This window comes from Malurus melanocephalus, unplaced genomic scaffold (assembly GCF_030028575.1).
Source record: "Malurus melanocephalus ecotype Western Australia unplaced genomic scaffold, MMel_1.1 scaffold_30, whole genome shotgun sequence".
Classification (NCBI taxonomy): domain Eukaryota; kingdom Metazoa; phylum Chordata; class Aves; order Passeriformes; family Maluridae; genus Malurus; species Malurus melanocephalus.
Window position 1 is genome coordinate 3,482,197 of NW_026623262.1, and position 72,089 is coordinate 3,554,285.

The following is a 72,089-nucleotide window of genomic DNA, read 5'->3' on the forward strand; positions in this document are numbered from 1 at the left end:
TGTCAATGCCAGGAAGGTTGTATTTTAAAAGCAGCTGTTTTTGGAGCATATGCRCATTGCAGAGGATGCCTTTCCAATTTCAAATTGTTTGTTTCTTCCCCCTAGTACCCAGTGATGAGGGGTCAGGATCTTTCATCTGCCGCTGGTTACACTACTCAGAGATCATCCATTCTACCTCTCTATGAAGTAAGTGACCCTGTTTATGTAGTGGTACTGACTCCACATAAAGTACAAAGAAACATCTTAAATGTGTCACAGACAGTGTTAACTTTGAGCAGTTCCTTGTCTTTGCCATCAAAAGAGAGCTTCCTGCAAATAATCTTTAAAAGGAATTAATCTAAATACATAGAAACCCTTTCACRTGTTTGCTTTTGTACTGCTGAAAGCATTGTTTTCTTGAGTCATTGTGAATACACAAAATGCAGCTTCCATCATATGCTTAAGTTGCTGAGGTGCTGTTAATTCAAAGGGCACATCTGGGCAAATATGGTTACAGGATCCAAACYTACTTTAATTCATTTTCCGATGTGATTCATTATTATACTTTTATTTCCCCAGAATACTTTCCAGGAGCTACAAGTGGTGAGAAGAAATCTAAATTTATTCAGAACCCAAATGATGGATTTGGAATTGACTATGTTGCGTCAACAGACCACAGTTTATCAGCACATGACAGAGGAAGAAAGGTAAAATGATCTTAAAAAAAAAAGAAAAAAGAAAAAAAGAGAAAATACTCTGGCATATCAGAAAATGTGTTCCTGCCCTTGAAATCAGCAAGAAATGTATTAGTTTCAATTTGAACAGAGTTGGAACTAAGTTTTTGCCTAAAYCAATTTACTCCTTGTAGTGCTTTATTCTAGAGTTTTTTACTCTTTGTTTCTTCCAATYCCTATTTCTCACTAATTAATCTTTCTTTTTCTGCATACTTTCTCCAAAGTGATTCTACAGCTGCAGATTTTAAGGGCTTGTATCATAGGACACCTGAACATACAATATTGTGGGGGAAAAGCACATAAAGATTTTGATTTTAGATCATTCCCATCTTTGTAGATGTAACTAAAGAATGAGCACTGTAGCATTCAGATGCTTTTCCAACTTTCAGTAGCTACTCAGCAGGCTGCAGATGGCATTCATATTCTGGCTTCGTGTGTTTGTGGTCACCATGAGTTGCTGTAGCAGCAGATCTAGAACAATTTTTAAAACTGATTATATATTTAGTTTAGTTGAATCAGCTCTTGACCTCTCACTTTAAAAGTAAACACATTTGAAATCAGTTGGCTGCATTAGACTTCCTGGCCAAAATGTAGCTGCGAGTGCTGGGGAATCTGTAACCACAGGAGAAGTAACATGCGATTACTGCATTACTCTGTGGTAAGTAGTTTTAGGTAATGCAGTTTTAAATTGGATTTGATTAGGTATATGTGGAAATGCTGATTTCTTCTTGCATTTAAAGCTAAAACTTTTGGAGAATATTCTGTGATACACTATGTTACTTTCCTTTTTCTTTGAAGTCATATATATTTTCGATAAATGGAGAAAATCTTCTGTTCCATATAGGCAATCAGTTAACTTTTCCACGAATTTTCTGTGTTCCACTTTGAGTTCCTATGTGTGAAGTCCTTTATTTGTGGCATTGTCCTGCTCAGTCACCTCTTTGTGCAGTGAATGCTTTTGTTGTTTTTGTGATGGTCCTGCTGTAGATACGAAGCTGATCAGCTGCAGAGCCTGAGGAAGTCTGTGCGCATGGAGCTACAGGAGTTGGAGATGCAGCTGGAAGAACGTCTGCTGGCCTTGGAAGACCAGCTGAGAAGTCTGCACATGTCTTCACCCTACAGACCCCAGACACACATGGTAAGCATTAGTTTTGCAACAATATTATGTGTTTTCTCAGTGTGAAGTTCACCACAGAATCATAGAATAGTTTGGGTTGGAAGGGACCTTTAAAGATTGTCTAATCCAACCGTCCTGCAATGCGCAGGGACAAATAACAACTCATAACTGCTAAAACTCTTTAGAGTGGGAGTCTAAAGATGCCATGTGTATTATCAGGGATCATATTTTCTTATTTTCAGTCAGTATTTCGTCTTGGGGAAAATATGTGTGACTTTCTTGGTGTTAATACATATCAATACATAGCTTCTGGAGGTTTAGGGCTGAGAAGGGGAGACCTCTTTCAGTGCTTTCTTCTATTTCTTCTTCATGATCCTGAGCTCTCACAGTTTTGGTAGGTAGTACTAATGCCTAAATCCTTGGAGGGTGGTGATGGTCTTTCTGGAGTTTCTCTTCACTGATTTTCTTGGAAAATGAGAACAGAGAGATGAGAAATTCGATGTTTCTCTCCCAGCAAATGCAGTCTTCTTTCTCTCTAGCTCTGCCAATCTGTGGAAAAAAAAACCCCAAAAAAACAAAAACCAAAAACACAAAAAAACCCCAAAAAAACAACAACAACAACAAAAAAAAAACAAACAAAAAAAAATCCGACCAACCAAAACCCAGGAAAACCCTGTTGTCATCAGTTTTTCCTCCATTGCCTTTTGTAGCTCATTCAGATGAACTCCCTGAAAAACAGTGTGAGAAGCTCTGCTTCCACACATACTCCCCAAAAGGCRCAAGGAGGGGGACAGAAGACATTTGTCTGTGTTTATTGGTGGCATGGCAGTATACTTTCTCTTATTTTTCACTCAGCGGAAGACTGTTGCTCTTTCTTTTCTGCTGTAATTCTGTCATCAGCCAAACAAAAGAAGCACAGAAGAAAGTAACTTATATTTTTCCTGTGTTTTATTTATTTCTTAGCCAATCCTTTTCAGTAGAAGCAGCAGAGGCAGAGCCACATCTCTTCCTCTTTTAGTATTTTGTCATGGGAAAAAAATTGAAACCCAAGAACAGGAAAATATGGTATTACTGTGAACTCAAGCCAAACTTGCATTCTTTAAACCATATAAATATCTTTTTATTTGTAAATCCTTTTATAGAAGGGGGTCAGTTTTAAAAGTGACTGAAATAAACTTTCTCCAACCAGCTCTGCTTCCTGTTTCCAACTTTCTGGTTTTACAGAAAGTTGTCTGAGATGCAGCATGTTTATGAATTAGCTTCTGAGAGCTCTAAAAAAGTACTAAGTGCATTAATTTGACTTAATTTTTCAGGGTATGTATGGAAGCAGAAGTGCTGATAACCTGTCATGTCCTTCTCCATTAAACGTCATTGAACCAGTAAGTAATTGTTGTGTACTGTGTTATATTAACAAAAATAACCAGGAAGGGTTTACTTTAAAAAAAGGTTGTAGGAGATTAATTTGGCACATTATTTTAGAAATACTCTACTCTCTTAAATAGCTTTGTTGAAAACAGCTGCAATTTTCCTTAAGCAAATTTAACTATAGGTGCAAGCAGCTGTAGAGTCTTGCTAGCTTTCAAAAGGAATATGTAGAAGTGATATTTTTTTTCCATTTCAGTTGAGACAAATGGTAATATTGCCTTGTGAATTTTCTAGGGAAAGTTACTTCTTACATTTCTGTGCACTTTCTGCTACTGAAAACAAGTAGTTCAAAAACTGCAGAAAATAAAGAAGAAGCAAACAAATCAAGCCCTTACGTGTGTCTGTCAGTGGCTCTGGAAAGATGTATCCATATTGCAAAAGTCAGTGGCTTGAGGAAGTGCCACAATTTTTATTTATGTTGGCTTTTAAAAAGGCACATTCCTTTTTATGATCCTCTTTGTTGCAGTCATAAGGGCAAAGCATATATTTATTTTGTAGCTGTATTTGTTACATGGAGGGAATGAATAAGTGATTATACAAATAGCAAGAAGACATAGTCATGTCTGTATATGACTTTTTGGTATGCTTATTCAGGACTGTTTCTTTTCTGAACCCTTAGGTCTCTGAGCTTATTCGAGAGCAGTCATTTCTGAAGTCTGAACTGGGTTTAGGATTGGGAGAGCTTGGACTGGAAACTCTCCCRGCAGAGGGTGCAGAGTCCGTATTCTCCCATGGAAATTCGGATTCCTCTTCAGTGTGCTCTGGCCACACAGGTAGAAAAGCAAAGAGTCAAAGCAAGAAGTTGTACCGAGCCTCTGTAGCCATAACACCAACTCCCCCAGCGAGAGCAGTCACTGGACACCAGGTGGAAAGCTCTGAGGAGCTTGAAGACTCCAAGCCAGAGGTGGAGCACAAACTTGAAAAAGTTCCTCTCATGCCTTCAGTTGATGAAATCCACAAAACGGTGGAGCAGGAGGAGCTGCAACAAGTCATACGGGAGGTGAGGAAGGAGGGGCTGAGATCTGGGCTGTTTGAACAGTGGTTACTGAATACTAAGGGCAGGCTGGCTGTAATTCCTGTTCACAGAGGTTTTCTCTTCCCTCTCCAGCCAAGGCTCCATACTATTCTTGTGCTGTGTCTGAAGGCTCAGAACATGTCACCAGGTGTTGGAGCCACAACTGTATTTATGTGCAAAGCAGTGGATGTTTTTTCAGTGATCGTGGTTAGCACATAAATTAATAGCTAAGTATGGCTGGGAAAGAACTTGGTGCCTGTACTACTTGGTTAAGCAGCAGTATTTCAGATTCCCAAGTAAAAATTTCTGTCATATTTGCTTGCTAAAATGCCAAACTGGARTTAATTTGGTGGTGAAATAATGCTTCTGAAATAACGCTGTAGTAAATGTTGATTATACTTTCCCAGTTCCTCTACCCCAGTCACTAAGGACTATAGGAATATAAGTGAAGCAAGCTGAAGGCAAGTGAGAAGTTATTTCAGAGCTTCAGTGATGTTGGATGCTATTGGACTAGTTTTATTGGCAGTCAATAAAAGTGAGGAGTCCTTGGTTAATTTTTCCTGTGGGCCAGGTTAAGAAACAGGGCTAAAATGGCAGTTTTTGTCAGTGGTATGACACTTTCTGGCAGGTAACATAAATGGGGAAAGGAAACCAAAAAAACTACTTGTTCTGAAAAGAAGTGCCTGTGAAAAAGTGGAGTAAACTCTGCTCTGAAYACAGAAATGGGAATTGAGAACTTGTGGATTTTATTCCCTATTCTTCACCAGAGAGGGACCACTTAGCCTCTATCTGAGGGTTATTGTACCTTGAAGCTTTTGTATGGTTCTGCCATAGACTGGTAAACATGAGGTAAGATGTCATGCTTAGAAATTACACCAGGCCAGGCTGTAATGCCATGGTACCCCCCATTCTTGTATTGAGGCTGTGGATAACTGGAACCAGCTTTACCTTAGCTTCATCTTTGAAACTCAGGAGACGCAGGCCACTCATCAGAAGTCTTTCACATGAGATATTTATCACACCCTGCACTGTGCTGCTGATTCTGCGGTGAAGCCAGGATGTGGCATTTGTATCCAGGCCACCTGTAAAAACCCATGTGTCAGGGCACTTGGTGTCATGGTGGAAGGTTGCTAAAGGAGCAACCGGGATAGGAAGAACTGTAGTACTGTGAAAGCAGCAGAGACAAAAAAAAGTGAGCTGGAATCAAAGGACAGGATTATTTCAGTCAATATTTTTTTCTGAGATTAGCCTGTGTGCAAATTCCTCTTTCGCTTCATTAATTGATAGCAAATAAAGAGGTGTACTCTTTGCACAGAGATTGTTATTTGGGTTGTGGGGCACTGAGGACATTGTAATGCTGAAAGAATCYACACTGAACTGAGAGGCTACTATTCAAAGATGAGTAGTCAGCAAACAACTGAGCTTGACTCACTTCGTGAATATTTGAGCACACAGAGAGATTGTCCCTCAGTTTAACTCCATTGGCAGCRAGTTCCGGATCAGCTCAAGATTCTCAGCATGAGAAGTTTTGCAGATCAGAGTGAAGATGCATTGGCTCAAAGTACTGATAGATTTTGCAGAGCCAGAACATGCTATTAAACACACACCAGGAAAATTTTTATTATTTCATAAGAGCTAAAACAGAGCATAAATTGAAATATGCCTTGTTTAAATAGCCCTGTTGTTAGCAAAGGAATTCCAGTTTCATTGTCAAAAGAAAGAAATCTGGTAGGATGCATTCTTGATGTATGCACTCACAAATATTAAACCCGTGCAGTTCTTTCTCCCATTCTTTGTAGCTCTGTGACCTTGTGTTGGGGAGAGAAAAGTCAGGCAGTGGGTGTGATATGCCTGGGTGGACTGTGCCTGGGTGGGCTGTAATGCATGTGAACTTCGACCTGTAACTACTTGCTGGCATTAAAAACCCCATGGTGTTCACTTTTAGCATTAATGGACTAACTCCCATGGGAAAACATTGAACAACATGCAGTGTTAAAATACAAAASAGTAGTTCTCTTGATGAAAGTACAGCCTGAGCTCCACAGGATTATCACATGAAGCACTTACTGCTTGACTTGTGTAAGTCACAGTGTCACTAGGAGTGCCACCAGGCCCTCTCACTCTGCTCTTCTCCAGTTTAAAAGATGTGATAGTTTAATGATCTTTCTGCTTAAGAGCAATGGAAGTTTTGATTTTGCTAACTGTTCTTCATTATAAATGACATTTCTTGAGGTTCTTTAAAGAAATATATGATATTCCTGTCAACATATGTTTTATGAGGCTGCAGTGAGTCTTTGTGGGACAGAGATGATCTGGTAGAGTATMTTCCCTTTTCCATTTTCCATTCAAATCCACGTTAGCTCAACATCCATCAAAATGTCTGTAGATTATTCATGTGTGCAGGTTGGGTTCCTCATCTTAGTATTTTGAGCATAAAAACTCACCAGCTATTGCCATGACAAAGTGGCCCAGCAAGAAAATAGAGTAGGAAATARTTATTTTAATTATCGAAAAAGTACTTCAAGATCAGAAGTACAAGCACTGTGAAAAAGCTTGTTCCCGTTTTTCATTAGTAGGTGAAGAACACCAATCTCCAGATCTGCCACAGTGGCACACTTCACTCTCAATCAGTTCTTTATTTAGCAGAAACATAACACTGCAGTAATGATAATTCTTTTCTAGGGAGAAAGATCATTGGTTTACTATTGTAAAACTATCTGTGAATGTGATACTGTGTTTTCAATGCAATATTGAGTATTGGTGTTGTATCAACATAGCAAATGTACCGTAAATGAGTGGTTCTCTTATTTTTCAAATGATCAATTTTTCATTCACTTGCTAGAAGTAATTAATGGAGTATTCATTGACTGCTTTTCTGTCTTTTGCACARAGGAAGCATTGGCAGCGGGCTGTGCCCTCTGCAGAGCAAATAGAAGGTGCACCTTGCCCTAAATCATTATAACGAAAAAGGCAAATACTGGCCCTTGGTCATGACACATGCATGGTACTGAGTCACTGCAGGAGTCAGTGCTGCGCTCACCCCGCAGGAGTGACCTTGCTGAGTCTGGAGGGAGGAGGAAGCAGAGGCTCTGAAAAGAGGCAGTGGAGGGTGGCCTTCTTGTTGTCCATGCAGGAAGGTGAGAAGCAGAGGGCTCAAACAATCAAGGTCAAGACAGAAGTTGTTGGAAGAGCTGAGAATAGAACAGGAGCTGCTCTGCTTCCAGTCTCTACTTCATTACCAGACTGTCTGTCATACTAGACCATTTACTTGCTAATTTGGGAAGCTCTTATCAGCTTTTTTTTTTTTTTGAAAGGAAGGTTTATTTTTGTCTGTCTGTTGAGAGAAGGATACCAACTGACTGTAGCATATTGACAGACCCACCCCATATGATGCTGAAGGGAGAGGTGGAGAGAGCCCTGGGGGTTCTCTTATGCCTGCTGGACAGTTGGGGTGTTGTGTTTAGGTTTCCCTGTGCCTAAATTTCTGAATTCCAAAGCCTTTACTATGCTGACAGAGGTTCTAAAGCTTTGTATATCAATGTGTGCATCAACACAGACATCCTCTGGACTTTTCAGCTGTTGGTGAAACAGGCCCTATTACACAATGGCTTTTCTTTTGTCTGTTAATCAGCAAACAAGCCAACTGGAAACCTGTTTCCCAATAACATTGGGAATGTCTTGCTTGATGCAAAGTAGTAATGAAACAAGGAACTTTTCCACTAATGGCTTAGGGATTGAATTGCCTGCCAAAGAGAGCAAGGGATAAATAACCTGTTGCTAATGCTKCAGCCACCCTTCTGACGTTGTTGTTTAATCCTTTTGACGCACCAGGAAAAGGGGAGACTTACATGAAAAAGAAAAATGTATTGCTTAACTGGGCTGCTGAGTGCTTCTGTGTGTGACCCTAGACCAGGCTCTGGCTCTTAGCCTCCTTCACCCTCTCACAGTCATTGTCCTCCTCTGTCCTTGGAACTGTATCTGACTTGTCCCTCCTGAAGACCATCCAAAAAAATAAGTTGGTGCCAAAGATTTCTTGTACTTGCAAGAAGCCCATATATTTTTCTTTGTCATGCCCTGCTCCCTTCCACCATAATATGCTCTGATAAAACTGTGTTTTGCCTCCTTTTCTCCTTTGTTTCCTTCCCTGCAGCCATCAGTGCTCTGCTCTTCTTTTGTTGTAGCCTCAGCCACACTCGCATGCCTGCTACTAGAAATTCCTAGGTGTGTTTTCTATAAAAATTAATGGGTAAATGCTTTGCCACAATCCTGTGAAAAACAACCTTTGCTGGCCTAGATAACCAGTGGCCCACTGATGATGGGAGCAACTGTTGAAGTTCTGTGTCTTTCCTGCTGAAAGTATGCAATTAGGATTTGTCTCCTTTAGAACTATGTGAAAACAACAGCTCATGACCATGGACTTGGACCTTTTCTACTGTGTAATCCGTTTGTGAAGGAGATCAGTCCTGCCTTCCTTTTCAAGAGAATAACAACTTGTCAAAAAGTAGTTCATTTAGGATGCTTTTGATGTATATATCCTGAAATTCTGTTTTCAGAACTTTGCATAGTTGAAATATATTTTTTCTTAGCATCAAACCAGATATCCTAAGTGCAAAATATAAATATATTTACCATCTGGAAAAACAGAACTTGTTTGGTTTTCGTTTATACAATCTGAAAGAACTTCAACATTTTTACAGTTATTTTTCCATTCTTCTAATGTTTTTCCATTTGCTGTTTTCAAATTGACTTTTTGGTGATGTATATTTTYGTGTGTTGGTAGTGTCAAACATATCTGCAATATCATTTAGTTTCATAATTGGTTATATAACTTACTGACCTTAAAACTTTGGCTAATCCCTTTCAGATCAAGGAATCTATTGTTGGTGAAATAAGACGAGAAATAGTAAGTGGATTGCTAGCAGCTGTATCACCACAAAGCAGATCTACAACTGCAAAGCAAGATACACAGCCATGAAACTGGTACTACAGGTAATCTTTGGGGATCTGCAAGAACCAGATYTTATTTTTATTTTAATTGTATGAAATATCATTGCTAACTTAAACCTTGCTTTTTTATGTTTTCCACATGTAACATAAGTGATCAAAAATTAAGTTCATTAAATACAGAGAATACTGATAATCCTGGATAGATTTGGAAAATTAGCTGGCTTGTAGTTTGGCCCATTCTACTGTCAGCTTTCATAGAGTGATCCTTGATTTTATGTTTCACTGTGCTCTGTGATGATTTTTAATGTGAATGCATCATGCAAGAGGATTTCTGTAGTTTTTTTCCTTAGATATGAATAGTATCAAAATACATAATTAAACATAAAATACTTCTTAAAAGCTAATTTAGGTCTTCATCTTCCTTTTTTTCCTGTAAGGTTGGACATAATTGGAAAAGCTGTGGGATTCTGCTTTGGGCAGCACCCACTGGTGGAAGTGTCAAGTTGGTTTTGCTTCAGGAGTTGTTAAAGCTGCTGAGATGAGCTACTGTGTTCGGCGCTTGGTTCTCCGATGTGTGCCTTTCCTTGAGTTCATCTGTAAGGACGTAGATACTTTAACATTGCTTTCCTTAAAGCATCAGCAAAACTGAGTCTCACTGAAAGGTTTTGTATTTATTTGTATGTCCCTGTTGTAAATTTTTATGTAGCTAATTTCTTTGTCTAATGATGCATCATGAAACTTGAAGATTTCCAGACGTAACCAATTTAGAAATAACACATATATATTCAGCCTAGCTTTTTTTAAAAAAGATAGAAAAAAAAACCCATAACAACCCCTCCCAAGACACTGACCTCTATGAGGTATTTATTGTGCAATAACTGATCCACTTTAAGAGCTTGAAATAACCAATAATGGTTTCCACTGCTGTTACTTAGTGCCACTTCAAAGGAAGGAAACAATCCTGTTGTAAAAATTGCTGTTAATTCTTGGGGCGGTAACTATTAGCAGAGTGGTAGAATGGCATGAGGTTACTCTTAAAACTAAAGTTCTGACACTGAAAGCCTTATCTTTGTGTAGAAGACAACTTTTAACTAATTTTATTTGCTTTCTTACTGTTTGCTCATCCCTCTATAGCAAAGTGCCTTGTTTAAGCACTGGGGTGGTTTTTTTTTGGTGTTGACTGCTCGCAGTCATACTGAGAGAAGTTCTCTTCTGCTTCATATTAACCAAAATGCAATAAAAATGCTATCTTCTGAAAGCAATTAGGATTTGCAACTTGGAATGCATAAAWGACCTTGCTTATATTATGGGGAAAATGGAAAAAATCTCTTTTCCTTCTCCATCCCTCACTGAGTGTATTTTCAGTCAGCCTGGTGAATATACGATTGTTCCAATGGAGCATATTGGAAGTCATTGGAGTCTTTTTGTGGTCAACTGGACATTTAGTGGATATGTAATATCCCTTTTGGCTCTGCTTGAACTCTCTTTACTCCTTTGCCATTTCCATCTACTAAAACTCTTTACACTATGTCAAGGTCTTTAATCAAAAATAGTTTCAAATATTACAATATTATATGAAAAAGTTTATAAAAAAATTTTAATTGTGATAGGAAGACACACAAGGGCTGATTTCATCAAAAAAGTGTATATTAAACCAATAAAATATTTATTTTGCCTATAATCTGTGTTGGCGTTTTGCATTGTGCATGGTTTACTTTTAAGCAAAACAAGATAGATTTGAACGGTAACAGAATGGGGAGCAACAGGAAGGCTCAGGAGCTGGGTTTGCAAAAAGCTGTCAGGTGTTCAGGGTAYCTGACACCTGAACGTGTACCCTATATATATAGGAAATGCAAGAGAAATGTTGGTGCTTAAAACCAACATTTTGGTTGTTGGTTTCTCTTCCTGGTCMAAGAAGTTGGTTGGTTTTGACCTCTCCTCAGAGTTTGTCCCTGTAAGTAGAGGCAGAGCTTTCTTGAAAACCCTATTCTGAATGTTTAAAAGCTGAAATACAAACTGGCAGCACTGACACAAAAAAGCAATCCTTTCGAGGCAGTAAGTGCAGTGATTTCTGCCTTTCTTTGCAGCTTGCATGAGCCCAAGARCACCACAGATCAGCCTGCCAGACCCACGCGCCTGCAACCTTCCCTTGCAAATGCAAAAACCCAAAACCTGCTCAACCTGCTCCCCTCATCCCCYAGCCAGGTCAATTAACACAGTCCACCCCTAACATAGGTCCTGTGCCTTTGAGCTGCTCCAAGTGGCTTTCCAAGAAAGGTGACAACTGTAGCCCTCAGGGAGTTATGGTGCAAAGCACTTCAGGAGCTGGCGGCAGTGGAGCAGTAGCTGCCAGCAGCACCTTCCATGGAGACAGCAGCCTGACTTCCTGCTGCTCCACCAAGAAAAGTCACTTGTTGCTAACATCCTGAAGTGTCTGAGGTACTTCAGCTCATAGCTTTTAAGAACATTTGATCTCAGCAGTGCAAAGCCTAGTGTTTAATACATACTGAGAAATGAAAARTACTGCCCATTTTTCATCCAGCTGATGGAAGGCAGATTTCTGAGGTTTGGCTGTAATTTAAAATAAAGACATTTCAAAATGACATTTCTAAAAACTGTACTGAAATACRTTTTTCCATAATCTGGATAACATATTTTTGCCATTCTTAAAGACACTTGCAGTTAGTATTTTCTGAATGACATTTTTGTAGATATAGGAATATCTATAAAATGTTTAAGAAATTATTTTTGTGTATCTGACATATAGATTAACTGAGCTGATATCAACTTCTATTGACAATTCTGTTTGTGCCTTCGGAACAGCAATCATTACTGGACACATGCCTAACCTGGGTGACTTACAATGGTTGTCTGAGCATGGGCAGTTTTTCTTTTGTTTAGTGATTCAAACTGCTGCTTTCCTTGCAACTTAGCATTGTAATTTTTTTCTGCTAGCCTGGAATTTGATATGAATTATATGCRGATTAATACAGGAGAAGGAAATGTTAAAGGTGCAGAAGCAGGCCAGCCCCATGTGCTGACAGAAGAGCCAGTAGGGAAAAACACAGGCCTGGCTGAACAAGGAGCTTTCACTTTAACCTAGGGTAAAACAGAGACATTGGAAGATGGAGCAGGCAACTCAGGAAGGGTASAAGGATGTCATTAGGTCAYGTAGAAAAAAAAMYWWWARGKWAAARSYYYRSYWRRAMYYMAWYYKGSCMMYKSYKKKRAARRWWAWWAAAARKWGKYTTKKWARKWMYTTWAMMARRRRSMRRAWKRRGRAAAMCWYCMWYMWTTKKTKGRWWWKGGGGGKWAWWWTKKYMMCMARGRWKRARRAAARGSYKRRGKWMYTWAWKSCYTYYTTGYSYCWMWWTYWAWCAGACAGACCAGTTMTCCTCTGGGCAGTTGCCCCCTGCGCTGGTAGACAGAGATGGGGAGCASAATAGGCCCTGTGCGATCCAGGAGGAGGGATTTAGTGACCTCATGTGCCATTTAAACACTCACAAGCCTGTGAGGCTGGATGGGATTCTCCCAGACCTGAGGGTACTGGGTGAGCTGGGGGAAGAGCTTGCCAAGCCACTCCACCATTTATCATCAGTGCTGGTTAACCAGGAAAGTCCCAGCTGGAGGCTGCCCAGTGTGACACCCACCTATGAGAGGTGTTRGAAGCAGAATCCTGGGAGCTACAGGCCTGATCCTCAGTGCCACAGAAGTTTATGGATCAGATTGTCCTGAGTGCAAGCATGTGGCACCTAGAGGACAGCTGAAGGATCGAGCCCAGCCAGCATGGGTTTAGGAAAGGTAGGTCCTGTTTAGCCAATGTGATCTTTTTATGACCAGGTGGCCCGCCTAGGTGGATGAGGGAAAGACTGTGGATGTATTCAGCCTTTGGCGCTGTTTCCCATAGCATTCTCCTGGAGAAGCTGGCAGCCCATAACTCAGACAGGTGTGTTCTTTTCTGGGTGAAAAACTGGCTGCATGACTGGGCCCACATGACTTTTTGTCCTTCTCCTTGASCCGCCTGTGGCAGCACTTGGTACTCGTGAGACAGATGAGATCTGCTCTGCATTCTCCCACCATTGCAGATTTTCAATTCTTTGCATTTTTCTATATATAAATAGCAGACTGAGTTTCCAGCAGCTCAGTGGGAGTCACACTGTTTGCCATGCTGTTTGAAAAGAAAGTTTCAGGGKTGTTTTGAATATGTAATTCTTTATTCTTGGGAGGCTTACATCTCATTTAAGCACCTGTGAGTGAGGTACAGTGCAGAGCCCCATGAGGAAAACCTGCCCATGGATAGGTGTGGTATACACAGCAAAGTCCATGTCCAGTGTTCATGCTCTCTCCCTCTCTTTCTGCTTATGGCCAGYACCAAGAGCTGTGAAGCTGTGCCTCTGTCTGGCAAAGGCAGGGAAGAAGCTATTTGTAAGTTTGTTGGAAAAAGTCAGATGGAAGTGGCACATCAAGACCCTTTTGGCTGCAACAGAAAGCCCATGTGCTCTGCAGTGTTTGTCCCTCTTATGCTGCTGGGGCTGCCCAGCACATGCTGAGGCCATGTTGCTGTGAGGAGAGCTGTCAGCYGGAAAGCCCAAGGACGGCACAGACCAACGTACCTTGTTAATTCTCTCACGTGTCAGTGGCTACAGTGGGGATTAAAGTTGTGCCTAAGTGAATCGCCGCTTCCAAGCTAAGCCTCTGCCAAGGCACCCTGTTGGGTCAGGGTGCTGTAACTTTGGGCTTTCTGCATCTGCACCAGTGAATTAAGTAGGKTTTTTTTTACAATGAACTCCTGTTCTCCTCTCCTCTCTCCTCTTTAGAGTGATGCTGCAGTAATCTCTGACCACACCAAAGGAGCTAAGGCATATCATGGCCACAACAAAAATTGTGCATGGAGAGTGCAGAACACACACCATTGAATTCCCATCCCAGCAGCCTTGGCTTCGGCTAGAAAAAAGACATACACCTTTGCTAAGACAACAGGGRAAATAGCTCAAGCAGGAGCTATGCCATGAGTGCTTCCTTAGCAAATCCCTACAGCAGGATATTTTAAAAGGCAGTGCTTCATACCAGCACATAGAAAATGACATGGGAAGGAAGTATCTCAGTTATTATTATTAWTAATTCCATTATAGTTTTAGCTGAATCATGAAAGTATCTGAAACTGAAATTGTGGGGAGTACACTCAAAACAGAAGATGCGCTATAAGGATGTGTCAGTACTTAAATGTGTTTTAGCTCTTCCCCAGACTATGATGCAGTCCATAGAAAATGCCAGCACACTTTGCCTGGAGACTTCTAATGCTGCAAATTGGTGTAAGAGGGAGCCAAGCTAGGAATCCTGAAATGCTATATCTGAGTGCTCTCTCAATATGCCTTTTACACTATTTTAAAAATACTGTTATTGTATTAGGGCATGTGAAGATTGTTGGGCAGCCAACTCCAAATAGGCACAGGGAGAAGAGCTACAGGAGGCAAAAGCTTTCACATCACATTGTTGGAGAGCCTCTCTCCCAGGCTCAGCAGCCCTATTATGGATTTGTCCTTGTGCCTTGTTCTGTCTTTTGTCTTTGCCTGACTCCCTTCAGAACCTGCCAAAAAAAGAGGGTTTGTTGATTTGTTTCTTCGTAAGATTGTAGAGCTGTTTTTGTATATACCATTGCTAAAAATGCATTTGAGACAGGATTCATTTATACAGCAATGCCCAACAATCTAGAGCTGAAACACATTTCTATAATCCTTTGAGCATTTATGATTTTAATAAATTTTTAGTATCTGAATATGTTTTTTCAAAATATTTTATCATTATGAKAAGAAATTTTAAGCCTTTGCAATGACAATTATAGCTCCTGCAATCAGTAACATATAGTACAATTGCAGTTGTATAATTCAACACATGAAGTTGCATAGACAGCTAGAACAGATATTTAGGCTCTTTTCTAGAGAAATTAGAGAAAATTAGGTTAGAGAAACTTGGTATTTAAAATATTTATTAATATATATAGTAGCAATACATCTGGAAAACATTTTTCTGACATTATCTGGGACTGAAAAAACAAGCATTTCAATTTTGAAAATTCAATAGGGCAGCCACAACTTCAGATCCCCACGTATGTCCTCCCAGGGTGTAACCCTGTGGGTGTGTATATATCACTGGTATATCTGAAGCTGTCATTGAAATAATGGCACATCTGTGCATGAAGGACTTGTGAAATTGGATAATTAGAGTGTCCTGAAAACAACTCTCTCATTGTTCTAGTGAAAGCAGTGTGTGCCTATCTTGCTTTAGTGTCTTAGACTGAGTTTTGCCAGCACAACTGTTGCAGTTGCACTTTGGCTSTGATTGTGGAAGTCTATAAAGCCCATTATGTTTTGTCCTCATAGGAATAGTGAAGGCTTAAAAATGGTCATATGGAACACTGAATATCCATATTCTGTACATCTCYTTTGTTTGTTGTGGTAAATGAACATAAGCATTTCACTTAAACATTGAAAACATTCAGGACTCAGACTGGGAGGGCCCAGAATAACCTGATCTCAGCCCCTGTTTCAAGGAGCTAGTGGAACCAACTATCTCCAGAAGGCCCCCACCAAGCAGACTCTTCTGTGAWTCAAAAGTCTAAGTTAATGCACCTAAACTATCACAAGAAATCAAATTGGAAASTTGCCAGCTACTAGCTGTCAGCTGGAAACTGCTATGGTTCACTGCAGTTTTGCTTTGGATGAGGAGGGGAATTTTGGCYCTCACTGAGAGTTATTTTTTATCGTTGAGCCAGCTAGATCCTAAACTTTTAGTGTATTCTCACCTCCTGAGTTTTATCAAGTCTTCATAAACCAGCTAGCTTGTGTGCTTCTATGTTCAGAAACAGCCTGGTGTTCCAAAAATGTGTCACGGTTTTAATTCATAAAAATCAAAGCCAAACAAGTATTTGATCTCTGACTTGCTGGTTTATTCTGTGTGTTGTTCTCCACCACAATCCTCACTCCTTCCCCGCCTCCTCTGCTGGCACAGGTGGGAAAACACTCAGTGACTCAATAAGCTTGTGGTGAACTGTGAAAATCCTTAGTGTTCTCTGTGGCCTGAACGTTTTAAAATTCCTCTGAGTTTTGCAAAGACGTAGGTTAAGTCAGTGATTGCTGGGTATTGTTTCACACACTTCTTTTGAAWTAACATGAAATGACAAGTGAGAATCAATTATATTCTCAAAAGAGTACTATTGATATGATTGAMCAAATTATTTTCCTGGCCTTGGAATAAGGCACATATTTTGTATCTTTAAGTGGGATTTGGCTTCTGAATTTTAGTCATCCAAAAGTGAGATAACTAGTCTGAATCATCTTGCCTTTTTCTAGAGTTAATGGAGAGAAAATGTCATCCTCAGTAGACACATATCCCACTTCACTAGGGTGGAATGAGATTCTGTTGATGTGCTTAGCATGAGGRAGCCCAGAGAGCTGGCTCAAATGTGGGTGTTCTCAGCATCTGGAGTCCYGTGAAATGGAGCCCACCAAAGGAAATCGTGGTCTAAATCCACAAAACCAGCCTAAGGTGAAAACCCACTTACCACGCCAGAGAAACTGCTTGAAATTGTGGTCAAATGCTACCTATGWAGCATCATCACCAAGAATCTTCCTGTATGATTTAGGAGAGCCTAAAACTGTAAGTTTTAAAAAAAGATTTGTAAGAGCAAAGGCAATTGTTTGATACGTGAAAAGAGGAGAGCACTTCTGGCACACTGTAACAGAGATCGAATTATTGTGTCCACCCCTCCTGCTGCCTCCACCCCCAAAATCTGAAAACTTCCTGATTTGTGCTCATCAATAATTAAGAGCCCATCAGCAATACTCAGAGGGAGCTTGCATTGCACTTCTGAGCAGCCAGTTAGTAATATACAGTGGAGAGATCCTCTTTTTCAAATCCCAAGGCTCCAGGCCATGCAATGCTAGTATTGCATTTTCAATTAGCTTCTGAGTGAATGCTTGGCATATGTAGAAGTGAACTGGTACACAATTAGCTTATTGTTCCTTTCAGCTTTCTGCTGAGAGGATCTGAAGGGCTGCTGAAGAGAGGGGAGAGGGGGGAAAAATAAAGCAAATAGCCAAGGCAGTGGCATCTCTGTGGATGTGGAATAAGGGAGTTGCTCGGCTCCCGCAGATTCCCGTGCTAAATCAGGAGTTACAGCTGTTCCTGAGGAGCTCTCAGCCTGGCTGTGGGGACGGCGCCGGGGCACAGGCACAGACCCAGACTCCAGCTCCAGGCTCTGCTCTCGTCTGACTCACCTCAGCAGCACCATGGAGCCCAACAGCCCCAAAAAAATACAGTTTGCTGTGCCCCTGTTCCAGAGCCAAATAGATCCCGAGGCAGCTGAGCAGGTAAGAGGATGAGTTTCCTTTACTGTTTGGAGGGAATGGGGTAGGAATGGGGGCAAGGTGTGGGTGAGAACAGGTGATCCTTGTGGCCTAAAGGCTTTTCTGGCTTCTATTAGTGCGACTGTAGATTAAATACTCTGGAGGTTATAGAGATGTTGGATATGCCTAAAGAGGGAGAAGGATAGGTCCTCTAGCCAGAATAAGGCTTCTTTACCTTGGGCAGGTCTATTAGTACATATTTGTTGTGCTTTTTCTGTAACTGCACTTGTACCCTGATACTTACACTTCMCACGAATGCACTCAATGAATTCATTCTCAGTAAATCAACACAAGTATATTGCATGCACATAAAGCAAATCATCATGCTGATAATTGTTATCTAGTGCAAATATTGGGAAGAATATTTGGGACARCTTATTTACCATTCATTTTAACATGAGAAAATACAATTACTGTTTTGCACAACAGTCATCACTTCAATGACTTCCTGTATTTCTCATTATTTAATACAGTTTTTATGTCATCCTTACAGTGTTTTGTCCTTACAGTGTTTTGCCAAGCAAAACCAACACAGCATGTCTGAAAAATATATGCATATGGAAATATGCCTTACTTATTTCCTCATTGGAATTATATGTGTGCTATTTTAGGTTTTGACTCACTCCCTAAAGATACACATAATAATATATATATCTATATCTATACTGTACTGAGGTATATRTATCAGTACAGACATCTAAGGAGGGAAAGATATCTATTACAGTGTATAGATATGAGTTGATGCGCAGAAAAAAAGGGTCACAGGGAGTCCTGTGAGAAAACTGGATAAATCTTAATTAGGTGACCCAGTATATTTCTCTCAGTGCAAGTYCTTCTCAACATTTGCTTTTATTTGGGTAAGTCTCATTTTAGATGATATCAGGGGAATATTATAACCTTGACGGTTCCATACCATCAGCTGTAAAATTATTTGCACCTTYAGGACAGGTATCTAGTTTCCTGAATATTTTGATGCTGTGTCTCTTAAAAGGCAGGAACCTTTGCCAGAAAATGATGAGTTGTGAGTGACCATTGAATGTGAAATATTAGAAGGGTGCAGAAAAGAATTGCTGCGGGTCCTCATTTTATCCATAGGCACTCCTGAGCTGCGAGATGCCTGTGCCTTGCAGAACAGCTCTGCAATGAATTCATGCGTCAGTTCTGGTATTTTTTCTGAAACCTGTGAGAASTATAGGATTAGGATTTCCTGGATTTCCTGGAATTCCCATTGCTTTTGAAATGCTGTAGCCCATTTTCTGCCCGGTATTTATGGACAGTCCTTTTTCTTTTTTTTGTGTTGTGACTTTGATTCCAAGTGCTATACAATTTCACTGTGGGTGTGTGATGAAATTAAAATAGTAAAATCTACAGTCAGCTACAGTTACGCTAATCTGGAATAAACCCATTAACCCTGATGATGTAATTTTCCATTTACACCTCTGAAAGCAAAATCTGAACCCAGCTAAGTGCAGATGTTGGCTCAGCAAATAAAAGAGAACAAACGCACTGACATTGAGGTTTTGTGTCAGAATGGTTTCTAGCTTAAATGCTCCTGGTCCCTCTCTTAAATTCAATAGAATATCAAGCCTGGAGGCTTTAGTGGAGCAACACAAAGCTTTCAATACAAATGTGTGCATTATAGGARGGTAGTCCAATACCACGCAGTTCAGCCACATTAATGGAACAAAAGTAGTTACCCAGATAAACTCTGGAGAAGATGAATTGTATATAATTCAGGACTATATACTGGTATGTAAATCTGCTGTATTACTGTATTACTGGAGTAAGTATTTTTAGTCAAAGAACAGTAGTAAGACTTCTGACCACAGTTTAGAAATACAAGTTCATTGGAAGGCATGCATGCAATATCAACTCTGAAATGCTCTTGCAAAATATTATTATTTCTTATGAGAGCTATGACAGTTGTAGGAACCTGCATATACAAGCTTACAAACCACTGTAATCATCTTCCTGATGCAAAGCCAAATGCCAGTATTTTAAGATATGACTGATATTTTTCAGAAATACATATCCAAAACCTGAAGTCAAGATGATTACAAATCCTAAAGGTATTTTGGACAGCTCTCCCCGTGCCTTTGTTCTCCMTGAACAAGCAGCAGCATGACCCTGACTGCTGTCAGACCAGACAAGCTGTCGGTAAGARAGTGAAGCGCTGCTGTTCTTTAAATAGTTTCCTCTTTAAATTTGCCTGGTCTATACTCAGGAGGACACAGACAGATTTTTTTTTTTTGCTTTGCTTTGTGTGTGTGGCAATTGTTGGGTCCTATTGACTCTCCTTGGCTTGTATCTGTTACAGATCAGGAAAAGAAGGCCCACGCCAGCATCACTCGTCATCATGAATGAACACATGCCCCCAGGTAAGTGCTAACACACCTTCTAAACCACTGAACTTGTGTGCACAGGATTGCCTGCAGGCTGGTTGGATTAACAACATKATTTTCAAAATCCCACAGTAATTTTGTAGCAATAAATATCATATAATGGATCTTAAGACTGTTTGGAGTAAATCCCGTGAACACAGGTAATTCCTGGCCTTCAGACAATGTCATTAACTTCACCATTTCATCCTCCATGTAAATCTTGGTTATACRTGCAAGGGGAATTAATACGACCCAGATCCAGCACTTCCATCCACAAACGTTTTCTTTCCCTGGGTGGAGACTTTGGAGACTCATGAATTCCAATCCCTAGATATATCAGGGAGGCTCCAGGGCTAAATCAACCCAAGGAGTTGCTTCCACCAAACAAATTCTCTTCTAGTTTTCTGATGAAACATATAACTTGTATTTTCATTATTCCTTTTCAACTGYGAATGCATTATCCAAGTGTCCCCACAGAAGATTTTCTGTGGGATGGGATGATTTGAGGTTGTGACATACTTTGTCATATAAATATGACTTCAGAAAGATTCCTTAATAAGCTGTTTAGGGAGTGTTATAAACAAAAAACTCCACAAAAAGGGGAAAATCCTCARAACTTAATTCCTTGGAACACAGTGCCTACTTTATATCAAACTTTTCTTTTGTTGTGCTTGCAACATTTGTTTTCCTACCATATCTCTCAGTCACCTGAATCTTTGTTTTTTATGTTTTTTTGGAGAGTCGCTTTCTGTCTTGAATTCCGGGTAGTTCAGCACTCAGAAAGGGTGCATGAAAGATCTGCCTTGGATGGCTTTCCTTACYTTAATGGGATCTCCACTGTCTATGTTGCTAGGATTTAATTTAAAGCAAATTCACCTTGACTGTTAATCTCTTTTTCAATTCACTTTGTACACTTTGTACCGTCATATTTCCTTTTATAAACAGATACTTGGTACAATACCAAATCAAAACCAAACAAAGAATAAGAACTCTTTAATTTACAGGAAATTTTACWGTAAACAAAGTGGTGCATGTCTGTTATCACCTTTCCTGCAATGTTCATAGTAAGTCTTTAAATAAATCATTTTCATTATGAGTCAGGATTGCCAACTTCCATATAAGCCCATGAGTTAGTATTTGTCTTCACTTATTTAGATTTGTTTATTTAGATATTACTCATCTTTTCTAGATACTGGGAGCTCATATTAATGAATTCATTATCTGGCTAAATTATAACCTTGTCCCATTTTTAAATTTTACTTTTACAAAGTCAGATGAAAAAAAAAAAACTTTAAAAGCAGCTTTATTTTCCTGCCCTTCACCATGAGGTTCATGCATGAGCCCCTGCATGCAGATTTCCATAGGCTGTCATTTGCTCAATATGGGCGAGTGTTTTGAACACGATGTGTGCATTTAGCTGTGTAAACCTGCTGAAAACAAGGACTGGAAAGKCAGAAAATGGGTTTGTGCAAATGGAAGTGCAAATACTGAAAAAAATCTTTTTGGTCTTCATCTTGCAAGGTTCTGAGACTGTTGTATGCCTTCTGCTTTCAGAGTCAGCTGGTCCTGGGGCCTCTTGATACCTTGTTGATTAAATCGCAAAATGTTCATCAGTTATTGGATTTTGCATAGAATTCAGGGGGCTGCTAAATAAAACTTGTCTCCAAAAATACTAAATTCATCACTGAAAATGCATGCAGTTAATAAAAAAAAATATTAAGGGTTTTAACTTGACACTCCAACAAATTGCTTTACAAGTGTGATTACCTGCATGAATGGGAGAGTTTGACACTGTCATGTCCACCTTTTTTATTAGAGCTGGACTAAATGAGAATACTGTCTCTTGAATTTTACCTGCTGGAGTATTCCACTGCCCTTATTAAGAGCAAAGAGCTTGTGAAGGATATGCTTCCAAAAGTTTGAAATGTCCTAATGCAATTCCAAATGTTTGGATGCCCCTGCAAAGTTTACTCAAATTACCTAAACATCTCTTTTTTTGAAAAACAGAGACAAGCATACTCTAAGAATCAGACTTTTCTATAGCCTTCTGTTACAGCTGCTTCTGATTGCAGCAGGGGAAAAAGTAGCATTTTTGTGGTATTCTTGTGTTCTGGATGCAGACCCATCTGGAAACCAGAAGGCAATAAAATATGTTTGGACATTTCAGAACTTCATCATAAATTCAGCTTGAGATTTTCTGTAAAAAGATCTTGAAGTTGTTTTCTACTGAGCCTTTTCATCCATCCCTGATGACTGCTACAGCTTTGACAGGGATATGTCTTCACCTATTTGGGTCAGGTCAATTGTGCTACAAAGTGAAGATGGAACTTACCTACTAAGGCTAAGTCTTTTTAAACCATTGACAGCTACTCACAAACTGTAAGAAGAGTCTGCCTGACTTCCTTGCTTCCAAGCAGACAGTGTTAGACCACTCTGAATGATCTCAAGGCAGGTGAAAAATGTGACTACAGGAGCTCATATCCATCCTGCAGCATCATTCACTCCCATTGGCATCATACATAACTGCAATCACAGTCAACAAAAGAGAAATTTGAATTGGAGCAGCAACAGTGATTGTAGCGGACAATATGAGCTTGTGAAGCAGCACAGCAATGAATAAGCCTTAACTCTTTCTGTAAGTTCACTGTAAAGTGCTCTTAGATGGGTTATGTCACATCTGAACAGAGAAACTAGCACTAGCAAACTGAGGCTTGAATTATGAAGTTGCTAAAATCTACTGTGCTTCAGTTGCCATTAGTGGAGCTGTTATTTTCTGAGCATCTGATGTTTGATTTCGTAACATSTAATCAGTTTTACTTTTATCTGAAATTATAAGACTCTTTTACTATCTGTGAAGGCAAAGACAAATATAAGGTGGCAGAACCACACAAATGGGCAGCATCTCATCCTGTGCATGGGTTACTGGGGTAACCCACTCCCATCCTGCTATAGCCACCATTGCTCTAWGTCTGCCTTTTATGAAAGGAACACAAGCACATGATTAGTCTTAAAGACATATTTAACTATTGTGCTACACAAGAGTTGAATCAAAAATTGTTAAAGCTTTCCTGCTTCCTTTTTTTCTTGCAATATAATTGGAGTCAACAGAAGCTGAATACCACCACCACAAGCAACAGTCTCTGTGTACTCACAATCTCCTGTCTTCTTACCCAGCATAACAGAAAATATGGGAATATCAATTCTTATTATCTGAAATGGAAGTCTGAGCATGGTTTAAACTAGCAGAATATCATAATGCAGCAGCTCAAGAAAAAGCTGGTGGCAAAGTAGAGAATTGATAGCTGAGGGAAGAAAGTCTGTCAGACTACAACTCAGGTTTAATACCATTAGGGTTGGCTTTGATCAGGAAACAATGCCAACCTCCCTGTACAGACTGGCTTTGTCACAGGGCCAACACAACATCAAACAGTCTGGCTGGCAAAGGCTGTTCAACTTATGTCAAAGTGTTCAGTCTTCTTGAAGCATTAGGATATGGGTAAACAGTAGGATAAACTTCTGTGTATCTGAATTTTCTATGTATTTGCTGTTTCCAGCCCCGCTTCCTGCTTTGTTGCCTGTTTTGACTTCCTTGCTTGTAATGTAAATGTTACTCAGTGTTTGGAAATAGAGCTGTGAGAGAGCCCAATCTGATTTTTATTTATGCCTCAACATGTGTTGTGTGCTGGGAGCTCTGTCCCTCGGGAGGTTTTGCCTGGCAGCAGTCACTCATGGCACAGACTGGCACAGCTTCCCCTGCTGCTCTGCAACCCCCTGCCCTCATTGCTGGTGGGGCAATGCCYGGATGGGTGGGAAAACAGGARCACTTACCCTTCTTTATCAATAAACAGTTCTCAGATATAATATTGCCGTGTTTGCACTTTATTTTTTGTCCAAGAAATCAATTAAAAGAATCCTCCCCGACTCCCTCTTTTCAAGCGGGACGGGACAAGCTGCCTTTTCGTGCTTTGCAAATCTCACTTTAAAGCACAATGGGTATCTTATCACTGCAAAAGCAATATAAAACATATATTCCCAGTATAACTCAGTATTACTGAGCTTACTGAATGCTGGAAATTGTAACCTGAAGAAAAGCAAGGTGTACATGTCTCCAGACAGGGAAATTAGCGGTTTTGCTTTCTCATTCCTAGCTGATTTTTGGTTACCCAGAAAGGATTAATTCCTTTCAGCTTTTCAATTCCTGCCACTTCCCCAGAGCTCTGCTGAGATGCCTCATGGGCAGCTTTGGTATTTAGTGCAGCAGCAAGCAGAGCCAGGTGGGTGGTGGGAGGAAAATCTGCCCTTAGACCTTTGTCAATTCCATGACAACCCAAAGTAGTTGAGGTTTTTATGCTAAATTGGTTTTAGACACTCCCAGCCTTTCCCTGCACAGTAAATCTCATTACCACAGACAGATGTGCTTTTGTGCTGATGCAAACTGTACCAGCGGCACATTCTTGAGGGGATYAATGTGAGTTGATTTGCCCAGCGTTAATGTTTGTGACTAATATTAGTTGGATGATACTTCTAGGTGACTATGTTTGGCTTTAGATCTAATGATCTTAATTTTTTTCCAAGACAAAAAAAACTGAGATTAAAAAAAAAAAAAAAAAAAGATCTGCTTAACAAGAGGCAGGTGTTTCTGGGCATTGTCGAGCAGTTCTGCTGTGCTTTCTCAGGGAAGAATCTCAGCAGAAAACTCTTGGTCTCAGAGTTCATGGAAAGTGATAGGTTTTTCTGATSAAAGGTTGAGATTCTGGTAGGGTATGCTGCTTACTTTGGTCCTAGAGTAAGAACATTGAGAACTAGAGAGTGAGTAAGCCAAATAGCAGCTGTTTCAATTGCAAATTTGGTCTTCTAATGTGGTAATAGAGCATTCAGAAGAGCAGTATGTTAATAAAAACTCATTAACTGTATTTTTTTTTCAAACTAGTTCAAGGTCTTTCTATATGCTAAATGTATTTGCCATTTAAGAATTCTRTCTTTTTTTATACCAGTCTGGGAGTCTGTGGATGTATTTCAGTAAGCAATGAAAAACTTTCTTGTCCACTCACAGGAGAGGACTGGTACAGCCCAGAGAACATTCCCAGGGGCATCAGGATGTTCTGAGATCAGGCACTTCTTGTCAGGGCAGCGAGGAGCTTGGTGTTCTTTCAGCCTGTGCTGGAAGGGACTGTCTGACACAGTGAAACAATGAAATATATAAAGTAAACATTGTGTAATAAGACCTGACAGGTGATAGGGATTCCAGAACAGAGAGGAAAATGTCTGTGCCTGAAAATATCCTGCTGTATGACTGCAAATGTTCGGTGGCAAAAAGCATCCCTTTTTCTTACCTATATACACTGTGCTGACATGCTCTTTCATTTGGGTTTCTCTGAATTTATTCTGCAGTTTAGGTTCATCAAAGTCCCTGGTACAAGGCTCAGTGAAAGTTTCTCACACATACGCAGTGTGAGTACAGACTCCGTGAAAACCAAAAGAAAAGCTCAAGCACTTAGAAAAAAGAAGAAAAAAAAAGAAAAGCCAAGAACCTGTGCTTGAGCCGTTCTATATGCAGCCCAGAAGGAATGGYTCACAGGCTTCAAAAAGAAACAATTAATTTAAAAAGAAAGGGAGGGAATTTTTTGCATCAATCATGAAAATGTCCATATTTCATATAGTGCCCAAATGGAGTCTGGACTGTCTCTCTAGTCAGTAAAACAGTGAGGRGTCTACTCTACTCCTACAGAGCCTGTCAAAACAAAAAGCTGTTATGCATGGTATAACATGGTCAAAATTCACCTGTTTTACTGAATTTTTTATGTTTCTTTTTATCCACTCTTCCTTCATTTTCAGTGTTTGTTGACTGACTATACAGGTACATTTTACATCACACCCTATGAACTTGGTTGCTTTTTCTAGTTGGCTGCAGTGAGTAAACTTTGTCAAAACAAGAATGAGTCACAGTATTCACCAGAGCCTCCCATCCCTCCAGGAGATGAGGCAGTCCAGGGTGCAAACACTGCCTGAGAAAGCTCTGGTGGATGGAAATAGAGGTTGGATATTCACAATCAGCACTCAGGTTTGTGCCTACATCAGAAAAGTGGTGCAGCTGAGGACATAAAGCCAAAACTCCACAAGATTTTCTCGCTCTGGTATGGGTGGAATTGCACTAATCCATTCCTCTTGTTCCAGCCTTGAATACCCAAGAGATGAATTTAAATACTTTTTTATTTRTCAGTGCAGTAAACTCCTACTGTGTACCATGATTCTACTTGTTCCTCCTGCGCCCTGCCTCCCACTGGTTTTGTGTTGGAAGGGTCAATGTCCGTGGAACTATCTGAAATTGAATGAGGTGTTTTTAGAGCTGAACCTTGTACTCTTCATCTGTTTTCTTGTTCCTTATRCAAAAGCACCATAGAAACAGCCTTCTTCCACCCCAGGAGATTATTTGCAAATCATTTTGAATATACATGGCTTCATGTTACAGCTCTCCAGCTGCTTGATCATTCAGTGTCAGGACTGATAAGCTCTTGGCATGTTGACATTTGTTATCACCTCTGAGTGTATAGCATGGCAGAGCCGTGCCCTGGCTGGGGAATGACAGCCTGACCTGGGGAGGAAGTTAGCTGGACAGCTTCAAACTTTATTGCATTCATAACATTAATATTTTGCTAAGGAGCCCTTAAAAGGGTTCGCACTGTACCAAATACTCACGCACCTCATATAGCTTGTTTTGCTGAGAATTCTGAATAGATGGTGAGTTTTCTAGTAAAAAAAAAAAAAAAAAAAAAATGAAGTGTCCAGATGTAATTACTTCTTACAGTCAAAATACTTCAGCTGTATTTAATATAACTACATGAGCATCGAGTTTAGGGTGCTGATGGCATTCTAAAAAAATAATTTGGATCAAAATATTAGTTTAGGCTGTGACAAAGATTCTATTTGTATTTTYGGGGGGAGGGGAGTATTACATGATAAAAATATTCCAAAAATATTTGAAATTAGGTCCATTTAAACATTATAAGACAAAAGATTTTGAATAAGAATGTAAAGATAATTTGTTTTGAGATTATGTTAAAATCAACCTTCAATAATGTGCTATACTGATACTTTCAATATGTTTTTTTAGTTCACATCAGGTAATAAATGAAAATCCATTAATAGATGTTTCAGCCTTGCTGAGGGGAAAAGAACACAGCACAGGGTTTTTCTGACCTCTGCTATTCCGTACTTAATGCAGCACTCATTTACCATGGTGACGTGTGCGGAATAAATAGATAATGCAGATAGATGAGACAGAATCCAGCTTTTAGCACTAACCTCATTATGTTCAGAATATTGGGAAGGGGTTGCACTTAAAGCATCAGTCAAGGTAGCCCATTWATTGAGCTTTTACAGACAAAATTTAACTCTTTATATGGCATAACTGAAGTCAAAACTTCACTTCAAAAATACATCAGAAGTGGGAATTTAATGAATCTGGGCCTAAAGCTCACAGAAACTAAACAAACWGAATGTATCAATCCTGAAAGGTTTTGCCTACTCGAGAAGGCTGCAGAAACTCAGTAAGAGCGCAGGGAGGTGCAGAGCTGAGCTTTGCTTTCCTGTGAGGCTGAGCTGCCTTTGCCATCAGCCGGTGGAAACAGGATCAGTTGGATCAGCTGAGTCTCTTTTTACAGTAACCAAAGCAGTTCTARGGTAAAATTCAGCTTCATGTCTGTTGGAAGGAGCTCTGTTTTCTCCTTCTCCCCTTCAAAACGCTATTCCTGTGTCTGTATGTAAAATCACTTTTTTTTCTCAAATGGCTTTACTGGAGAATCAAGACTTTAAAGAATTGTGACCTGGATGATCTTTTTTGATCCTGACCAACATTAATTTTTCAGTGTCTGTTTTTGAAATACAGTGGACAGCAGCAGGCTTTTACTGTTCCAAAGTGTGCTTTCAAGCCTYCTGAAATGCTGGTGCTGCGGTGGGACTTAGGACTTAATGTGAACAGCAAATCCCACAGGAGGGTCAGGAACAGCTCATTCCACAGGAATCACAGWAGATGGAGATGTATCAAACAAAAGCCAGGGTCCCCTCTGTGCCTGGTATGTAGTGAGGTTAGCAGAAATCCTGAAAAATGYCTTTGGAAATTACAGCTGACTTATTCTGAGCCAACAGTGATTGCCCTGGTCTGTTCCAGCCCACCTAGTTGTGCTGAAGGCAACAATGATATTATGGAACCTTGTTTTGCTGACTCTTTGAAAGCTTGGAAAACCTAAAAATGGCTTTACAAAACTGCTGTTTGCATCTCCTTTTTTGTGAAAAGGGTGTAAACCCCCAAGAAGAGCTATTATTAGCAGCTGCCTCGACTCCTGTGTAAGATGATCCATGCATGTGAGGAGCTCTCTACATGTGCATTCTAACCACAAGCAAGCCACAAGCAGCTGGCCAGGACTGGCTTTACGACACATTCTTACTGAAATCCTTGAGGTATTATTCCAAAAGGAAGGAAATTGCTAAGGCAGCAAAAATAATCACTGGCTAAGGAAAAATTTTATTGTTTTGTGTGTTTTCTTCTCCCATGGCAAATGTCGCTTTCCAGAATGTGCAAACACATTCAGACGTGATATTTTTTTAATGATTTTATGAGCTATAGCATGCTAAGAAACATTTGGCTGGGGTTGTTTTTGGGGWTTTGGCTGCTCCTGCTGGTTTTTATTTAAGAGTTTAGAATATTCCTACAGCTCCCAGCTGAGCAAGGAGCCGCTCACAGTGATGACATTTGCAGCTGTAACACTGATACACACATTGCGATCGGTGGGTCAATTCTGAGCCATTTTCCATCACAGTGATTCCTGCACATGAAGTTATTTTGGTAAATGGTTTAAATGTATATCCGGGGATTTGTGAGTACTATATTTCTGGCAATCATGGATTTTACTTCATGATCTTTGCCTCAGTATCATATTCAGATCTCCAGCCTCTTCAGTTGTTTGAACACAGACTGAACCTAAAGCAAGCAAGCAGATGGAAAGCAGYACTTTCCTAATACTATCCAGTGTTACCAATGGGTAGCTGCCTTCTCAAGGTACTTGTCTTCCTTCTGTATTTAAAAGTAGTTAATGACCATTTTAAATCTCTCCATAAACTAATAACATTGGTATGACTTAGTCAATGTACAAAATAATTGCAAGCTGCCCGGGAAGTTTTTTGAGTATGAGCTTTGGGAACATTTGGTTCAACAGCAGCAATTACTAACAAAAATTTTGTAGTCTGGCAGTCGGTTTTACTTGGGCACACTCATTTCAGACTCAGGTTTCTTCTCTGAACTTATTTCTCTGAGTATTTGCTAGCAGCCACTCAACAGCTCTGGCCTTCCTCTAACCTCTCAAAAACATTTTTTGTCTCCACTGCTCCTCTGTTTCCTTCACATGAGTCGTATCTTTCACTGCCAAGTTTCAGGCCAGGTGAGAGTATGCTGTGAGTGTGGAAACAGCCYTTAGTCCATACAGCAAAGATGCAATCTTTATTGACGTCTGCTTTTGTGTCAGAATAGAGCTCATGTCACTGCAACCTCACAAGGAGGTGAGTTCTTGTTCTACACGGCTGGACAACTTTGARACAGTACATTGTAATTTAGGTCTACTTTGCAGTCCTTGTCTTTTGCCTTGTTCTGTATCTCTGTGAAAGCCCAATTTTCTAAGGTTTCCTTGTAGTTTAKTTTGGTTGTCCTGCACTGACTGGGGCATGCAGAAATGACGGCTGCCTGATTCCCCCTGATTCACACCAGAAAATCACTGTCATCCTGGTTCACATTTATTTGCTGCAAGAATAAGGGATTTTTTGCTTATGTGTATTTCTATGTAAATGGGAGATTTTAATCATTCTATGCAGCTGTGCATAAAATTCATATATAGATCCTCATGTATCTTATCTTATTTTGCTCATTTTGAGATCCGAGTTCACAAAAAACTTTCCCAATAGACCAAGGATTTTAAATTTCACATCACTAATCCCAGCAGTTTTCTTCAGTTTGTCTCGTTTATTTTCACTTATTTGAATGTATTAACCTGAACTTTCAATGATGCAGTGAATATTGATCTGACTTATTACTTAGTTTAGATACTGAGCAAGAGTTTTGACTAACAGGCAGTTTATGTGTGGCTGAAGTTCTTTCCCAGTTGCACCAAATCTAGAACCAGTTTATTAAATGAGAAAGTATTTTGCCTTTTTTTCTCTTCCCCCACCCCCACCTTAACACCCAGCAGAACCAGGCACTGATGAGCTCCTCTTTTCTAAGGGTCAGACATAGCAGACACCTCCAGATTCCCAACTGAGCTTAACTCTGTCATGCTGGAAACAGAGAGAACTACTTTGCTGTTTAATAAATGGTATCTTGAAACAAGTAAATTTTAGGGAGCTTCAAAGCAATGCAGAGGCAAGCCCTAATCTAGAGCTTCTGCCCACAGTGACACTYGGTGCTCCTGCCAGATGTTCCTCACAGTTCTGATGCCAGAAGTCCATATTGGTCAGCGGCAAATTATGTGAAAAGTTTAGTTCAGAGTCAYTCCTAGTAATTTAGTAAGAGATTTTTGTTTGGTCCAGAAAGTTTCTCATCTGAGAGATCCGAAGAAAAAATAAAGTACTTACCTCCTCTGGTTAATCTTATTTAGTCAGTGGTTCTCTGGAAGCTGTCTCCATCTCCTTCACCAAGGACGTGGTTTGTGCTGCTTAAAAAGCAATTAGAAGAAAACRTCTTCAAGGCTGGCATTATTTATATTGTGAATTAAAGCCAATCTTTACATTAGATGTCCCAACAGAATGTTTGCTTCAAGCGTGTTTCTCACTGGGTTGATTACTTCTCTGGGAAGACCTGCCAGGTCTGTAATTGTCCCCATGTCATAGATCCAGGAATTCAAGTCAGGAAATCTGTTCTCTGTGCCTTGCTCACCTGAACCTCTCTCATGAAGCAGGACAGGGTCTCTTCTGTTTCAGAAAATTCTACATGGAAGTTTTTTCTTCATGACAGCTTTTCCCACATGTTTTATGTCTGGTCACTCAAAGCCAGGACAGTATGAGGATAAACAAAGTCTTACAGAGCTGGCAGCAGCTGGGAGACCACAAAGTCAGACACAAATGCAGCTTCAAGACAACAGGCAGAAAACGTAGTCTTTTTTAAGAAGGGAGAAAATAATTAAATTTTTATCCTCTTCCAAAATTTATTTTGGGAAGCTATATTTGATTTATGGGATTTACTTATAATTTTTCTTATATTAATTTTTATCATGTATTTTAGGGAAGCAGAATGAAAAATTTGGAACAAAATTCTTAGGAGAAGGATGATTTTTGTGCTTGTTGTAATAATTCATGACTACTCTGTGGTAAGGCTGCAGACCTGATTCATCACTCTTGTATTCTAGTTTAATGCCAGTGAAATGAGACTGATTTCCATGAGTCTGGCATGAAGCTGGAATAACAAGATGGTGAATCAGGCACTATAATTCCCTTCTGAGATTCATGTGATGTAAACAAATACATTCATATTGACATTTGAGGTTTGTAATGTCTCCAATTTCTTCCAAAATAGATTATGTTTACCAGAATGCATATTTTAAAGAAAATTTGATCTGTGTAATTTGTGAAAGGTGGTTTTATTTCRTTTTCTTGTGGCTGTGCAGTTTGAAGTGGGTCCTTAGGTCTGTGTGTGTGATCAGAGATGTAGACACTGTGTGGAGCAGATGCTGTTGTGGGCAGCAGGAGGGAAAGGATGRTTGTTCTTTTCCTTTAGAGGCTGACTTTGAGCACCTTTAGGAAGGATTCGGTCTAACAAGAGAGATGGCAGCCCCTGCTCTCAGTACTAGTAATGCCTACTTGAATACTGAAGATGGGAAATACAGAACTGAGTAAATAACTGATTTACCTGGGGAAAAAACTGAGTGTCCAAACTGCAGATCCATTTGGCCCGTAGTATTTTAGTGACGTACAAAGGGCTGGTTACAGACAGCAGCTAGTTGGGAAAAGCTGTGCTGTGATCTCTGAGACACAGTGATGACGAGGTTCCTTGGTGACAGTGCTCTCAGCACAATGTGGGACCTTTCCCAAACTGCACACCTCAGCTGCAAGCGCCTGACAGGAGAGAGAGGCATGCAAATGCCTGTGTGTGCAGCAAATTCCTCTCTGCCCTGTTTTCATTAAYGCTTGCTGTACAGATCTTGTTATCAGTGCTCCCTCAAGGGCCAGGCAGTCATTTGGATGCTGATYAGTGAGTGAGATGCAGCAGCACTGCAGCTCTGCTCCCTCTGTCAGCACTGCAATGAGGAGGGGAGCATTCCAGCATTCCCTTTTTTTTCTCCCAGCTACGCCCACCACAGCAGCAGCTCACGGGACTCTAAGGAGAGGCTTCTGCAGTGGGAATATTCTCAGAAACTTATACACACTCCAGGAGGGCTTGCCAGCTTATTTCTTTGTCATTAAATGAAATGACATCTAAAAMCCATAGTCAAGTTTTCATTGATAGACTATGACAAATAAAAAACAGCAAGTGAAAATCAAACAATTACYTGCATAAGCACTTTTTATGATTGTCTTTTTGGAAATTTTTTTCCTTTTCTTACCTTGGTGGTTTAGTAAAAAGCAATGAGATGCTAGCTGATGTGGCAAGGTGTAGTTGGGACTCCGGCAAATAAATATTAAGTACWTTTTGATGGCTCCAGACTAAACATTGTGTCCCTAAAGTCTGTCATTAGGCTCATTTCTTCCAGATCCAAACCATGACTTTAAAATATTCTTTAACTAAAACCTGTTATAGGCATGCACCTCATGGGCCATTCCCACTAATTTGGGCAATTAAAGATTACTGTGTTTATTACTTTTAAGGCAAAATTTAGACATTATGACAAAAACTAATCAAAYCCAAACCTATCGACCCCCTGTGATTTTTATCTGTTCAACTGTGCTTTCCCAAGGAAAATTCCAAACTCTCTATAAGAAGCTTTCTCCAACAATTATACCAGCCCCTTACTGAGTTTCTTTTGTGTAAAAGCAGGCCTCTGACCAGTTCTGTTTCTCCAGTGCCTGAGTGAAACCCTACAGAAAAGGCTTTCATTTGCTCTTGCCCAGGGGAAAGCAAGCAGGGTACTTAGCTGGATGAGATAAGCCTTTGCTGGATGAGACCACAGCAGAGCCCGTGGGTGATCTCAGAGGCCAACTCTTTTAAAAAAGGTCACCTCTTGCATAGCTGCTCCGAGTGCATTAACATTATCCAGGGGGAGAMGCAAGGCAGATGAATTTTGATCTCACTCTAAAACCACCACAAAGCCACTGTCCCCAGCACGGACAGTGGAGATCCACAAAGAAGGGATCTGCAGCACCAAGCAGGTTTCATTCCAGCCACCACCAGCCTCCTGCCTCAGTTCTTTTCTGACTTCAAATAAGGACACCTCTGGGGGAGCTCAGCTTTTGAGCTCAGCACGGCTGGAGGGCTGTGCTAATAAAGACTCAAAGAGCTCTGCTCATCAACTTTTTGGGAGATAACCCCCCTGGGGATTTCTTTAACCTATTTCAGCAACAGAGTTGGACCARGACTTGTGGGTTTCCCTGCAAGCGGGTGAGATTTTGCCCTGGGTAAAGGCTAAAGCTTAGAACTCTGATGCTGAAAGGGGTCTCTGCAGGCAGATGGGCTTTCAGAAGTGACTTTGCATAAAAATCTAAGGCTTTGTTTCAGAAAATCTGTGTATGTATCTGGAGTCATGGAAATACCCTTTAGACGGAGCTAGCCCTTCATTGCTTATTTATTTGTCTGAGAGTACTTAGAAAATCCTGAAATCCTGTTTATTTTGCCAGCTGCTGCTCCAACCTACTTGAGGTAAGGATCACACATGGCTCAAGCCTAGGATCAAGACCTGAAACACAGAGAGCTGCTGGTGGCATTTTTTGCTCCTTATGCAAGCCTCAGCTTGAGTTTAAAAAATTTATTTTTAATCTGGGCAAATTTAGATTTCAGGAAGGAATGGGACATAATTTGCTCTTCATTGTTCTTTGCTGAAAGTTCCTGATTTATTCAAATTTCAGACTTTAAGCTAAATCCAGTATCCTTTATTAAAAAAGAAGTCCAAAGTTGACTCATTGRAGTGTGTTGGTGTGCAACCAATGAGAAATGCTGCAAGCATATAAATAATCACCCATTTAACCAGCCTGACTTCATACCCCAAAGTGTTTTATGGACTTGAATAGACACTGTTACACTGAAATAGACACTGCTGTACTTATTTACAGGTAGGGAAGTCAAGGAGGAGGTCAGTGACCTTACCAAAGTTCAYGCAAATGTCAATGGCAGGAAACTGGCTTCCTGATTGTCCTGTCTAATCCTGCATCTGGGGGATCACACTTTAGTAATCAACACTGGTTTCAACACTTTTTAACCCTGAGTATGAGTGATTTGAATATCTTTCTGAGAGAGGTAATGGGAGATRCTTACATTAAAAAAATCCAGTGTGTCAATGTTTGCAAGATGCAGAGATACAATGCTAAAGAATGCCATAGAAAATTCAATCCAGCTGCATGGGTTGGCTCATCCCCCTCTAACACAGCACACCACAAACAGCCAATATCTAGAGAATAAGTTAGATGAAATGATACTGCCTAGATCTAATTCTTTTGTCAGACATATATTTACAGATCTGTTCAGGGCAGAGTTACAAGTGTTAGCACTGAGAAACACTTCTGTATTAACTTTTCTCTTTCTGTATTTTTTCTCTAGAAAAAGACGAGAAGAGAACAAATATCTCACAGGCAGAGGTAAGGGATTTTGTAAAAAAATATATTTATTGTTAAAATAGGTCTGTTGTTAAAAACCCTTGGAAACTTTATCCTGAGTTTTGTTTACATTGTCATGCCATCTGCAGTAACACAGYCTTTCAGGAACTGTCCTTTTCAAACCAGGGCTGTGTAAAGCTGYGTTGTGTGTTCTGCCATCTCTCTGTTCCCCTGCAGCAGGGAGCTGGGAGAGGAAAGCTGCCCCTCTGCCTTGCTGCCATGCCCTGTCAAAGCACAGGAAACCCGAGGTGACCCTGCCAGGTCTCCAAGCACTGCTGTGGATCTGCAGGTCACTGGGGGGCCACCAAAGCATTGCAAACACTCCTCTGCTCTCTCCATCACTTGTCAAGCCTGCAGTGCAGYGGTGTWGTTTGCACAGGAGTTAAATGTTGTCTCCTCCAATCTCATTTTCTRACCTCCCCTTGCACAGTTCCCCCARTTCCCTGATCTCCTTCKCCTTCACCCACTGCTCAGAGCAGCAGGCCTCGCTTTAAATAACAGCAGCAGGTATTGATTGGTCCAAATTTGAGCTCCAATACAAACTTATAAAGACTTACTGGCATGAGGTTCACCAAGCTATCCCATAGTGTTTATAAATAGCTTTCTCTTTCCAAAGAAGACAATATTTTATTTATAAATGTTATCATTCTATCCACAGAATGTGATAAGGATTAGCCCCACTTGTGTGAAAGAGGTTCTGTTAAGAGCCCCCTCAAGAGTTCCATGAAGAAATAGATCTGATTAAAGGACACCATCTATATATTAGGGATTTTTAGCAAGTATTTTGGAAAAGGCAACATCATCATTACAATTAGAAATTGATGAAATGAGGGGGAAAAGAAAGGTTGCCTACACAGAGCTTTTCCTTAACCATTTGGTTAGGAGTGCATTCTGGCGCTTATGTTTTCCAAAGCTAGCTAAGGGTGTACTGTATGTAGCTTTATTGTCCTTTTTATGTAKACAATACTTCATGTTGGTATAATATTGACAACAACTTTCATTTTGCAAAAGCTGCTCTGCTTTAGCACCGAATGTACTCCAGTTAGTTTTTGCTAACTGAACATTGGTATAATTATACCAATTATATTGGTTATTGAGTTATCACTCAATGTGTAATTTTACTACCATTATTTTTCAATAATTTGTCTTTTGTGCACAGATGTAATTTTGGGGCCACAAAAAGTTTAACTATGTCTAAATACAACATTTAACGCTCAGTTAAAAGCTGAGTGATTGGCTGCTGAAATTATTATCTTATGTGCAATAAGAACACATTGAAAAGGTGCAGGGGAGGGATTTTCCACTTATTATGTTAAAATATATATATTCATATTTCAGTGCTACCTTACCCATACATATAATCACTGATTACACTGTACTTAATTGGAATAATGGTTATTGTAAACCATGCAACTATTTTAATTTATGTAAATRTTTGTGAGAATCAATTACACAGACTCTTGAAAGTACAGGCTATCCTAATTCTATGTTTAACAGTATTTTTATAGAGTGAAGGGTAATTTTCAGTAATGTTGGGTCAGCCTTGCCTGGRGGGTCATAAAGGTTGTCCATTAAACACGTGTTTTTGTCTGTCTAACCTTAGTCATGTATGCATAAAAGCCCAGGAGCTRGCATCAGCTGTGCACAGTATATTTTTTTTTCAGAAGCTCTCGATGGGTGTGTGCCCATCTGAAAGCAGCTGTGGGGAAAGCCCCGGAGCTGCTGAGCACCAAAAGCTCTGGCTGTGCCCATCCACTCATTCCTGTCCCTGTGTTGTCCCTCCACAGTCGCAGAGCGCGTCTCCCAAGCAGAGGAAGCAGAGCGTCTTCACCCCTCCTGCGCTCAAAGGTACCGTGTGAGTGCTGCCCTGCCCTGTCCTGCCCTGCCCTGTCCAGCCCTGTTCCCACCCCTGCAGGTGGCTCTGCCCACGAGTGGCACATGGCATCACTGCCCTCACACTGAGGTCACTGTCCACACCTGAGCTCCTGCCTGATGTTGGCCATCTCTTTATCCTCAGCACAGAACCTTGCTGAAGTCGCAAAAAAGTTTTAATGTTTTGATTCGTTTGATAGAGCAAATAATTGAATGCCAAACTTTGAACAGTGCTCCTTGAATAAGTAAATTCTGTTAGTGCTAGCCCCATGAAATTCTCTGCTTCTTCTTTGAAACTTCTCCCCCATATTCTGCCTCTCTTTCCAGGCAGCTGTGAAAAGGAGAATAACCAAAACTGTGGGCTGGGTATCTGATCATAGCAAGTGTGAAGCCTTTCTTGGGAAGATAAGGGAAAATGAGAAGTCTTGTTAAAAATTTTGAGGGCTTACGTGCTTTTTAGGAATACATACAAAAGCAGCAGAATATAATCTAAGATCAGAACAGCTACATTTAGGCCTTGCTTCTTAAGTAATTCTGAACAGAATTTGACATGATGGTGCTGTCAGTGAAGCAAGATCTGTAAGGATTCACCAGCACTTCTGACTGACACTTGTCAGGGCAGGATTATTTTCGGGCTACAGACTAAAGGYCATCCTGCCAGGTGTGTTTTGATAGATAATGAATGTGTAAACTTCCATTAGTCTGCTTAAAACAATTTATGAGCTGGCAGAAAAGGTGGGATATCTGATTTGCTGTGTGTGAAATAGTGCCGCTGTCATGAGGTAATTGACCACATCAGCCAATCCTCTGTATCTCATTCTGTAGCTTCAGTTCTCTCACACTTGTTGTAGCCACAGTAACAATATCACTCAGCTGCCACACAAGGCTATCTGTTTGTCAAAATGGGCTGAGGTTTGTGTGCTGGATATTAGAAATAATCTTGTTATGTTCAATTACAGTATTCTTTTCTGGAAGGAAAATGCTCTGCATGGATAGCAATAATACCTATTGATCTCGCTGCTGCATTATTTTGCTGTACAAGCCTAAACTAAACACTGTGCAAATGCAGTGCTGTGTAAAACAGGTCCTCGTGTCTCCTCTCAGGAACTGCAGCCTGCACAGTGCTACTTAAAACATCCTGCTGAGACCTGGGGAAGTGCCTGGCATAGTTTGCTTCTACATCATTTTAATTCTCAGGGAACAGTAGAAAAGTAGAGGATCATGTGATTTAAAATAGATCCCAACTAACCCGAAATATCTTGTAAACAGCACAAAGCAGAGTGCAAAATGCCTCTTGTCCATACCTGAGCACCCCAAATTACACTGTACTCCCAGACAGACAAGTGGACCCTTGGAAGCTGATAACCCTCCCTGTAAACAGACAAGATGGCTCCATCTTTACAATTTACCATGTTATTGTCACAAATGCCATCTTTTTAATTTAAAAATTTCCTAATGGAAAATTCATTGTTCTCCCTTTCTCCCTCTCCCATTCATGAATACATGAATGTTTTTTTTCTTAACTAAGGGACTGTGAGGCAAACATGTAACAGTATCAAATACGCAGTGCTGTGAAATACACAAAGCCATATCTACTGAGAAGTACAGAGGTTTTGTAATGATTTAAAATATTCTAATTTTACAGCAGTTGAAGATAACACTATTCTGCAGTATTTCAGAGTAACAGGCTTCACAACTGCACACTCCTCCTCAAATTTGAGCATACATATATATATATATATATATATATATGTATGTATGTATGTATATACATAAATATTTCCTGTACACTGTTTTCCCCTCATTATATTCATAATATGTTATTCAACATACAATAAAATAAAAAACTAAAATTATGTCTGCTCCATACCACCTAAGGCTTTTATTAGTGGAAGGTGATATAGACTTTAATCCAGTACCTTACATTTAAAGCTGGAGATAATAAATGCAGTGGACAAGAGGGACAAATATTTTCATTAGTTAACCTCTCTGGAATTTTAGTAGTTTGAAGTTGCTGTTAACTCAAAGTTTCCAGAAATAAGCCAAGCTTGCAGTCAGTGGCCTGAGCCTGGAAGCCAAGACAGCAGTCATGTGTGGAGAGCTGGGGATAAAGGAGAGACCATGACAGGAGCTTTGCTCTGTGCCTGCAGCAGAGAGGGATCAAGAGAAKCCATGGGAAGAGTCTGCTTCAGCCTGACACCAGATCTCCAAGTAGCTGAAAATATTTTTTGTGCAGTTTTTATAAGGTTCTAGAAATAATTATGAAATGGTGTGAGAAAGACTGCTGGTTTCTAAATTCTGGTGAAGCAGGAGAGAGAAAGAGGAAGTGAATGTGCATATTGTGGTTATAGAAACTCATATAAAATGGGAAATTGTTGGCATGGTTGAAAAGAGCAGAAACAACATCAGCCAATGGTGATGATTGGTTACAATACCAGAAGTACAGTACATCTTACATGAAATMTCCAAATACATGAACATATTTGCCATAGCACTGAGTAAACTAAAATTCAGTGCTAATATCTGTGTAAGATCATCCCCAAAKATTCTAATTCTATTGTTACAGCAGCTTGCTCTAGCTCAAAGCCAGGCTGTGGCTGCTGTAGCAAACCTGGTGCAACAAGCATGTTGTTATTCCGTATATCAATACTTTGGCTCTTGCTTTGATTTTCCTAAACAAAAACACACCAAAGGTCCTACAGACAGAGCAAATAGMTGACTCATCTCAGAGCAYTGTTCTTTTTACTGGAATATATTGTGCTGGAAAAATCAATGTGAGAGCTATTGATTCAAGTTGTAATCTGGAGAGGGACTCAGGGAGCCAACCAGATAACAGCTCAGCATGGTGTGCTTCTTAGGATTATATTACCAAACCTAATGGATGTCAAAGAGGTTTTCCATTTTGCATTTRTAGATATTTCTTCTCCTAAACTGTCAGACTAGTGTTTGTTAATCCTATGCTCTTATGTAGCATGCAACATTGGCAGAAATCAGTATCTGGAGATTGCACCAAACTAATCCATCGTATTTTCTGTATGTTGTGATTCATGTCTTGTCACAGTTTCTTCTATGAGTAGCACCAATCTTAACTGAGGATTCACCACCTCTAGTTCCCCTCTTTGTATCACCTTTTCTTCTGTTACTCATGCTTTTATACCTGAACTTCAAATTTTCTCATCCTTTAAAGTCTTCTTCTTCATGTGTGAAGTTTGGCTTGAACTTCCCTAGGAAAAATACCATAAAAACAACCACAGGAATGCTTCTCAATTTGAATAGTCATGGTTTTACCTGGGGCAGTGCTTTCCAGTCACTTCTYATTGTGTAAGGCCTTTTTCTCATATTTAATGAGAAAATCTAATGTGCTTCCTGTATGACAAAACCAAGAAGAATCCTCTGATCCTTTTCTGAAGTAATGTTCAAAGTGGATTAGCACAAAGATCCATCCATCCATAAATGCACAAGGAGCATCTTTAGAAATACCTTCATTGTTCTGCTGGAAGGGTTACAGGAACCTTGTTGGAGTCTCATTTTTTTTTACCCTCACCTTGCCAGAGAAGTCTAAAATGGGATGATAACTCTCCCAGACAGAGAGGGACCAAGTGAAGGCATCTCAGGATGCCAAGGCAGAAGCAGATTGCACTTAGCCCAGGTAATGGTGCTTTCTTGGTGTCTCATTACCACTTGAAAATCAAAAGAGCATGTTTGAGCCTCAGAGCTGCAACTGCAGCTTGCCCTCCCAGGGCATGTTTTGTGCTGAGGCAGGTTTTTTTGGCCTAGGTRGTCATGTTTTGTTTGGTATCTCAGCTCATCCTGGGAAGAAAATGCAGACACAGTGACAGGAAGCAAGGTTTACGAAGACTAACGAAGAGAGCTCGAGCTGTTCCCAAACCTGCATTGCTCCCTGGAGGTCCCAAATCCCCCCATTATCCACAGCTACTGTTATTAATACTAGTGGCTATTTAAATACCATCAAGGTCTCCCCCTGTGAAGGAAGTGCACGTTCCCAAGTGATTTGAGGATTTCATTACCAGTGAGTCTACGGCGTGGATGTGCCAGGGGTCAGGGAAATAGGAAATTAGTTCACTCTGCACGAGGCTGATTATATCAGATCGAGATCCTACTAATTTCAGCAGGTTTTAAAGGAAGTTCTTATAGCTGTCTGCGTTCACTGGCCCACCTTTGCAATGAAGAGCCATCAAGTCACAATTGARGTCATTCCCCACACAAGCGAGAGATACATTTGACTGTTTTCCCTCTCTACCTTTTGGGAAATACATGCTTTAAATTCCCTTGTTAATGTATTTTTCTTTTCATTAAAACAAAGGCTTCTACTTGAACTAGGCCCCAAGATTTTAAAGGGGATTAAAACAGATTTATAAATCTAAGGAACATTCAAAGACATTATTTTGGTTTGAGTTATTAAAACAACCAGAACTCACTGGCTTTTCCCAAAGTGTTCAGACCCAGGGATTTGAGATATGCATAATTCTMGTATTTTCAATGATGGTTGATATTAAATGAGCTCTCTCTAGCTTCTGCCATGAATTTCAGATGCTCCTCTTGTTTAGTGCCTGCTTGCTCTTCTCTCCAAAGGAAACAAGATGCAGAATAAATGATTAAAATCATGATGTCCCTCCTGAAATATGTAATTTATTAGAAGCAATTAGTACAGTATGTGGCCCTCATCCAAATTTGTAACCCCTTAGGCCAGCTGGATGATGTCTGATGCATCTCATTACTTTGTGACTGAAGGTTAACAACAAACATGGGCAGAGTCTGGAGACATTAAGGATTATTGTTAGTATGGTAAGCACTGAATCATTGTGGAATAAAAATCTCAGGCTAAATTTACTTCAAGCGGCAGAGGAGTGAAGTTTGTAAGTCTTTAGCAGTGACTACAAAAACTTGTATCATTTTACAGGCTGCCTCCTTACATGGTAAACTCTGTGAAGAGCTTCCAGTGTTAACTAAACACACCAGCGCAAGAACACAAAACACCACACTGTTCTAGAAAGAAAAATACCATGTCTTTCTGTGGTTCTGCTTCATAGATGAGCTTAAATTTATTTTTTWGGAAATTAATGTTAGCCACAATATATGGTATCTTATATAGTCTTCTAAACATCAAGGCCAAGCTTGTGAAAATCCGCAGACTGAGCTGATGTTCAGTCAAACTTTTCTTAATGTGGGTGAGTCAGTGACACAGGCTGAAAGATTTTCTCAATCTTTCCAACGATCATCCTTTTCCAAAGATGATTGTGCTGCACATAACCCGTGTGGACAGAACAGGAGATGGAGATGGTTTTCAATTATCCTCTCAGTCCTGAGTGTGTATTTTGGACCTCCTTCCTTTTCCAGCAGGCTGAAGGGCTGTGATAACTCCTGGGCAGGGGTCTAGGACTATTCCATAAAAGAAAGCATCTGGAGCAATCCCTGACATTGGGGCAAAGTTTTCCTCTAATGCCTTAGCAGAGCTGCCATGTCCCTGGAGCAACATCTGTTCTTTATCCTGGTGGTACCAGTTCTTCAACACATTTGTTTTTGGTAGAAACTCTGTCCTCAGTAAGTTGTTTCTTGGGCTAAGCTCTGCCTCGTTATTTATGTGTGATGCTCTTGTGTGTTGCTGTGCTGTGATGTGACAAAATGCCACCAATGCATTTTATTTCCTGGGTGGAAGGCTGTCCAGAAACTGTCTGGACCTTCTGAAGCACTGGGAATGAAAGATTTATGCTGCAGTTTTGTATAATTTTATTTTTTAATTTTTCCCTAACTAGGTCACAAAAGATGCAGCTTTGTTTCCAAAACTACTTTTTCTCTTCAATTATATTCTATTCTTAGCCACATCTTAGTCAGATGCACCTCAATGCAACCACACCACTTGATGCAGGATGGCTTTGAAAAAACTTCCTGGCTGTCTTTACCAAGATTTACCTTCTTGTGCCTGGTCTCTTTCCCCCTCTCTACTCTCCCCTCTCTTTCCTCAGACTTGTACAGTAGGATGATGACAGTAGATACAAAAGGGGGCAAAAAAGCTAAATTAATTAGTGAATCATTGAGTTGGTGACGGGGATACATCAGATCGCTGCCATCTCAACTTCAGTTGGCTGCCACYGTTATGCTACTGCCCAGCACGTTGGCAGACACTGCTGTAGTCTGTATTTAATTTCTTACTGTTGGCAGCTTTGAATACATTTAATTTCACACAGCTGGCAGCTCTTGCTTCAAAACAGCTCTGGCCTTGGCTGCAATAAATATTGCAGTACCTATGGAGAGACCAAGGTGTCGAGTGGAGACTGAGCCTGACATCTGTTCGACAGAAAAACYGGAATGTTTGTGTTCTAACTTGTCATCTGCCACAATTACCTASAGTGAAAAAGAAAAGGCTGTGCTGAGCACTGATGTCAGTCCCTAAATCGTCACGTGTGGTCTAACACAGACTGAAGTCTGGGGGAGTATTTCCACTGACTTYATTTGGCTCAGTGGGAAGTTCTCATATCTGATAGGTCCTTCTAATCTTTGTGCAATTAATGCTTGCTTAACTGGCCTCCCTCTAAAGGTACAGCTTCATTTTTATGATAGAAGCTAATCTTAGAAAAATACTGTGAAACAGCATTTATGACTTGAAAATAGAATTATTAAGCATTGTTGTATTAAATGCAGAGCAGTGTAAAYATTATACTGTTTCTAAGCAGTAACAGACAACATTAAAAAGCCAACCTTTTAAGAGGTAACAACTTTAAATATTACAGAAAAAGTATGCAGGGGACATAGGACATATTTAAAAATGTAAAGTAGAAAGCCCAGGAAGGGCAGCATATRTTGTTCAGGTTACTTTATATTACAAGACGTATTTAAAGTGAAATTACAAAGATTTTGGGAGTGTTGAGTTCTGAATTGAAGAAGCTTTTGAAGAAAAGATAATATTTTTATAGGAGAAGATACAAGATTCTTATGAAATTGGTCATTTGACAGGGCATTAAGTTTTATTTCCTGGCTTTAGCTTTATGTTCTATGCTGGARGTTAACAACCAAGCCACATGGCAGACAATGACTCCAGCGAGCCCTACTGTAATAAATAATAATTGCCTCTTTGTTTGATCTCAAGCATTTTAAATCTGGAATTTGATCCCAAGCAAGATGGCAGAATGAAGACCTAGATTACACCTTGCTGCTGCTGTTCAGTGTTTGACAGTCCCGAGCAGGCAGGGCAGGACTGTGCCCACAGTGGGGGCAAGTGTACCCGTCAGGACCTCACCTCTCCTGGCTCTGTGCCATCAATCAGCCCCACTGGGCAGAGCAAGCTCCCCCAAGCATTGCCAGGGGTCTGCAGGTGGGGAACAGTGGGGGAGCTTGCTCARTTTGTGCTGGGGTGTGCTGGAGATAGGGATGGATGCAGTGTATAGATACAGAGGTACCTTTCCAAGTGGTGTATTTGTAAAATGTCTCCAAGTATGTGGGCTCCTGTCTCCTTCAATTTACCCTCAAAAAGAAGAGCCTTCCCTGCATTTGTATTTAACTGCGTATTTCTACAATCCCTCTTCATCTGTTCATGTCTCCTCTCCATGTAGTCAAATTTCGTTTATACAAATCCCCGCCCCCAAAAAGCAAAGCTGTCAGAAGATAGAACGACTGCAGGCAAGMTCAAGGTTAATAGTGAATTTGTACAACATGAAAGGCACCACAGTGCACTGAGCAGTGGCATTAGCCTGACACAGCAGAATCATCCATGACCTTCCAGCTACAATTCCATCAGCTGGGCTGGTCCTTGTGAGTGAGTGTAAGCAGTGCAGGCTCACAGCCACCAGCAGAGCTCCCACCACCTGCTGACTCCTCCTGGGATCAGAGCAATGATTCCCATGAGGGTGGATCCTTGCCACAAGCTGCTCTTCCAGGGACAGTAACTTACCATTAGCTCTTGTACTCCAGGTTTCACTCTGCCCTGAGTCAATGTTCTAAGGAGCACGTTAGCTTTGTGATATCTCTGTTTCTGARCAACGTGCTCCTCATTTCTGTGGTTAAGCTAACAGARACATAGAGAAACMGTGCTTCTGATTCTTAGGGACCATGTGTGMTGGGTTATTTGTGGTGGGGATGTTTTCTGGGGTTTTAGCATTTGAATGTCTTTTCCTTTTGAAGTGGATGCCTATTGGCCTGAGTTTATTGAAAACCAAAAYTTTCTACGGAAGGCCATGCGGTTCTGCTCCCCCCCATAATTTCTCCGTTCCCTCACCCCTTGGGATGTAACATTGCCCAGTATAGCAAGAACACAGAGTTCCCAAACCCATCCACCAGAGCTTTGGCATGGAGACAAGAACACGGCAGCCTGAAGATTTCAACCACATCCTTTCAGGCCTGCAGCTAGGACTGAACACTTGCATGAAWTATGTGTGTGATCGTGACCAGAAAAACACAGGAAATATTGCAGCTAGCATATGGATCTGAAAGGGTTTCATTTTCCTGTGAGCTGCAAAGGCCAGGAGGATGTTGTTTAAAAATTCTCATCTGGTGTAGCTGCTCATTTTTCTTGAAACAGAGGGAGGATACCTGAGGTTTTCCAGTGCTCACACGACTTGTGAACCAGTGTTATTCCACGGGTCTTTTCTAGCTGGAAGAGATGATCAGCAGGCTCTGAGCAATTGACAGAGTAACTAYTTTTTAACAATACAGTTAAAGGAGTCCTGGGATCAGAAGGAAAACACACACCTGAAATGTTTGCTGTGGTTCTCCCGGGTCAAGGTGCACCATTYCTGTGTGTGTTGGGGCCCTGCAGGGAGAATTTGCAGTGTGCCAGCACGGTGCTGTCGCGCCAACACAAAGACATGTACACATGCCTGGTAAAGCCTGGAAACGTGCAGGTTTGCTCTGCTCCCTGCAATGGCATCTTTCCAGGTGGCAGGGACACAGGACACAGGACACACCTGTGTCCACACGTGGAAGGAAGAGGAAGAAGTGGCCAATTGAAGGGYGAGCAGGGAAAGCAGAGGGCGGGTCACTGAGCAGCAGACAGGTGGCTGGCCATCCCCTGCAAAGGCAAAGGGAGGCRGCAGGCTTCCCCTTTTCTTTCAGCAATGAAGAGAAATTTTGTAAATTTTGTAAATCCAGTTTTCAATTTCCTTTCAATTTCCAAGCAAGAAACAGTTTTTTTTAAAAAAAAAAAAAAAAGTCAGTGGGATTTTTGGCATGCAGGCTCCCTCTGCTGACTCCTAGGTGCAGCTCCACTGTTGAATGGCAAGAACAGTTACAAGGAGTAAAATTATATGAAATCTGACTAATTCTAACTTAAAACATGTGAGGTTATTACTAATTTCACCTGCATTCCAGCAGTCTTCTCCCCAAATCCCGTGAGTGGTTAGAGCCTGACCTTTATTCCAACACACTCTTAACAAGATCTGAAGTAAGAAGTATTAAAACTAATTTTCAAAGAATTTATGAGTGTGATCTGAATGAGTCTAAACCTCTAGAGGAGTCTATTTTTTTCYGTACTTTGTTTGTATTTTCCACAATTAAATTGAGCAAACTGATATTCTTGATGTGCTTTCCAGAAAAAATGAGAGCAACACTTATTTTCAGGCTCTGACAATTTTGAGTGTGTTTATGTGGCATAATTTCTGGATGYACTGGATGCTGGCTCTGGGGGATTGTGATGCCTTAGGCAAACCAGAAGAGGTAGGTGTCTCACAAGTTCAAGTCATTCACTCAATAAAGAGCCACTAAAGATTTTGCCCCAGTGTTTTGCTGCCCATGGCAACTGCAAGGTGAGGCTGGTTGTATCTCCTGCAATGCAAATAATCTGTGGTGACTGCATTTTATGTTGAATAATGTATTTCTTAACACTGGGTTTTAATTTTYCAGCAATCAAAAATATTTAAATAGAAGAATTTGATGAGTTTTCAGTTGTCTGTGAACCGAACACGTTAAAATCAAAACATTTCAAATTTAAAATTATTAAAGATGTCAAACAGAAACTTTCACTGTTCTCTTTTCTCGTCTCCCAAAAGATCAGAGACACTTTGCCAGACACCTTCTGATGTCYAAGCTAGGAACTTGATTTTGCTGAATTTCTGCACCTGAGAAGTACCCTGATTGTGCATAAACATTATGTACTAAATTAGATTTCATTTAAGGGCATGAAAATCTACCAATATTACTGTGCAAAACACCATAAATTGCTTCAATCCTGTTTGTCTCCCTCGATTCAAGGGAATTGTACTTCTACTGTGTGAAAATTGTCCCTTGCAGCAAAGCAGTGSTGCCCCCTTTCATGCTCCCAAGTAATGAGAGCCACCCAAAACACCCAGTGAAAAGCATCACTGATGCCTACACAAGGCTGGGAACCTTCTGGGGGAGAGCTGATTGGCACAGAAAAAACCTCTCACAGTGTGGTAGTGACAGCACAGTGAAAACAGCATCCCACAGCTACCTATATCCAAATTTCACCTTTCACCTGATGTCTTTTGGGAAGTACATTCCCTGCTTCTGTGGGAGAGCCCTCTATGTGTCAGTTTGGATGGGTGAGACTGTGTCCTAGGAAAATGACTYGGAAGCAGAAATCAGGATTTGCTAGGGTAGGCTGTAAGCCCCAAATAAGTTAGCTGTTAATGTGMTAAAAGCCTCTCCAGCACCAAGGGAAAACAGAGAAGAGATTATCTAGCTCTGGTCTTGCAGAAGTCGTGTGGTGCTTCTGGAGAGCTCAGCTGGCTGCATTCACTGCACAGACTCTGCTGTGGTGAGTGCTGAGTGCCTGCTGCAGGGGCACAGGGGAAGGACTCATCCATCTGCAGTCTCAGTCCTCTGAAATGGGTCTCAGCTGCTTGAGATGATCTCACTGCTCACAGGCACTGAAGGGGTGCAAACTAAAGAGGAATCCTGATGGATTCCTGCTTGGATGTAAGGGTTGCTGTGGCATGAGGGAAATAGTAATTGCCTGTTATTCGTGTGCCACCCATGAAACAGCTGCAGTGGGGATGTTTAATTTAATGTGAGCATTGGCCTATCAATCACTTGTTTAATCATCACAGGGTTCTAATAATTTGGAAGTTGTTTATAAAATACTTACAAGAAGAACTCATTTCAACATTTACAATATTACTGATGTGAGGTTATGCTATCTCCTGTCTCCTTTGTCATCATAGCAAGGATTACAATGAACATTATAATTATAAATCAGTAGGGGATTCATCAGCAATTTAACAGACAAGCTTGTAGACTTCTGACAAAAGAAACAGGCGAGATTAATTAAAAGCCACAGAGTACAAGGAAGTGTAGCAGGGAAACACCATCTTGGAATTCTGGGTGACCAGCAAAGATTTTGCTCCTATCTTCATTTTGAAAACTCACTGGAAACGTTTTCATCCTAACCCTAAAATTCTCAGGYTCCACAGAGTATTCTGCAAGAGATTTAAGTCTGCCATTAATAATTTTTTTTTCTGTATCAGCCCTAGAGAATGGAAAGAAATAATAACCACAAAAATAATAACAAAAAKAGAAAATACAGAGCCAGAATATAAACTGAACAAAATGCTGGATGTGCCATGACCGGCCTGGGGGTGAAACAGAAGAAGCAAAAGTTGTTCAGTCATTGCACACAGAGTTTGATTCATTCCATAACGTCCTCAGACTTCTGCTTCTCAGGATCACAGCCCCCCACTTCTCTGTCAAGGATTCTCTCCCCTAAGGATGTGGCAATAAGTTTTTTCTCAATTTTATTTTGATTTCTTGACCTCAGAAAAATTCCCATGTCAGTCAAAATCTAAAAAAGTAGAACCACAGTGCAGTTGTTCAGGAAAAAGTGAGCAGCTGGATAATGCTGTCCACTAAMATTGATGGCAGATAAGATTGCCTTAAGAAAACGGAAATACAGCTTCTTGGAAATGGCTCATGATGTTGAGGAGATTAAATTGTTTTGTAAAGCATTTTCAGTAAGGTATTGAATGAAAAAAAACATAATTTTTATTGTGTTTTCAATGTGTATAAAAATCAAGTTAATTTTCCTATAGCATGTCTACGTTTCCGTGTTTAACAAACTAAAAATGTTCTAGTTAGTTTACAAAACTAAATGTTCTAGTATTGTTAACTTTTTTTTTGTGGATTCTTTTTCTTCATAAAGGGAACTGTAAAATTTCAGAATGTTTCTTTCTAATCACAAACAAACAAAAATTATCCAGCTTCAAGGAAGTGCAAATATTCARCTATTGAATAAGTGCTCTGGCGTGAATCCATCCTGCTTAAACCAAGTCAGGCATGAAGCTACCCTGGGCTTGTTAGACACTGCCTACTGAAAAATCAGGCCCTGGAACTCTCTCTCTCTCTCTCTGCTGATGGGACAAGGAATCCCAGACAAGGGCATTTCTTTTGTTTCACTCTAAGTAAATCATATGGGAAAATGCAACACTTTGTTCCCCACTGCTCAGAAGTTTTCAGATAAGCATTGAATTTTAAAAAGGGAAAATGTTCTTGCCAATATTGGCAGGAACAGATTAGAGGAAATGAAACTATGACACTCAATTCCCTTCCCCACACATAGSTTGCCATTCAATCTTTTAACATATYGGGAGCAGAACCSKTTTTTTTWTCCTMTGTAAAAAGAATRGTAGCTGTGAACAATGCATTTGTTCGTAAGGACACGTGGAGGGCTGCTTTTGTAAATGCTCACTGATTTCAAGGCCTGGAAACCTCATTTTTATAATTGAATCTCTGGCATAAAGCTCAGCCTTCAACCTAATTCTACAGTTCATCCATATCTGAGGTTGAGAAGTGGCATATAGTTTAGAATGCAGTAGTTAAAACTTCTTATGAAAGACAAGACTTATCTAATTCTCCTTTATTTTCCCCTTATTTACTTACAGCAGGTAGTATGAGAAAATTGTTTTATTTTGTACATAGCAATTGATATAACTAAAATTTGGCTTGTCCCTACCTCTAAGCAGAGWTACCTTCTGTAGCTGCAATTGAGCATCATTTTATGCTGTCTTTAGCATCAGCTTTCCCAAGCCTTTGCTGATGTAATTTTCTAGCTGTAAAACCCACTTCCCACTTTTAGCCTCCTGGCTTTTTTTAAGAAAGTCAGGCTACAGAGTGTCTCCAACTGGATATATAAAGTAGACTTAGAGTGACAGAAGTTTCCTGGTAAAGTGTAAAATGGTTTAACTTAAAGAAGCCGTGCTTAGAAAATGCTACTTGTAAATTTTAAGGCCAGTTGAGTTCTAACACATACTTCATGACAGTAGCAGAGGTTTTAACTTCGGATGGAGCAGCTGATGAGAAGTTTGAAAAGGTGGCCTCCTATTTGGTGGAATTACTGTAATCCTTTGACATAAGGGAACAATTCTGCCAGGGCTGTGATTTTGACCACTCTTCAGCAGACAGCTACCTGAYTCAAAGTGGTGCTGGTGTTAAAAAGGAGAGCTTAGCAATTTCAGCAAGTAAACACATTGCCCAGTAAGATTTGGCTTCCAGACAGCTGCTTTCTCACAGATTCTGACCATCTAACAAACTTCCCGGTACCCCTCAATGCACAGCACCTTTGAAGGTCTGCCTGCACTGGTTAAATTCAGGCACACTTATCAACAGTTCTAAGGTCGTCTCTTAAAAAAAAAAAAATTGAAAAATTGGGATGGAAAAGTGTCAGCTAAAAAACTCTCATCCTCTCCTGACTGCTGGCTCCAGCTGCCTGCTCAGACCAGCTCAGGAGCCGTGAGGAGCAGAGCCTTGCAGCACTGCCCGGATTCATTACTGACATGGAAGTCACCTCTGCATGTTTTCTGATCAAGTTTTTGAGGTATTTGATCAAGAGCCATCCTCCACAGAATCAACTAAGAAATATTTTCTGGTTTTCCAAAGGGTAATTTCCCAAAGGCAGTCAGTGTTGGGCTGGGAGTGATGCAGGCTGAAGCACCCACTGCTGGCTGATGCAGGAGCTTCTGCTCTCCATGGGAACGCTGAAGCCTGGCTGAATCCTGCAGCCTGAGGGCTACCAAGGGAAGGAGCCAGCAGAACAAGATGTTTACACACTAGCAGAGGGTTGCCTGGGGCAACAAAACCCTCTCTGTTGACTCTTTTGCTGCTGTAAGTGGGAGATGCAGTCCCTCTAGCCATGGCAAAGCTGACCCCTCTCTCCAGCACATGTTCTGGCCAGCCCATGCAGGACCAACAAAAGCCTTTCTGTGCAAAGAGCTCCTTCACTCTGCTCTTGAGAGGGAAAATGGAACGTGGAAAGGGATGTCTCAGAGAACAAAATGGAAAGCAGCCAGACATGCAACATGATTTTTGCTGCTCTCATACAGTCTGCATTTTGGTAGTTTAACAGTGAGCCTTTTGACTGAAAGCAGCCTCAAAWGAGCCTCAGCATTTGTCATTTTAAAGGCTCACCATGACGACTGAGCAGAGTTAGTAGCAGCCAGCAGTTATTTAGAAAAGCAGACTTTGTTGCTGGGTTTCTGCATGATCATTCACAAATATCTACATGGTGACCTGCTGAATATGCTGATGATCTGATCTGCTCCAGATCAGATATGTGACCTGCATAAACCCACCATATTTGCCAATGCTTCAGATCATTTGTTTTGATTTACTTATGCATATTAGAGAAAAAAAAAGTAAATTAAATTGCAAGGCTGAATAATGGTCTCATAATCATAAAACACACGAGAATTTTTTTCTCTTTCTCAACTTGAGATTAGGTATAAAATAATATAACACATGGAAGAGTTTTCTATTATTTAYAGATTGCTATAATGTCAGCATAGTTTAAACTGCCACATTGGTGCTCCAGATTATTTTTATTCTAAACGTTGGAGGTCCACCATATCTGCTGGCATTTGAAGACTCCATCAATTGTAAATCACAGAGAGACAGCCTGACTTTGCTTTTTTCTAGGATAATCTGAACAGGAGTTTGAGATAATTTGAGAACATCTAGTGCACCTACTTTCCATGTCAATTTTTTTATCACCCATCTCAAACTTTACAGCTACATACAACAGTAATTTACAGTATTCTACATAAATTCATTGTAAATAAGCTGTAGGTTTTGTTTTTATAACTGGAACTTTATAACTGGAACTTCTTCTTTCTTTAAAAATAGTAATAGAAAATCTCATTRATTTCTGGAGGAGTGGGACCAAGACCTGGTTATGTTCAGACTCATTGACCACAGGAGTAAGGATGACCCTTACATCAAACTTCCATGAAACATTGCTTAACAAAAGCTTACAGACGTGGGAACCACTCAGTGTCCCTTGAGACAGTCGCACAGTGCATTTTTCAGTCTTTATCAACAAAGAGCAACCCACATTTTAGAAAATTTTCAAAGGCTGCATCAAGCAGCCTGTTCACAACTATATGCCAACATCTATAAAGCAAAATTTTCCACATCCATTTATTTTKATTTTGCCTTCCCTCCCTCATGATTTTCTGTTCACTCACTCATACACATGGGAGTTGTCAAGGTCTGGGACTGTGTGTTTTATTACTGTCATGTCACTGATGCTCTTTGAACTGCCAGTAGCTCAAGACCCCCCAAGAGAGTGGGACACACAGGCTGGGCTGACACACTTGTTGCCAGATCCGCTTGGAAGCAGGATTAACCTCCTGCCACAGGTCATCTGGTGTGATATTTTAATATAAGCACCAACAGATGAAATAATAGCTGCCAGATTGTCAGATTGAAGCCATTCTTCTAGGTGAGAGTGAAGAAACTCAAGGAAAAGTATGTAAAATGCATCTTGTGTTGGGATAAAATATCAGTCATCATCTGGCTCTTTGTTCATACTCAGTAATCATCCAGCRGTCACTGTGGGACACAATTCTTGTAATATCATATCAAGGTTAATTAAGCATCCAGGAACCCACACCAGGAATTTGGTCTATGCCACATAAACCTTGTGCAAACATTTAACAGAAGCTGGTGGTTGCATCAGGGAACTCCCAGCAAGGTGTAGCAATCAAGCCCAGAACAGAAAGAGAGTGTTAGGGAGGAAAGCAGCAGACTTTGTCTCAGCAGGCTGGCAACAAAAATGTTCTCAGCTTGTTTCTGAGATTCCAYAAGTGAGGATTTTGAGGAGAATTTGAAAGTAGTCCTGGAGGCAGATAGTTGTACCTTTCCAGAACTGTGGGAGAAAAAATGAAAATACTAATGTAAAAGTCTAGCAATTTGAGAAGCAAACCTGTATCATTTCATGATTTGAGATGAGTGCAGATGATGCTCATAATATGTGAAGAGATTTAATTTTCTTTGAAAGCGTAAATAGCCACTAATAGTCTGAAATATCAGAGGGAACCAATGGAGGGAACTCAAGGGGGAAAGTAGTGCCGGGAGCAAAGGTACATTAATAAAGTTTGGAGGAGATGTGGTCATAGTGAAGATGCCAGAACAAGGAGAATTTCCAAGTCTGGATAAATGGTGAAGATTATATTGGATGCTTTAAGCAAGAAAAGCATGCAGGCGTCATTTGACAGCTGGATTTGGGATCTAAAGAGTGGAAATCAGAAATGTATGAGCCTAAATGTCGGGGAAAATGACAGTGTTGTTCATAGCAGCTGGACATTTTGGACAGGACTGCAGATCAAGAGTTTGATTTTGACCACATTGAGATATTGTCTTAGACTTCCACAAGCTTGCATAGAAAATGCACTCCAGAGTTTTAATTTGGACAGAAGGGAAAATGACCATCAGAKAATGGCAAGGAGCAAAGCATTACAACAGTGGAAGAAGAACTGGGGTGAGAGAGCCAGGGCAAAAACCTGTCAGAGGCAAAGACATCAGCAAGCTGGAAAGGATGAAGAGAGCGGTCACCCGGGACTTTGCCAGAATGCTTTTTGGGTCCAAGGCAACTGGATCAAAGGAAAGGGAGGATGGGGGCAGAGAGGGCTGATAAAGTGGAACCAGGAAGCATCATTTTTGGTGAGCTCAGTGGTAGAGGGAGAGGAATTGGACAGCAGCTGGGGAGGCAAGCAGGGTTAAGGATAGGGTTAGAGGTTTGTTAAGAGTTACTAACGAAAGCTTAAGCACTGAACTCTGACTTGTAGGCAAGGAGAGCTTATCTAAACCACTCAATTAAATAAAAAAGCATTAAAGGTTTCAGGAACTGATTGTACAGATAAAGGAGAGAGATAACAAATCATTTATGCAAAGAGCAAACAAGAGAAAGCTCAAAATAGGGTTTTGGGAAACTATAACATTTTTCTTACTGGTTTCCTGCTCTGCTCTTGCATGGAATATATGGCCTCCTGTATTTCAACTATTTAAAACATGAAAAGGAAATACATAGTAAAAATTTTTTTTTTCCAGCCAAACAAGCAAATTTTTGGTCAAGAAAATTGAAGTGCCAAGGAGATGTAAGTGCAGGGATAAGTTTTGAGTTTCTCCATGATCACWAATGACATCTGTATTTCTGATATCTTCTCCAAACAAGGCAGAGAGCAGACATGTATTTCTTACATTTAACTGAATTAGGTAGTGCAGCTGACATGCACCTGACAATGAACATTTGAAGATGGTGAAAATAGATTTTTCTATTATAGTATATAATATATATATTATACTATATAATAGTATATATACAGTAGCTCTGTATATTTATGTATGTATAGATCACAATGGACTGCRTAACCTAATTAGAAGTTTGTATGTYTTCCAAAATTAGTACAGAAGTATTGATTTAGTATTAGTATTTAGTATTGATTTTTATTGGTTTTTAAGGAAGGAAGAGGAATCTCATTCCTGGAATCAGTCTGACTGGTGCAGTTAGACACTTCATCACTTTTCCAGAGAATGGAGTATTTGAAGCTCCCAGGTGGATCAATATGTAGCCCACACAGTAAATGTTAGTGCTCTATTATAAAGTGTAAGATGGGTTTACTGAGTTTTGCTTTCATAAAACCATATAGTCATTTAGGCTGCAAGGAACCTTGGGAAAGTCCATAATWCAACCTGATGCATAAAGCAGAATTAACACCAAATTTAACAAGGTTGTTCACTGCTTTTGTTAGTTCAGTACTGAAAATCTCCTTGAAAAGAGACTGGGAAAACTGGGAAACCACATTCAGGGGAAAAATTTCTTCCTTATATGCAGTCAGAATAAACTCTCTTCTAATTCCCAACCAGACACCACTGTCCTCTGGGGAGCTTCCCTTGGTACAGGCAGGCTGCTGCTAGATGCCCCAAAGCTGCCCAGATGTGATACAGCTGCTTGTTCTCCTCTATCTGTAGGGGCCATACCTACACATGGAGGAGGCTGCCCTGGGAGACTTGCCAGCTTTATTTGGCTCTTCACAGCTGCCCTCATTGCACCCAGCTCAGCCCAAAACCTGTGATGGGTGCTGGATTTAATGACATTAATTTATGGGTTTCTTACTCTTTAGTTGGTGGTCRTGGTTGGTTGTTTGGTTTTGTGTTTTCTGTTTGCTTTGTTGGCATATCTTAAATCAAAACTTAAGTCAGGAAAAAATTATGAGGATGACATATCTGAGAAGTCAAAACATATTTGACGGGTAAATGCAAACCAAAATGTACCATTGAAAAAGAATAGTCCTTTTTTCTGTTTAGAGCTTTGAGTATATGATGTTTCTTTTGATATTCTCATTTTTGCTGARGGAACCAGAAAATAATTCATATAGCATTGGCTGAGASATTTTTATTTGGCTGTTAYCCTCTTTGGCCATGTTTGTTTGCATGATAATTTCAAARTKATTTGAGTTCTGAAAYGCTGAAAATGAGCYTGTTTTATCTGCACCTTTCACTGCTTTCTGCAAATCTGGAAATGTGTTTTTGATAGAGAGAGGATCAGCTCCAAATCATAAAACTAAATAACCCTTCAAACTTTACAGAATTCAAGCTGCCAACCAGACTTCAATCTTGAGTTTCGTAAATGTCAACACCCTTCCTTGGGCAGTGAAGCAGAGTGAAGGAAGAAGTGTTAAATAGGATGGGGTTTAATTACTTGAATATTTTAAATTTTTTTTTCCAGGAGGTACTTAATTCAGGAACACTTGGTTATTTCAAATCTTGTGACACCGCTTAGCCTTCGAAGTTGGTGTCTTAGTTAGATGAAGAGAAGCAAAAAGACAGGTGTTGATGAAGCAGCACGGATGTGATGTGACTACAGAAATGCCAGAAAATTGTCCCATTCRCATTCATAATTTATAAGTATCTAGAAATCTAGAAATATTCTTCCAAATAGAAGAATATTCTTCTAAATAGTTCTTTCATCTAAAAAGAATTGACAGTTCCAATTATAYTAGTGCAGATCTGCTCAATATGGCTTGCAATTATGTTTATCAACATTAATTGGAAATTACCTGAAGTGAAATATAAACCCTTTCAGAAAAAACAGTTCTTGTCCTGCTGGCTTTAGCAGTGTTTCAGACAGACTTTGTTTTAAAGTCATAAGGGTGAGTTTGAACATGCTGAGGTATGTGAGGTATGAAACGTTTCTCACCACAGGGAGCGGTGAGAAGGGGCAGTGCTTGGTCTGGAAGGGGTTTTTGCTGTCAGACAGCCCAGGTGAAGAGCAGAGCCCCAGCCAGGGTGTGACATTGTGAAGCAGTGGCTGGGGCAGGTGCAGAGGGGATTGGGAGCCCCTGGGGACAGTGGGATGCTGGCACCCCGTGAGAGAAACAATGCAGCGTCAGGACAGGGCAGCCAMAGCACCTCAGAAAAGTGAGGGTGCCCACAAATTCAGTTACCCATCACCTGGAAAAAGGGACATTGATGAGASTTCATGAACAGAAAATACTCAGTGAACAGAAATAAACACCAAACTACAGCATTTGGGTGCTTCTTGATTACTCGCTGAGGAAGCTGAGGGTGAGAGCTGTGTTATTGGTATGAAGATTGAAAAGATGAGAAGGAAATATCCTTCCTGTTAAATCAACATTGCCAGAGTTGTGGTTGTTAAGACAATTGAGGTCACCTGCGTAATGAATTTTTACTCAGTCTCTAACAGAATGTAACCTTTCAGCAAACAATTCAGGTATTACTGAGCAAAGCTGCTGGATTGATGTAACAATACACCTCTGTGGGTAGAGCTCCACCTCACTACCTGCCTGTCCTGTAGTTCATATTGACAAAGGGCAGGGCACACAGCCTGAATTACCCCACTGGAGCCATGCTAGAGAGCCACAGTAGCAGAYTGATGTCTAGAGCTGAGGCTGAATGTGCCAGTGTGCACCTGGGCATGACCAACTCCAGCACCTTCTGACCACCCTTGGCAGGCACTGTAGGCCTCTGCAATGTTATGTGGCTAGATATGCTTTTCATCCAGAGTATGATTGCTCTCATTTAACTAAATATTTTTATTACTCCAGGCCATTTTTTTCACTGTAGAAGTCTTCAGCTTCATGCATTAAATGTATCTTTTCAGGGCAGGTACCAGCATTTTCCTGTCATTCATATGTCACTGACAGGAGTTTCATTACATGCATGTCAATTCACACTAAGTTATTCTGCTGTGTAGAATGAACATCTTATTCCATAAGGCCTCACCTAGGGTCAGTTCATGCTGACARCCTGATGCTGTGAGAACATCTTGAGGCTTGTGTAAAACTACATCAACTCTTGTGCACTTACTGGACAAAGAAGGAAATTTCCAAGTGGCAYAGTAGCATAAAATGACTGGCAGAGGTGAAGGCAGGCTGCAGAACGAAGGTTATGAAAAAATCTTAAAATAAAATCGATAGCTACTTGCTATGTGAAAATCAATGGGCAATACTCGTTGATGTCATTTCTCTCAGTTTTCCTGCAATTTTCATACTTAATATAGCAATTAAACCACATAACCAAAAGTCTTCATTCCTACTAAAAATACAATTCCATGGCTTCATCATACCATGTATCACATGCCTTCTTTTCTGTCCATGACTTCCCCCTTCTCATCTTCAAAAAACTCCCTAAAAAATGGGAGCTGGCTCTAGCAATTGCTGTCTGAAGTACTGCACAGCAGCTGCTGGATGGGTACTGTGAATTGTGCAAGAAATGGCTCTGTAAGCTCAGAGGAARCAACAGGAGATAAATWTACCTTAAAAACACACCATAATTTKGAAACAARTGTCCATTAACCTATAGTTAGGYGAAATCATATTTAAAGTGTTTGTCTTACTAAAGGCTGTTGCTAAAGAGGTGCTGCTAAGAGCTCGGCAGGAGCTGAGCRCCTTCATGTATCACAGCTCCTTGATTGGAAATGGTTTGATTATTGCAGGGTGCACTCACAAGAACTGTGGCTYGGGAGCTTTAATGTGTTTGCTTGGTTTATGTGTGAATGGTTTCCCAGGAGACCATGTGCTGCCATTTGTGTGGAAGGAAAGAGAGAGCAGCAAAGAGCCCAGCACAGGGTAATGGGCTCCCGTTAGAAATGGAGCTGGTTGTTGTACAGCCATTGTAAAATGGAAACAAATGTTTCAACTGGTTTGTAATCCTGTGGAACTGGAATAATTTAAGATGAATTAGGTTTTTTTTTTTTTTTAAGTGATACGTTTGAAAAATATTTATCTTGTATTTTGGAATGGTGTGGAAATAAACAGTGAAGTGTAAGGAACTTCCAGATTGTGACACTGGGGACAGGACTCTTGAACATACACCATCATCAATTGTACTTACAATTAGCAATAATTTGGATCTTGCCCTGTAACCCTCAAGAGTGAACCCTTCCTTGAAAACTGTGCCCCTACAAGTGCTACGACTCACGGGGCACATATTGGGGTGTTTGATTATGTGGCAGTGGCTATATAAAGCAGCTGGGGTGTCATTTNTTTAATGAAATCAAAAATATTTTCATGTAATGACAGCAATGGAACCAGAAAATAGCCTAATTCAGGCTTACATTTTGTTCAAATCATGCATTTTTGATGAACAGTTATCTTCCCACTTTATTTGTCARAAACTAARGGACCCAGAGACTAATCTCATGCATTTACTTTTTAGATTTTTTTGAAAATAACAACCCTTTATCTCTGGCCTCTCATCCCTGTCACCTTTTCATCTTGATGTTGCTTCCTTTTCCAGCTCGAATTCCTTTATCACACCAAGGGGGAGCTGAGAGGATGGGATTAGGCCTTTTCATTGGGGTCTGCTTGCTTGTACTGGACATGAGATCTGGAGTACTGGACATGCAATTTGATTCATTTTCATAGAGTCTACTTCACTTGTTGGCTGAAACCAGCCAGCAGGAGGTACTCCATAATCCTCCTGATACCTGAGTTTCCAAATATCCCGTGATAGGTATTTATCCTTTTCATACCATTCATATCCATTCAAATCCCTTCATGGCATTTGGAGGTCAAAGGAATACATTCTTCATGTAAGATACTATCAAATCTTGTCACAGCTTTGGTGCCAGCGGTCTCCTCTCTGTTCAGCTGCAATGCTCTCTTTGCATCAGGACAACTTTGCAATGCTCTTCAACAYAAACCTGATCAAGGGTTACAAGAGACAAAAGAGAAGCAAATACTGTTTTGAGCCTATATTCAAGGGAGAGAATACTTCTGTTTAAATTCTCCACAGCAGGATTTGAACTAAGAGGCTTGTGGAAAAGGGAGTAACTAGGGGCATTAAACTTATGTTGGTTTTCTCCTTCTTCCTTCACAAAAAATACCTGATGCAAGCTAAACACAGCCTTAACCATGACTTCTGTATTTGCAGGGATAAAGCACCTGAAGAGTCAGAGTGATTCAGTGTTTCCAGAAGAAGAAGAGGGAGTTGGTGAGMGGGAAGAGGACTGGAGCCACTAACCAGCCCCGAGCCCCATCCCAGAGTGCTGAACTGACCCTTGGCCCCGTGTGTCCTGCTCTGCCCTCTCATGGGGCTCCCAGGAGGGCCCTCGAGGGGCTCTGCAGGCACCACACATGTGTCCTGTCACCCTTGTTCCCGGAGATAAAACAATTATTTTAAAGTAATTTTTTCTTTTATTTTCTATGACTTAGAAATGTGTTAGCTCCCTGACATCAGTACTGCCAGAACTTAACGACTGCGTGTGAGCTGTACTCTAAGGCTTGTTGTAAATAAAAATGGTTTAAAAGGTACAAAATAAATAATACATTAATTTAGACAAGACTGTCTATTGTACAGAGGGTTTGTCTGGCATGTAGAGAAATGTTCACATAAAATGAACCTTTTGGTTAAGGGCAGTTTTTACCATTGTTGGTAGAGTTACTTGCAGTGATGTAGATAGGGAAAAAGTAACAAAGGAAGCAGAGGTGATTGTCTAGAGAAGGATGCAAAGACACTCTTCTGTGTTCCCTGGATATGTGGCATTTAAATACTTGTCTTGCTTTTGGTCTGAGGCTGCCTTGTCGCAGCAGCCAAAGGCATTTCTCTCTACATGAGATCACCTGGAGGAGTTGGGAAAGGTTTCAGTTTGGGAGTCCAAGGAGTGCAGGCATGTTTGTGTCCCTGTCCCCATCGTCACCCACAGCAGGGACAGGTCACAGCMTTCCTGCTCCATGCTTGGCACAGTCTGAGCCAGCGAGTGACAGCACAGCAAGCTGCACAAATTCAGCTTGTGTCTGAGCCCCAGAGTTTTGGCTGAAGTCAGCATGGYTCATATCAGCCTTTTCATGTGTTAGATCATGCAAACTCTATGGCACAAAATGGAATATGGTGGAGAAGGAACAATATGTTTCTTTWAAGTCACACTTAGCAGATTATTTTGATTTTTTATCAATGGCAAATTTTTAAATGAATCCACTGTCATTTTGTATTAACTGCTTGCCTTTGATATGGTTTTACCCTCAGTTTAACTTTAACTTTCCACTGCTGTAAGTATCTTTCAAAGGGTTGAGCTAGTAAAAAAAAAAAAAAAAAAAAAATAGGAAAACACAGAGCTTTTTGTCTATGCCTTGCATGGTGATTTCACTCTCAATCTGAGGTCTTCCACGAAGACCTGCTGAGAATCTGTCAACAAGTGTTTCTTTGTATTTGAGAGCTATTTTTTCCCTCCATCTGTATCGCTGTATCTGTCCTCTTTGGTTCCATTTTCTGCAGAAACACTGCAGACAGGATCCATGACTCCAGCTCAGCAAGGGTGTGCAAGAAGGACTAAAGGAGGACTCTTCAATTATAAAAAAGCCACTACAGGACTTAGAGGACTGAGAGCTTTTTATGTCACAAACAACAAAAAGAAGGAAATTACTCTTCAGAAACTGCTTGAGTGGCCCCAAGTTAGGTCTGGAAGGGCAGCAAGAAGAGCTGGGCTCTGCTCCCAGCTTTGCCACGGCTTTGCTTGGGCACAGCACCAGGCTCTTCACTAAAYTGCTCRTTGCCACAGCACTCCCAAGTTGTGAGTCTGCCATTGGTGTTTAACCTCACCAACACTTTGTGTTGCTAGCTAATAAAGCACTTTGGATTTTAATGGCTTTTTGCTGGTTATTAGTGCCCATAGGCTGCAGAGGARAACTGTCTGGAACCTGAGAGCAGATGAAAACACAGCCATGATTTATAACATCTGATACCAGCACAAGGTATTGAGCACTTTGAAATTGCAGCATTTCAAAAGCAACACTCTAAGCACCTGGTAAGAGCTCAGAGAATTCATCACTGAGCACGCTGGTTCTGGTTGACTGTTGGACCTGAGTATATAATAATAGCAAAAAAAACCCCACCCAGATTTAGTTTGAACTGGATTTGACTTTCAGAATGTTTATATGTTKTTTTTTCTCCAGGTGCAAAATCAGATAATACTTAAGTATATATTAAGAGTCAAGATTTAAAAATCTTTTCTAAAGTATGCTTTCCACTGAAGTCAGAGGAATTTTGCTTGAGAAGGATCACAGATTTTGGTGGACAATTCACTTTTCTTTGGGGAAATACAATGTGTAGTGTACAGGAAAGCTTCTATTATCTTGTTATCAATTTAATTACTGGATTTCTTGCCTTTTTTTTTTGTTTTAAGATTTCTTTTGTTGTTGTTCTGTTTCTGTTGAAGGTCTTCAAGGACTTACCCACAGTCTTCTCATAGTATCATTTATTCTATCCAGGAATGTAAGCTGAAAAATCACCATTAATTCTTGCACTGTTGGTGTAATTTCACCGAAGCTGTCCAACACATCCAGCACTGACTCCAAGGCAGGGCTGCAGGCAGAGTGTCTCCTGCCTGTGCTTGGGCCAGGGACTCCCACAGTGTCCAGAGWGCAGGCAGGCAGTAAGGAAGGGACTTCCAGTTCATCTGTGCCTCCTATAACACAATACAACATCAAGGGCCAGGCTGCTGGCAGCTTTTGCTCCTTTAAAAAAAGCATTTCTTATACTGCAGAAGGTGAAGCATTTCTTTTACTGCAGAAGGTGAAGCACGGGGTGGCTGTCACTCTCTCTCCAGAGCTGCCTGGGCAGGCTGCAGTGCCTGGGGAGGGACCCAAGCAGGGCTCCTGCRGGTCTGCTTTCCTACAGCTGCCCTGTACAACAAAATGGCCCTGGCTCAGTGCAGGGCTCCCCTCCTCATTTCTTTTAAGACAAGTTTTTTTTTTCCATGAGGGACCTTATTCTTGCAGTAAAATAAGGCATTGTCTGTGYGCTGCCCTGGGGGGACAATGTAAGGGCGTATTTAAAACATGCTGTCTCTCAAAGTCCCCTTTCTTCCTCTCCCATTGTACCCGTGTTGGTGCCCAGACCCACAGATGTTCTTTTTCATTCCTTTTGGTTTTTTTCTATAGCAGCTCAGTGCAAGAGCGAGCTCCAGAAAGAGCCTCAGTTGTTCTGTTGGTTCCTGACATGTGCAATTACATTTAACCTTTTCATTCCACTTGGCAACTGAGTGGATGCTAAATGCCGTCTGCTTTGCCGTGTTCTCTCCTTCATCCTCCAGTGAGGACAGCAGCACTTGGAGCAAATCTCAAGCAGGATATTTGTGCACCCTCTACTAAACAGCAGGCCTCTTGGTAAAATGCTGCTAATCTCCAGTTTCATCAAAGTGGGCTGGAGTTTATAAAAGTTCAGTGTCTGTATTCGGCAACAGATTTTCTGTTTTGTTTATTAAATCATCTGGGGGGTTTAGGGCAGAAAAATTCTTTTGTACTCCTGCTAAGCCACACTCTTTCAATTTTGTGATGATTAAATTGCCTAGTATATACGGACCCTTATTGGTAGGCTGAGATTTTAAATGCATTGCCAAGTTTCTAAATTTTGCTTTTCTCTTTGGCCCAACTGTTCAGAAAATGGCAGGAATATTTGCTGTGCATCAGGATAGACTATCTATGTAAATAGCCCACAATRTCTTCAACAGACATTAACAGGCATGTGAAAATAATGATGACAGGTGTTATTAGCTCTTCTGAAGGGAGGGCTGTGGGAAGCAGGACTGTCGAAAGGTTATTCCAAAATGCAAAACAAAAACGTTGGCATTGAGAAGCAATACTCTCCACATAATGAGAAACAAATAAGAACTCAGTATCTGGCACTAACGAACACCTCAAGCTAACTGTGGAATGAGTATTAATTAGGTTTCCAAAATAGCATCTTTCTGAAAAGCAGCTGAGGTGTAATATTGCTCCTTATTAATCAAAGCAATGGGACAATGTGAACTCTGCAAAAAATAAATGGTTTGCAGATGGTTGTGTGCATCTTTAATAATGACAGAAGAACACAAGTTGCAGCTTTAAATGCCAGGGACCCTTTCTGCATCTTCTCCTTTTCAGAGAGCAATATTTGCAGTTTTCAAGGCAGTGAGGAAAGTGTGTTGGTTTCTTATTACATTTTCCCTGCAGCATAAATTCTGTTGATGTGCTTCCCTAATCATTCTAATTATACTGCCATATGTTGCTCTCATCTTTCTTTTTCTCTCCTAATGGGACATAGACTCTCTCTTTTGAATATGTCATTTGTTTATTACATTTATCAAGGGTTTTAACATTATATGGGACTTTTAATTGCTTTTTTAAACACTCAGCAGAGTGAATATTAAAAACAGACATGAAGGTCAACTATAAATAATATTTAAATTGCTCATGACATTTTTATTCTCTCATTTACTGGAAATATCAACTCTCTAGTCATGCTCCTGTATCTACTATTTACTTGAAACCACACACATGTCCTCCAGAGCTACTCTGGCTGCAGTCACAGTTCTGCCCTACCCCAAACCATCTTGTGCCTAGCAGAACAGGGCTCTTCCCCAGGTGGGAATGCTAAAATAAAGATGCATCATGCATTACATTAAAATGCTTGACACAAATATGCTGCCATTAATTCCAGCTGTGRACTACTGAAGTACCCCAAACAATAAAGGTGAATGTTCATTTCTGACTGGTAAGAAAAGTACACTTCTCTCTCAATGCTGAGCAGTCTCAAAGAAAAGGAAACACAATTTCAGTAAGAATTTAAGATGGCCTAAAGTTGAACACTTGCTTTGTACAGAGACATTAGACCCTCAGAGTACCCTGCACTGCAGAAAAAAAATCTATAAACCAGCTGAATACAGAGAAAGCAAGAGACAACAAATTACTATCCAATCACCAAATTAATTTTTGGCATAATGACACCGTCTCTCTTGGCTTTCATGGAAATGCATCCACAGGTAAATTTGACCCTTTGGCTCATTGAATTTTGATTATCATATCAGACTTTATACAAATAATTAGCCAATACTTTCATGTAACTTCATACAGCTGCCACTGTACAACAAAATGTCCCTAGCCCATGTGAATGTTTATTCACAGTATTATGATACAAATCCCAGAGTCCTTCTTGCAGGTTCAGGAGTGATGCTGGCTGGTGCACCAGCTCTAGGTCTTGTGTGGTGATGGGACAGCTTTATAACTACAGCCCAAATAAAAGTGAAGAAACATCTATTCTGCTTAATTATTCCAGCTTAAAGCCATTTTGACCACCTTATTTATCTGCAACATTATTACAGACTTCAAGTTTTTAACAATGAACYATAAAGGATGTTGCAAATGCATAAAACCCAACAGTTTTAAAGTTCATATACTGTGTAATCTGCCAGAATAGCTTGTTTGGTTAAGGTATTATCTGCCCAAACTCAGCTAATGTAAAGTTCCCCAACCATTCTCCACATAAAGGCCATAAGGACTTGCCTAAGCACAAAGGAACTATTTTGCAGCAAAGTTGAACCCAAAACAGTTAAAGTCCCATTTTTATAGGAGATTTTTCTCATTTATAACTCTATGGTTATGACTTGCTTCTTTGTTCCCAGGAGAAAACTTAGACATTCACAGTTTGATAAAAGTTCTGAATGTTTGCCCTGGGACGTGGAAAAGGAGACTCTGGAGACCCGTTAAATACTTAAATGACCAGGAAAGTATAATTATTCCAGAGAAGTAGCCCAAATGTTTACGTATTTGACAGAGGACTGTTTCTTTTACTCACAGTATTAAATCCATTTCCCCTAATTTTCCATACTGTTTTTCAAGGATGCGATTTTTTTCAGACAAACCTCCGTCTGCTAAACTCCGGAACACAGAAATCTCTAAGCTGCTGCTGAAGAACCTTAGTCAAACTCACACTTTCCTCTTTCTCATATAATAAGTGTATAATCTGTTCAAAATATACATTTTAGACACTTACCATGAGTGATCTTGATTTGTTAATTTGAAATTATTTTCATCACAGCAGTGGCTTGTTTGACTTCTGAGATCTCTGCAAGAAGAAGGTCCTTTGTGTGTGCAGCTCATATAGCACCTGAAAAACAGGAACTGCAAAGAATATAGTATAAAGTAGTTGTCTTGATTTATTTTCATCATGTACCTAGTTAGGATTTGATACCTGTTTGAGTCTATGGATTCTTTCCATTCATTTTCAATCCAAGAAGGAAGGGGCCCTGTTTAATCCCAGTTACACTGAATYTGGATTATAAAATTTATACCACCATGGAGGTATGCCTCAAAGTTGTACCTTTCCTGAAGAATTGTTTATAACAAGTACAGTCCCAGTGGCTCCTTCAATTTCAACCACCGTAAGATTTTTTTTTGTGTAAAAAATTCTTAATGGGTTATGATTTTCTTTATGCGAGGTCTACTTTAGCCTCACAGAGACTATGAAGTCAAGACTCACTTAAAGAAATTGTTTTCAAGTGTGCTATGAGGATGTGAGTGAGTTTGTGTGGCAAACTATGACAGTCATGGAAAAAGTGTGGAGTCCCAAATGAGTGGAAGGCTTAGAAACAATCACATATGCACTGTCACYTCTCAAAGACATACACAGATGAGCAAAAATACTCCAGGAAATCAAATTTGTAACTAACACTCAGGAGCTTCACAGTCCTTGCCCTCAAATCAAATTTATTTGGGAATATCATCATAGGAAATATGGACAAATACAGCAGAATAAAAACACACAGTTGTAGATTGCCTTCTTGAAAATTAAATTTAAAAAAAAAATACTGGCTAGATCATAACCCATAACAATATTACATAATATATCTGTCATATATCTCAAGACAAAAGTACAAAATAAAACTCTTGAGGGCTCATTTCTAGCTACAGCGCCTCAGTGTGCTCAATGCAGGGTACATGCCCAGAATGCTGTGGGAGAGATGCAGATACAAACACCAGTTCTTAGGGCCCCATGCAGTGTTTTGGTAGCGCAGCCTTACAGGTTTCAAAAATAAACTACTGTCCAGGGAGAGGCTTTCTCAAGAAGCCTTTCTGCCATATGAATACAAATTTCACCCAGCTCAAAGCCTGTTGGGTCTACAGGTCTTCTCCATCAAGGAGAATTTCTCCTCATCCTAATAACACACAAAGCTTTGGGTCATGTCCAGGCAAAACCTTGCTAAGAACAGAGGAAGGAAGAAAGAAAGAGAATCAGCTGGCATTAACAAAAAACTAACAACTCTTCTTGTATTTCAGTAACGTCTACCACAGTGATAAAAACTGAATACAAATTAGCAAATAGGATTAGCAAATAGGATTATTTATAGAAAAATCACTCTTCYGTGCTAATGAATGAGATCTGCAGGCCATGAGCACCTCCTGCGACACCAGGAGCTCCTTCCAGCTTCTGCAGTGGGAGATCTTGGTGCTTGTTATGACCACAGGACACTGAGAGCCCCACAGGACGCTTCAAGTTCTCCACAGAATCTGTTATATCTTCTGCTTGTATTTCCAGGTGACAATGTTTGCAGAGTAATAAATCTCAATTGGATAGAGACACTGAAAAAAAACTTCAYGTTCAACTATGGTAAAAGTCTGAAATKGAAAATACAGTATAAAGATCAAATTCTGATTGCTTCAGACTTTCAGTCTCAGTGAATCATAAATTACAATGTTGAAAAACAGTCAGTAACAAATACTAACTGACCTGTTTTTTTAAAGATAGTAGTTGTCTTTCATTCTTTTCAAATTTGGTGGGAACTAYAGATGGTCAACTTATCTGAAATAAGATTCCTAGTTCTCAGATCATAATCAAAAAGATTTTCCACCGCCACATCATATGGCAACTTACATTAAAAAAAAGTCTGACATGACCATTAAATTTCTTCTCTTGTCATAAGGACAATAAGAAGCCATAAGCTGGTTTACATTTTATTACAAAGGAAAAAAAATAGTCCAACATTCCCAAAAAGGATGCAAAGGTGCACAGAGTGGTCCAAGCTACTAATGATTTGCTCAAACACTAGCAGAGAATATATAAATTCTTAACTCTTAGCAAAAAATATTGATTGCATTATAACATCTATGATACAATTTCATCTGTTAACATTTCATTCGTTAACTTCACTGTACAGAAATTTGTCCATGCTAAATACAAGCCTTGGACCAGATACACAAAACAATTTAAATKTATTTTTTACATCCTATATGCACAAACATTTCTTAAGTTAAAACTATGCATACTACTTATGCATAGCACATATATGGCTTACATATTCAATGACAGGAATTCCACCTTTTGGCATGCCCTTATCCCAGGGCTCAGAGCTTACACTGTTCCCAGCTCAATTTTGATTGCTCTGCTGTCACAAAAGAGACAGTCAACAGCTATGGACATGTAAGGGTCCCTCAGTGAAAGTGGTTGTTTTTTACAATTCCTTCTTCAATCAGACCAAGTGTGCTCTTGTTGAGGTCGAGGCTGATGCCTGCTGAGCTTTGGTGGATCCCTGAAGCTGCAGATGAACAGCACCCAGGTCTCACCACCCTTGGCACAGAGAGGAGTGTTTGTGCCCCGATGAGGCCCCTTCAGAGCAGACCATGGCTGATTAGAAAGACTTTTTGTTCAGTGAAGGAATAACCACGGTGTCCAGGCAGGAGAACTGGGAGTGAGGTGACCTGAGCCACCTGAGTGCCCACAACCTGAACGGGAGCCTTGGAAGTTTCCTGGCAGGTTCCAGCAGAGGGAAATGAGGTTGGCTGCAGCTSTGTAGGACACTCAGACAAGTCAGGAGGGGTCATGTGCAGCTCGAGGGAAGAGGAGATGAAAATGGAGTTTTTTTATGGGCACAGTTTGGGCTGGAGGGCTCATTGTGAACGCTTCCTGAAGAGGTAACTGCCTGTGTGCTCTGCTTTTGCTGCCCCTCAAAAAGAAACCAACTCTAGCAAAGATCTTGCAGGATGCATGTTGTCACCTTTGCATTTGAGATAAACCATGACAGAGGGCCTCAGTGTCAYCTTCCAATTCTGTCTGAGAGGCAACACAACATTTTGCAGAAATGAAGCAATTTTCATGTATTTCTGTTGCTGTCTCTTCCACTGTACAAAAAATATAAGCACCAGCTTCATGGGCAGGCTGACACCATTGCTGTCTTTCAAAATACTATAGGATTCAGAATATTTTCATTTAACAGCAGATGCTATTCAATTAATTTTAAAGAGATATTTCAGACACTGATTTGCTCAACACCAGTTTTATCCATATGACAGCAACTGCAGTGGGGAAGAATCTTCAGTTGTGCAGGCTGGTCAGCATAACTCTACAACTGCCCTGTACAGTCTACAAACATTTATTTCCAGATATTTTAAGGAAGCTAACATGGAGGACTTTTATGGTGCATGCAGCATGATTACATGAACAAGTATCTAGGAACACATTTCATTTGATTTTCCATTTTCATTKGACGCCAGCAGTGACATGTAACAGCAATCCCAGGCAGATGACAAACATCATGTTTTCACATGTCTCGTGGTTAACTGGAAATGTCTGGTTCCAGTGATGCAACAAAGGAAGGTCCAACTTTGGCTGAAAAAATTATTTTGGCTAGTTTAAGAAAGCAGAATAGAAGAGGAAATAGCAACACAGAAACAACTGAAATCTTCAAGTTGTTAAGTGCCTTGAGTTACCAGCTCAGGGTTTAACATTGTACATTTTTGAACATTTTGTTCAATCACTCTCCACAGAAATAAGATGATCCAAGAACAAGTTGACAGATAACAGCCTCTGAGATCATGAGGTAGGAACAGCTAGAGTTCTTTTGTCCTGCAACAGAGGTCAAATGAAAATTCATAAACATGAGATTTTTTATACTACTACTTCCAGTATTTCACATACTTGAATTGAGGATGGTTTATCACATGATCATTAGGCTGACACTAAGGATTCAGGGATTTAAAAGTACTGTTTTTCCCTTCTTTATATTGAATTTTTTTAAGGTGACATTGACAGTGGGGTATACTGTGTGCCCATTTCAAAATTTTCTAATATAAGCACAACTGGGTAGAACAAAGAGGTTAAGAACAGCACCAAGCCTTTATGGTATAAAACAATTCCTATTAAAAGAAAGAATTACCAAATTACCTGTCCTGCCTGAAATGTCAGAAGCTTTTAAGAAACARCTGATCTAGTTCTGTACCAGTGCTTCTGTCTGCTCCGTGGCTTTTACAATGTCTTCTGACTTCTTACAGTGCATGGGYTCACCTGGAAGATAAAAAAATGTGATTGGGAACCTGAATGGGGAAGTCAACCAAGTTAAGAGAATCTGCACAGTCATAGACAGACAGAATCCAGTTCCTCAAGACATTTTAAGGTTAAAATGAGGTCTCAGTCACTGCTTTCTTTGATTGTTTTCTCACCAGAATAAGCATCAGCTTGAATTAAATAATCATTACGGTTTATCCACAACACAAATGATACAATGAAAGCAATCGGTCACAGCATGAAGCAAAACTATGAAGACTTTTACACGAGAGTTTTACTTTACATTAATGAAGTGGGTTTGGTTTTGTTTCATTTTTTTTTTCTTCCAGCTTATTGAAAGTCAAAATTCACCCTCTGCAGAGAAGCGCTGTTTAAATCCCTTTTACCACAGGCTTTCAAATCAAAGTTTCTCCCAGATAATGAAAGATGCCAGGGTCAAGTTCGAAGAACTCAATTAATCCAATCAAATAGGAGCAATGATGCAGAGTAACACAAGCAGCTTTCAAACTAAGTAATACAACATGAATCTCAAATCGACAATCATAGAATTCAGCTGTTCCTTAAACCATTCCTTCAGTTGCTTTGAATGAGTACAGCTGAGGAAATTGTACACTGAGATGGTACGCAGAGTAGAGTGTAGCAAACTCACAGTGGTGTTTACTAACTACACCCAGTAACTTCTCCATTTTATCCAGCTGATAAAGGGATCCCACCAGTAGAACGCTGAACTGAAAATGTCAAAAAGGAAAAGCATAGAAGTCTCAGAAGTGGAAAAGATGACCCGGGAGAAGCATAAAATTTATAATAATAAAGAGGGGAATATTTTTGAAAGCCATAAAGCAAAGGCAGAAGTAGGTGAAAGGGAAAGCAGATGATGTATGATCGGAAAGGAAAATTGAAAGATGATGGTGAGTTGAAGAGACTGACATTTTAGAAAAGAGAATAGGAAGAGAGGAAAGAAAACACAAGAGAACAAGCATGAGGAAAAAGAAAATTAATACCTATAAATTACCATGGCTTCACTGTAAAAAAGAATTTCTACTAATTTCACCCTTGTTTCACTGCCTTGAACAGTGGCAGAGTGTGTGCTGCTGCAAGCAGATGACCATATTCCCCCTAGCATCCTATACTATCCCTTATTTTACATAAATTTAATGTAGGTGGAATATGGACAACCAATACTTCAAAGGCTTTTAAAGTCTCAAAATTGGAATAACATTAATCAGAACAAGGCTGTCTACAGATCTTTCTGTGGCTCTTTTGGAGGGACTTAGCAAAACTTTATTAGCATTATTAACCATAAAACCAAAAAGGGTGTGGGAAGAAGTATGAAAGTAAAGATATTTATCTAAATATTTAAATTTTATACTGGACACTTGAATATGTGGGAGCTTTAAAACAAAGAAATTCATGGAATCACAGAATAAGCTGAGTTGAAAGGGACCCACAAGGATCATCAAGTCCAGCTCCTGGCCCTGCACAGCACCATCCCCAAGAATCACATCATATGCCTTAAAGCCTTATTCAAATGCTTCTTGAACTCTGTAGGCTTGATGCCTTGGCCCTGGGCAGCACAGAGAAGAGATCAGTGCTGCCCCTCCTCTTCCCCTCACAAGGAATTTGTAACTGCAGTGAGGTGTCCCCTCAGTCTCCTTTTCTCCAGGCTGAACAGACCCAGTGCCCTCAGCGCTCCTCATATGGCTTCACTCCAGACCATTCACCATCCTGTGGCCCCCTCTAGGCGCTCTCTAATAGCTTCATATCTTTTCTATATTGTGGTAAAAATTCCAAAAAAACTAATCATTAACTTCTAATACATATATAGTTTTCTTCTTGTCTGTGCACCAGGTTTTTTATGTGATAAAAAAATCATGGCTGCTAATGGCTGTTATCCTACAAACCCYTTTTAATGAACACATTATTTGCTTTCTGAATCTAACTTTCCCTCCACCCTTATCCCATGCATGAGCATGGATGCCTTCCCTGAGTGCCAGGACCCAAGGAGCAGTAAGGAAGAGGCAGCACACAATCTGCTCCTGCTCTGCTCCRATGCAGATGGTCCCATACTTTCAGCTCCACGGGGCCACCGCAGCTCTGAGCRGTCACCAAGCACTTGCATGGCACAGGTGGTGATCCCCTGATGCCAACTGCACCACCATCAACCAAACTGGCCTGATGCTGGGCAGCATCTGCCCACTGCTGTGTAACCTGGTTGCTCTACAGAGGCTGTCTGCCCACACGCTCGATGGCACTGGGCAGTCCTCTCCTGTCATACAGAGTGAAGCTACTGGCAGCCTGTTTTATCACAGATTTATTATCTCCCTTGCATTTTAATATTAATGCTTGATGTGGTTATCATTATGAGTGAGAAGTTAAAAGTTTGCCAATTAGCATTTATAAAACATTGAAATGTGGAGTAATTTAATTAAACATAAGCAGTTTTTTAAAATTAATATTCTAATTAATAAATCACTCAGGAGAAAAGGAAAATCATCACTTAAAAAAAATCACCTTATAATAGTTTCATTTAATCTTGTACCACTCAGTTAAATGAAAATGAGATAATGGAAAGGAAAAAAGGTATTGTGGAGGAAAACAACATTCAGTCTCAACTGCAGYGCTTGTAACAGCRACCCTTTGGTC

At 40.2% G+C, this 72,089-nt stretch overlaps 3 protein-coding genes across 7 annotated transcripts in view; 2 read left to right on the forward strand and 1 right to left on the reverse strand.

Annotated features, from left to right (window-relative positions):
* Positions 1 to 10,894, forward strand: part of ITPRID2 (ITPR interacting domain containing 2) — a 39,777-nt gene extending 28,883 nt beyond the window's left edge. For both annotated transcript variants that reach the window (XM_057363747.1, XM_057363748.1), the window contains 7 exons: positions 106 to 186; positions 559 to 686; positions 1,701 to 1,851; positions 3,144 to 3,209; positions 3,875 to 4,255; positions 9,135 to 9,259; positions 9,655 to 10,894. In XM_057363747.1, the coding sequence (XP_057219730.1) occupies positions 106 to 186; positions 559 to 686; positions 1,701 to 1,851; positions 3,144 to 3,209; positions 3,875 to 4,255; positions 9,135 to 9,245 (918 nt within the window). In that variant the 3' untranslated portion in view covers positions 9,246 to 9,259; positions 9,655 to 10,894. The remainder of the gene's footprint in view (positions 1 to 105; positions 187 to 558; positions 687 to 1,700; positions 1,852 to 3,143; positions 3,210 to 3,874; positions 4,256 to 9,134; positions 9,260 to 9,654) is intronic.
* A 6,090-nt stretch (positions 10,895 to 16,984) lies between these two features.
* Positions 16,985 to 59,954, forward strand: PPP1R1C (protein phosphatase 1 regulatory inhibitor subunit 1C). The gene is given in 6 exon segments (XM_057363750.1): positions 16,985 to 17,449; positions 17,452 to 17,586; positions 19,940 to 20,000; positions 34,729 to 34,766; positions 36,572 to 36,632; positions 59,289 to 59,954. Coding segments are annotated over 6 exon segments (498 nt in total). The 5' UTR covers positions 16,985 to 17,335; the 3' UTR covers positions 59,378 to 59,954.
* Positions 59,955 to 66,498: 6,544 nt separating this feature from the next.
* PDE1A (phosphodiesterase 1A) overlaps positions 66,499 to 72,089 on the reverse strand; it is a 125,488-nt gene continuing 119,897 nt past the window's right edge. For 3 of the 4 annotated variants that reach the window (XM_057363754.1, XM_057363751.1, XM_057363753.1), the window contains 2 exons: positions 69,327 to 69,446; positions 66,499 to 69,008 (listed from right to left, as the gene is read on the reverse strand). In XM_057363754.1, the coding sequence (XP_057219737.1) occupies positions 69,370 to 69,446 (77 nt within the window). In that variant the 3' untranslated portion in view covers positions 66,499 to 69,008; positions 69,327 to 69,369. Of the gene's footprint in view, positions 69,009 to 69,325; positions 69,447 to 72,089 lie in introns of those variants that run through there. The other variant, XM_057363752.1, reaches the window with a different exon arrangement.